The sequence below is a fragment of the Podarcis cretensis genome, assembly GCF_951804945.1.
Source record: "Podarcis cretensis genome assembly, chromosome: 8".
NCBI lineage: Eukaryota > Metazoa > Chordata > Lepidosauria > Squamata > Lacertidae > Podarcis > Podarcis cretensis.
This window is the reverse complement of record NC_137177.1, coordinates 60,464,540-60,525,487: the sequence shown is the minus strand read 5'-3', so window position 1 is coordinate 60,525,487 and position 60,948 is coordinate 60,464,540. Positions and strand designations below refer to the sequence as shown.

Below are 60,948 nucleotides of genomic sequence, written 5' to 3'. Positions count from 1 at the left end.
TTCTTTCCCCTCTTTTCCAGCCGTGAGGTCACAGATATATTCTCTCAGGTCAAGCCAAAGATGTGGTTGCATATTGTACCCCAAACACACTAAATCAGTGTTCAAATGGTACCATGTGAACCCAAGCGTTGAAGCACCTCGTAGCTTCTCACAAAGGAAGGAGGAGCACTCGGCTTGAGCAGAGCCACCTTCAAAAGCTTCCTACCAGTACAAATGCTCTACAACAACTTCATTGATATCAAGTGGTAATGCCATAAAACAATTTGTTTTTATTGCCCACTATAAGAAGTTGGGAAGAAATGTTTCCTTCCAATGTTTTTTTTCCCCAAACTGAGAAACAACACATATTGTAATAAAAGCTAGCAAACTAAATTGGACTACAGTGGTTTTCAGGAAGTGACAAAATTCTAACATGTTCTTCCTGAGCATTCTCCAAAAGCTTCATTGGCACAGCTATCCCCATTAGCCTGTATTTGGACTGTGTGATATTGTAAAAATTCAGCCAATAGCAAGCCAAGGGCTTGCATGCAGTAGTCAGGAAAGTATTTTGCCTTAAGATGGAGACCTCCAGCACTTGCATGACCAGGATATATGAAATGGCCATAATTTGCTCACTGAAAATTCACCTCTGTCTATTAAATCAGGCAATGAGAGAAGAAATAATGCCCATTAAGAAACCTGCAAATATGAATTCAATTTTAAGCAGAACTTAGATCTGCGGTCAGATCTACTTATTTCCCAAATAACTTGAAGTTTTGTAAACAATTTTCAAGCCAGTCAGAAATAAAGACTTGTTTTCTTTTTTTTTTTAAAAAATGCATCAATACAATTTTGTAAAAGCAACATAACTTAGATGAATAAAAAAGGGGGATCAGTGAATCATCCAAATATTAACAATTTTTTTATACAAAAGGATTAAGTTTTGACTATTCACAGATGGCTTAACACCAGCTCGTATGCATCTTTACATTAACAATCCAAACTGCAGAATCCAAAGCTTTGCGGTTGTGTGCATCAGCCCAAATCAAGCACCATCGCAGACAGGGCATTCATGTCCCTCATGTGGGGATGCTGGGCAAGTATCTCTTCTATCTTCTCCCTCTGCTCGGACGTAGGGAAGATTTTTCTCAAGGCTTCTCTTAAGTGGATTGTTTCTGCAGTAGATCTTGGATGCGGGGGGAGGGCTGGGTTAGCATGAGGTGCTGGTGGAAACATAGTCAAGGCAGGTACGGCACCAGGTAACGGGCTCTTTGGCAACTGTCCGCTACCATCAGTTGGCATCAGGAAATGCGATGTCCCAAAAGGAGGTGGGCTGCCACTTCCATGGCCATGTTGGGGTGGAACACCTCTGGAGAACAAAAACAACATTTCAAACTAGGAAGGCAAGAGAACAACCATCTCCTGTGTTTCCATGGGGTCTAAAAAGAAAGATGCTCTAAAACAGGCATAGGCAAACTCGGCCCTCCAGATGTTTGGGGACTACAACTCCCATCATCCCTAGCTAACAGGACCAGTGATCAGGGATGGTGAGAATTGTAGTCTCAAAACATCTGGAGGGACGAGGCTGAGGAAGCCTGATTTAAGGTTTAAATTTGTTAAAGAACTCTGGATGACACAGTAACTTGACATTTCAAGTTGTCTCTTTCCACATTTGTCATTTAAAATCATCATCATCATCTTGATATGGCTGGTGATAAGGGAAGATGCACACATTTAATCATAATAAAATATTCCTCTGCATTTGATGGACTTTTACAAGTCACCAATACAATTACAGAACTTTCTAACCTTGAAGTGCCATAGCATAGAAACAGCAGTTCAGATTAGACCTTGCTTTGCTTATGTATTCAACATTTTATGCAAGTCATTTTTACCTGACCTTTAAACACAATAAAGCACAATAAAGCTTTACATGATAAAGGACAAAGAACTGAGCCCCTCCCAGATGCAGACCGGACACAGGTAACAAAGCACTTTCCATGTGCCCACCGCAACCAAGCAGCAGATCTTCTAACAGCTGATGCAGCAGACCAGCTATTCATGAAAGTGCATCACAGCTCCAACTGCAGTGTGTCCAATGTCGTCATGTGACCCACCACAATCTAACATCAAAAGATGTTACCAGAACACTTGCCTTCCTTTTCTCGGTGTTACAATCCAATGTTATACAAACGTACTTGGCATCACCACACAGAGATAGCTGTGGTAACTGACGACAAGCAATTCCTCCTGCAAAACCACTGCTTCTTCCTATCTAAGGTCTTATGTGGTGTGATTTACATCTCATGACCTTCTCAGTCACACAAAGGGCTTTGATTCAATAGTGGCATCTGTTTTCCCTTAAGCCCCACAGGGTACTCTACCTGAAACGGGTTTCCTCCTGAAGGAAACGTTCTATTCCTGGTCCATTTCGTCCCAGAGGATCATCGGGAACCATGAAGAAGTCTCCAACGAAAGTGTACGGCAGCAGCCTGCAACACCAAAACAGGCAGTGAGGAAAAGCAGTAGGAAGGAAAGCAACATTCAGATTTATAGACAGAAGTAATCTCAACATTCACACACTATACAAACATACAGCTGGTGTTCTTTGGGGGGAGGGCTGTCTGGCAGGACACTATCAAATCATGAAACAGTCCTAAACCTGATGAGACCAGAGGTTTACCTAGTCATCCATTCTTTACCTTTCCCTAATCTGATGCTCTCCGTACAACCGGAATCCAAGCACATAAGCCCTAGCCACCATGGCTAATAAGGATGATGGGAGTTGTAGCCTAACAACATCTGGAGGGCACCAAGTTGGGGAAGGCTGCTATACTCTAACTGGCAGCAATTCTCCAGGATCCTGAGCCGAGGTCTTCCCCAGCTATAGTATCAAAGATCCTTTTAACTGCAGAGACACACAGGGGATTGAGCCTGGGACGTTCTTCATACAACATGTGCACTTTACTACTGAACTTCAATGCTTGTGGGCAGCACAAATTCAGCAGGCGGAATCCAGCCTCACAGAAATCCACTGCAGTTCCAGTCCTAGGAGAGCTTTAGTTCAAACACTGCTTTGCTGAATTGGGTCCTTTCCCAATCACCTGTTCCACACTGTATTGCAAAGATATATGGTAATGATGCCATTCACAGTCTCAGAATCTAAAAATCCACAAGAAGTTTCAACAGAGTGATTTCAGGAGTTTGCCTGTGAGGCGCTGGGGACACATGATGGCCAAGCTTCCCTCTGCTCTATCTGGAAGTGGCTCACTAAATATGAGCTCTCTCAGGTTATAAAGCTGGTGAATGTGTGCTGATGGGATTTTGCCACCAGGGCATTCATGTTCCAGCCATGGTAGAGAGCTGACTGGCAATTCAATTGCCCTGTGCCCCAAATCCAAAAACAAACCTGAGAAAGAAAGATGCAGAATTGGATAGGGAACACCAACCACCTCAACATAAAACGGGAGCAGGGAACCTGTAGTTCTCAGGTTGTGGCCACACTACAACTCCCATCACCCCGGACCACTGACCGTGCTTGCTGAGGATAATGGGTGTTGGAAGTCTGGAGCCCAATAACTATAGGGCTACAAGGTTCTCCATCTCTGGCAAAATCAATAAGACTAAATTAAGTGATTAAGCCAAAGCAACTTTTATCAACCCCCCCCCCCACTAAATATTGTAACCGATCACTTGTCCACCTGCCCATTGCACGTTTTTGTAACTGAACAAAATTAACACATTACCTCTTTTGAATAATCTCCCTCCAGGATGTGGACTCATCCACAAATTCTCTGAGATTATCATTGGTGACAATAACTCCTCCAGTCTTTTCAGCAAGATGTAGCAAAAACCTACAACAACATTTGTTGGGAGAATCAGCATCCTTGCACTGAATAAGTTTCTGGGCAACAAAGCAGCCATGTGCTACTGTGGATCGAGTAATCCTGGTTTTGTGACCCGCTGGAAGTCACACAGGAAAGCAGCTGCTGTGCTTCCTAGGTGGCTGATGATTTGGCCACCTTACTAAAGCTAAACAGGTCTGGGTATGGTCAGGGCCTGGATGGGAAATGAGGATGATGATATTATTACTACTACTATTATTACAGTGCTGCAGACCATATATTGTTCTGGGGATGCCTAAATCTAAGCTGGCCAGCATACAAAAGAACCAAGCATCTGTTGTTTCACAGAAGGCTTGGGACTAAACAATATGCAAAGTAGATCTTTGGATCCTGTTCCAGGCATTATATCCATTAGGAAACTTGGGCTATAGGTTTATAATTAAATTCATTATTAATTCTTAAATTAAGGCAAGATAACAATGAACGTGTTCCAGAAAAGGTTTCTAAATAATGCAAATGCATCATGTATGAAATAACTCAAACATTAAAAAAATAAAGAGGGTGATCAGCAACATTTTGTACCAACTTAGAACTGGACACACACACAGGGACAGTGCTCAGTCTGCAGAACAACAGGGCAAGTCTACACTACACAGTTTTCCTTGACGGTGAGCTGAATCAGATGTGCATGAATGACATGTGACTGTTCAACACTTCAGCATGGTCTGCATATGCAGGGAAAAGAGGTAACAAAACTGTGAGATGGTTAAGTGGATTGGAGAAGGGACCACAGCTCAGTGGCAGAGCCCACTCTTAGTATGAAGAAGTCGCTAGAATAGCTTCTTCATACATTCACATTCAGAACCTGGAGACGTATATTAAGTCTCCACATCTCACAAAGGTATGCTATCTTAAAAGCAATACAGAATAATAATATGTTAACAGGACAAAACAGATGCGTATCCCATTTCCCAACTCAATAAATGGCTCCTCTTGAGAAGAACTAGGAGTCGCATAACTGTCCATCAGGTACACAAACTCTTTTTACCTGTCATCATGAGATGCAATCCTGGCTCCAAATACAACCCTTGCAGGGGTGAGGGCCAAAATACCAACATCCTGGAGCTGGGTTAAGAAATGCTGTTCTATTAAAACGAAAATAAAAAAGAACACATTGAAAAGAACTGAGTTTAGAAAGAACAGATGTTTTGTGCAGGATTTTATTTTGGCAGAAAAGTAACTATTGCAATGCACTATTACATTAAGTGAATCAGAGCATTCAAAGAGTGCCCATTATACTAACTTTTACAAAGGTCTGTTTTGTTATCCCTGAGCTGGGGATGGGGATGGGGGAGGGGAGGGGAGGGGAGGGGGAGAGAGAGAGAGAGAGAGAGAGAGAGAGAAAGAAAGAAAGAAAGAAAGAAAGAAAGAGAGGGAGGGAGGGAGGGAGGGAGGGAGGGAGGGAGGGAGAAAAAGAGGCTGAAAGAACAGCAAGCCCTTGGAGCTCCTCACTAAAATGGTATAGCCCCATTCATTCATTTGTACAACCTCCCCAGAATCCAGTTTTTTGGTCATGCTCATACAGGACAGAATGTTAGGAAGATGTGCCATTTTATATATAAAAGGTAAAGGGACCCCTGACCATTAGGTCCAGTTGTGGCCGACTCTGGGGTTGCGCACTCATCTCGCTCTATAGGCTGAGGGAGCCGGCGTTTGTCCGCAGACAGCTTCGGGATCATGTGGCCAGCATGACTAAGCCACTTCTGGCGAACCAGAGCAGCACATGGAAACGCCGTTTACCTTCCCGCCGGAGCAGTACCTATTTATCTACTTGCACTGTGCTTTCAAACTGCTAGGTTGGCAGCAGCAGGGACCGAACAACGGGAGCTCACCCCGCCGCGGGGATTCGAACCGCCGACCTTCTGATCGGCAAGCCCTGGGCTCTGTGATTTAACCCACAGCGCCACCTGTGCCCCTTTTTATTTTATATATAAAATTAAACAAATCCAAATTGTTTACTAGGTACCAGCTTACTTCCAGTAGTGTCATTTTGTAAATAAAAATTGAACACAGGAGATGGGAATTCTGAAACTTCAAAGCAACCACAATCCCATTAAATCTTTTACCTGTGATGTTAGAATCTCTCCTTGTTCGCCACTGTGGGACAAACACAGTGATCTTTCTGTGGCCACGTTTCCAAAAGTGATCAACAGCAATTGCAATTCCCCGACATGAGAAGATTTTCTGTAGACCATGGCTGCAGAAAGGAAAGAAAGGAGCAGAGTAATGTTTGCTAATCATCAGAGTCTGCTTTACAAGAAATCAACAGCTAAACATACAAGATGAAAAAGCATGTAAAGATAAGAAGTGAACTGTTTGTACAAATCAAATGATGCAGTCCACCAACGGTACTCCTCACTGGTTTATTTTATTTTTTTTGGGGGGGGGGTAGCCAATCTAAAGGTTTATAGAATTTGGGTGCTGGAAGGACATTATATCAAAGTCATTTATATCAAAGTCAGTTGGGAAAGATAAGTAGAAAAATTATGTAGGACCGCCCCTCCCCCGGGCACCATGTCTTGCTTCTCCATGTTCAGTCAGGAAGGCTTCCCATGCAATTAAGGGCAACCATCTTCCAAGGTCCTTGATCACGCCAGAAACCCCCATGAGTAGAAAAAGCTCCCTGCTCCAGCAGCTACATGGGAAAGCTCAAAAGAGCCATGGAAAACTGCCCCCTTTTCTACTTGTCTTGCCCCTTAATAATTTTTCTCCTCTCCTTGTTTGTCCTGCTGCCGCTAACCCGTGACAGAGAAACATTTAGGCTTATGTAACCAGTCATGTTTGTGCAGGAACTCCCTTGGCAAAGCTAATACTATGCTATGCCGCTCAGTGCTACATAAAAACAAAGTTGTTTTCTCTTGTATTGTCTTACTTCAAGGTTTTTAAAGCAGGGTTCCCACAGGCCCATTGGTGTCTCATTCCCACCATCTTATTTACTTTCCTTGTGGCACACCAAAACTGAACAACTTACTTGAAACAGCAACCCCTTCTGACCCCATAGAGAAAACATTCTCCCTCCCATGGGGCCAAACAGCAGTCAGAGAAGTTGCTCTGGAGGTGGAAAACTGTCCAAAACCACCCCCGACACACACCAACTTTGCATTAGAGATTGCAGCCTGAGCAGCAGTTGTTTTTTTAAGGGAGTTTTACAAGGAAAAAAAACCCCACGTGACTATTATCTTGTAGTTTTAGCCTTATAGTCAATCACAACATTTCAAGATCTCTAAGAGGGTTGTAATAACTCTTCGTTAAAATGTTTATTGCACACTCATGTCCTTGCAACAGAAGAGGGACTGCAAGCTTAGTAACTGGGAGGAACAAAATAAACCAGCTGTACGTGCTTCACTCTTGGTAGTTCTGTTTATTTAGACTTCCTTCCTGGTATGCTTCAAAGCTAGTTACAATCTCGAGGCTCAGCACGCAACAAGGGGCAGATTAGGTGAGAGAAAGAGAAGCTTGCCCAAGGCCAGGTCATGATATAGAGAAAGAAACGGCAAAACAGGCCCCATGTTGTACTAAATGTGGGCTTTGGTACTGGGAAGGCTGAAGGCCATTATACCAAACTAAGGTTGCATACGCTCCATCCACATACCCACTTCCTTGGTCTCATTGGGGGAAGTCATGTGCTGGAAATGTCCAGTGTGGATGCAGTCTAAGAAAACAGGGCACTGAAGCTTCAGAGTTGCTGTCATGTGCACTTTGCAGCAATATATGAACTGTCTTGCTACACAACCCAAAGACTAACACCTGCCACCACCTACTTCTTTTATTTCCTCTTTCCCCCTTGGGAAAAAGCCCTGGAAGATTTGCTCAGGTATAATTTCCAAACCCTGCACCAGGACACACTTGTGCAATGGGAGAAATTATGTGAGCCCAAACGATCAATCCACAGAGGAGGCTGCCTTCAGAAACTCTGTAAGAGACAGTACTTCAGGCCTGACCCCTTACAAATCAACATTCCACTGCAAAGGTGCATTTAACCACATCTCTGTCCTGGATGCAGCAAAATGAGCCAATCAATGCAGAGTTGCAATAGAAATATCTGTCCTCAGACAAAGCTGCCTGTTGCTTCTCAGCAGGAGTTGCAACTCAAGTGGGTTGGAGAATTGGCAAAGTATGATGGGCAAGGATGACTGGATGAAGCATCATGACTGACATACCAACACACAGTATTTTAATCATGGCTTTTTGGAACAGAATTTTCTACACTTTACCAGCCTGGAGCCTATCCCTCTACATTCAAAGACCATAAGGGCAAGCAATGCTTGAGCAGTTCAAGTCCAATCTAGTTCAGCTTTCCGGGACCTGCAGTGGCCAATCAGATGCCCCATGAAGTCCACAGGAGAATGAGGCAATGTTGCTCCCCGGCAAGTGATAATCAGTGACCCTTTTAACCTGGAAGTAACTTCTAGCTATAATTATCTCAAGGATTAATACCAAGTTCATTCAACAAGTGTGGGCCCATATATAGCCAAAATAGCATGATTCTCTGCAAAGAGATTCAGTAGACTTGGGGGAACACCAAGGTCTGCGGAAGTGCACCCAAATAAAGTTTTTATTATTATATTTCTAAAGCAGGAATCTGAAGAACAGTCCACCAAGAACCAAGCATGATCGGGGACATGGAATGTGGACTCTGTGTTGAGAGGTGAAAAGGAGAAAATAAGGGAGATGGCATGGCATGCTGACACCCTGACACTACATTGCAACGTTTTGTCGCAGATCCTATTTGTTTGGCTAGAAGCCACTGACTTCTCTATACAATATCCTGAGTTACAGGAGGGGTCCATCAGATGGGTGTTTATTCTATTTATGTGCATATGGGAGAAGGATAAATAAACAGAAATTGAGGGTGCAATATACAGAAATAGTTACAGGTAGGTGGCCGTGTTGGTCTGCCGTAGTCAAAACATCATCATCATCATCATCATCATCATCATCATAATAAATTCCTTCCAGTAGCACCTTAGAAAAGCTCATACCAATATACCAATAACAAACTTACTTGGTCTCTAAGGTGCTACTGGAAGGAATTTATTATTATTACTATTATTATTATTTTTTTGTATATAGATGTAGAATTTTGGAAAAAATAAATCATGAACTAATGGCAGAGGCAAAACCACACCATAACTTTGCTTGGTTTACACATTGCATGATATCCACCCTTCAGTGATCATTGCAAAAGTCTCAAAATACCCAATGAAGGCCACACACTTCCTTTAATAAGTTCACAGTTAAAACATGATGCATAGAATTATTACATAGTGTCAACTATTTGCATACCCTTCCCCATTAGTCCCAGTCTGGGCAAAAACTGGAATTTAAGATGAATCATAGTTGTGACTTTCATTTTACATCACTATTTTCTGAGCTTTTTGAAGAACTAAGAAATTGTTCACATCAGCGGATTTTTAATGCACTCCCTCCCCCTTTGTAATAGCAGTTTATTCTGGAGTCCAGTGATTTCACAATGGTGCATTTTCCACACCCCCATATTACAGACTGCCCCCTCCCTGCAGTATCACAACTGAAAATTGCTCCCCCTGTTCAGCTTAAAAAGCAGTATGGTGAGGCACTACAGCCTTGGCAACATGTGCTGACAGCACACAGGCTACCTTATTTAGTCCAAGAGTGGCCAGCAGACTAACTCCCATCAGCCCCAGCCAGCATGGCCAAGGATTGTGGGAGCTGGAATCCAACAACACTGGAAGAGCCTCATATTTACTACCCTAACTTGGCCCCTTAGCTTTTTGGATAGTGAACTTGGTGGTGTTAATATCCCATCAACTATTCCACACCACACTGACAAATTTACACTTGCACAGTTGAGGGAGATTGCCTTGATCTTTGTAGGGAATGAAGAAGAGCACCATGGATGTAACCCCTGAGAAACCTGGCCCTTCAGGGATAACCCAGACCCTGGTTGAATTCTCGTCTTTCAACTATGGGTATACTCTGTCCATGGATCTCAATGAATCTACTCAATCATGATGAACTTAAGTCAACTAATTTCAGCGAGTCTCGTCCCTGCAATACAAACCATGGCCACTACCCAGCAGAGTTTTGTGGAGGGGCAGGGCCATGGCCCATTTGCAGCCCTGCACAGCAGCAAGCCGGGGGGGGGGGGAGGAGACGTAGAGGGGGAGAAGAAAAGGATGATTGCTGCTACAATCAGGAGCTGGCATAGCAATCAGGCCTGATGCCACCATGCACTGGCAGTGTGACTGGCATCAGATTCAACAGACCCTGGGCCAGACCAGCCTTTCCTTCATCAAACACTTCCACTGGCTGCCACCGGCACTTTTGTCTGCCTCTTTGGTGGGCTGAAAGGGAAGCTCCACATCATTGGCAGTGGACAGTTTGACTGGCTGAGCAGAAGGACATGTCCACCCAAGCCACTGGCCCTGCTCTCAGATACAGCCCTATGGCTCCAAACCTCTTTTCTGGTCCTGAAAACATGGAGGCAAAAGTCTACCCAATTACACACTAACAAGTAAATTTGTTCTAGTCGATTACTACAGGGGCTTGGAATAACAGACAAGTATTGATTCTTTCCTTTCCTTTTCCTTTTACAAACTCTAGTCTATATTGGTATTTAATACAGATTTAAACATATTGGGCTACCTGTATTTAGGTTTCATCTGTTCTACAATACCTCCCCTATCTGGCTTCCTCGGCACATTTCTAATTACAGACCTGAGGAATACTATGGGTATCTTTCTAATGTGGAGATCATCCAGAGAGGCCTTGATCCAAAGGCCTAACAACAGATACGTGTAACAAAACCCCAACTACTGCTTCCCCTACAGTAGGATAAATCCACAGCATCATCTTCATCACAAAAGCACAGCAGCAGAGACAAGTGTGCTAGCTTTGCTCCCCCCATTGCTGTTCCAGGTGCATTCCATGAGGTGGAGGGTGATCTTCTGAAATGCAAAGCCTACTCTTCTCAATGAGAGGCCACAGAAATCCCCACTTCAGAACTTCATCCTCCACCTTGTGAAGGGCAATCAGACTAGCTATGGGGAGGCAGAGCCAACACACTAGTCCCCAATGTGTATTTATTCTACTTGGATGTAGAATGCCTGAAAAGGGCTCTTGCCACTTGAAAATTCATTTAGAAGAATATGATTAATATTTCTCCTCAGAGAGGAAGAAAACTCCCAGAAAATGTTTTTCTTTCAGTGGGAGAGGGATTTGCAAAAGAAAAACAAAACTAGGGAATAGGGTACTTAATTTCTCCTCTCTCTCGTGTTCCAAGCATTTGCTTGGTTCTCTCCAAATGAATCCCTGGAATGAAGAAACAAGCCTCTGGAAATTCTCTGGAATGAGGAAAGGCAGCTTGCGTTGGGAAAACAATTTGGTGTTGAAGGTATAGACAGGATTCAGGATGTACACCCAGAATTTCTCTACTCAAAATTTCCCTTCCCTAGGAAATTCAGCAATCAGGGCGGGTTTTTTTTGTTACACATATATTCATGCAATGGGTAGTTCCACCCTGAAGGCCACTGCCTTCAGGGGTGAGGTTGACATCTAGTGAGGTCACAATGACCTCTTGTAACACCTTCCTTCTGAAATTACCTGCCTGTTAGTCTGGATATAAAAGGTCTGTTGTGGTTTTCTGGAGTAGTCAATACCTCTCTCTTTCTCTCAGGAAGCTTTTGGGCTGCAAGTTAGCAGCTGGATCTGATCTCTGTTAAGATGCACATAGGTTCTTAATTTTGGAATTACTGCATGGCTTAGTTTTAATTTTAACTTTGTAATTTCACTGAAAGATGATGCAGGGATCCTACGGTTAAAAAGGAGCTCCTTGGGGAGGAAGGGCGGAATATAAATACAATAAATGATAATAATTCTGCAGCATCATTTCCTTGTGCCAACACAATCAAAAGAAATAGGTTTGCCCAACAGTAAGTGTGGTGTTGTGTAACATCTATTTGTTTCAATAGCCAATGGTTTGGGTCCAAATTTGGAGCAACTGTTATAGTGAACCTAAAAGAGGCTCTCCAGTGTTAACCAAAGATTATTTACATTCTGTGTTTTGGTAGGTAAGCAAATCCCCACTGCTATGATTTACAAACAAAACAAAACTGTCCTGCAATAACCTGTTCTAAAGTCAGTTATAGAAAGTGGCATACAGTAGAAGAGGAAATTAGGTCTTACAGGTGTTTTAAGTCAGTGCTGCAATATTCTGATTAAACTGGACCAGGAATGTGTCCCGATTAGTTAAGTAGCAGCTTCTGCATGTATTCATATAACTAGGATAATATGGAAGGTTATGCCATCATCAATTTGCTAGTCTTTAGGGCGCTACAAGTCTTTAAAAACAACAACGTATATTATTGAATGCAAGTACTGTACTTATAAAAACTGCCAACCATAAACAAAAGAAGTATTCCCACATTTCCACTGAACAAAATGGTATGGCTCTAAGGTGGTGTCCTTGACACATGCATGCATCATCTATACATGCACTGTGTTTTAGAATTATATTTTTTTTTTACTAGCTGAACAGAAATTGAATCCACCTATCAACTAAAACCCATCTAATTAATATGTCTTTAACTGGATAATAACCCTAGTTTTAAGAGGGAGGGGCAAGTGTATACATGATCTTGATTTATTATTATAGACTATTGTTGGCATTAGTTCAATACTACAGGTAAGAGGAAAGAAGGCTCCATACTACAAAAGAAGCTGCTACAGGATGGCATGCGTTGAGGTGGAGACAGCATTTTCTTTCTCTCCAGTAAAACTAGAACTCAAGGTCATGAAATGCAAGCGAATGACAGTAGACTCAGCAATTCAAGGTCAAAGAGCCCTAAGAGCAGCAGAGGGTATCTGCCACACCCCAAGACCAACAGTGCCCACTCTTTCATTCACACAGCAATCCTCACTTTGCACAGGACAACTAGAAAGGTGAGAAGACTGAGGAGGAATTTTCTGCCTCGTCTTGTTTAACTGTTGGCAACTGAAAGCATCTTGCTCAAAGTCCCCCCAAAATCTTGAAGCCGGCAATGTGGAGAAGGGCTCTCAATTGTAAGACAGCCCTTATCATATGGGGCCTTAAGTAAATGTAACATGTAAAAAAACCAAAAGAAATCCAGCTCCAAAATGCTGGCCACAAACATTTCAGGTTTTCCCAGCCATGTCTAAAATGCCTCCGATAACCCTTCCTCTTCACACTTTTCACAAAAGACAAATAGTCCGACAATTTATATTTACCCTGCTACTGGATTCCACCCTTCCTACAAGGAACTCTTCATGCAGGTAAGGCTGAGAGATGGTGACTTTTCAGAGGTTAATCAGAAAGCTTCAGAAATATGAACACGTATCACAAATATGACAGAGTCCATGAAGCATAGCAACAATGAATGTAAGCTGTTTGCTTGGAAGTCCCCAGCGCAAATCTTGTTTCAAAGGTGAACTTACTGGGTGGCCTCAGCAACCTACTCACACCCTCACCTGAGCTGTGACTAATAAAAATATGACCTTCCTTATAGTGCTGTTGTAAGGATGATTAAGCTAACATATATGAAGCACAAGGAACAATCTCAATCGTTATGTAGCTTTCATTCACACAAGTGGGATGATTTGAACCTGCAGTATATTCCTCAGTGAAGCTTAAGCATGCATGATGGTTGTGAAAAGAGGCAAGTCCAAAACAGGGTAAAGAACTGGCTGAGGACACATAACTCAAGCACCATAAAGAAAGCACGAGTGACAACTGAAGTGCATGTCTTAAGAGTGTGCTACAGCTGGCTTGCTCAGAAATCAAACAGGATATTCCAGACTGGCACATGCTGAGGGAGCTTTTGGTTATATTGCCAATGCTTTTCTGGTTAAGAAATTCATGTCTGGCCATCTCATTGGCCAATCTTCATTTAACTATTGGAGTACAAAACAAGAGGCTTTCTTTACTTTAGATATCTGGATATTATTCATCGCTACAGAACATTTAAATGGTCCAACATGTCAAAAGGAGAGAGAATAGAGTCTGATCTAAATTTCCCACACCTCTCACCAGGAAAAGCTATGTGTTCGTATTTTGCACAATTTGTATATGGTGTCTGTTTGATAATGTGTGGTTTGCTATGCCTAATAAAGGATCTTGATAAAATCCTGGTAAAATCTGCTTCCCCACCCCACCTGGCTCTAAATACATGCACTTTTTTGTAATTCGGCCCCCCTCCCACACCTGGTTTCACTCTGAAATGCTACTGAAACCCAACAGTCATCAATACTCACGCAATTGCAACATTGCTGCCATCTATTACTATGTACTTTAAGTGGTCTCTCCCTGGCTCATTTTTCAATTCCAACTTGTATGGTGTTTTCAAAGATTCTTTAAACCTCTGAATCCCAGTGACTGAAGGGTCAGCATGATGACTGTATGACCCTCCTTTTCTCCTTTCTGAGGAAGGGGCAGTCATTTGCAGATGCTCTAGGAGATGATTTGTTTTTGGGGGTGGGAACTGCCTGGCTCCAAGCTGCAAAGGATTACATTGTCCATGCTGATCATGCTTCGCAGATGAGGGGTCTGGACATGCCTGAAGAACCATAGTTTCTTTCTCAACTGGTGGGTGTAGAGTCTCCGAGCCACCCCTTGCTACCAAGCCGGGCTCTTTCGGTTTCCTGCCTTTCACTACCCTTTGCATACTATCACAAGCATTCACATGACCGTCACTTTCTATATCATTTGTTTGGGAAATACGAGACTGTTCATAATAATAGTTTGAGACTGCTTTACTGCAGCCTTTGTATTGTGGATTTTGGCTTCCAGAAAGAGGAGTCTGGTTTTCACTGTTTGATATATGCGGTTTGCCTTCAACTTTGCACTGTGCTCGTGGAGCAGAGGTCATGTTTTGTTCTGCATTCTTTGGCTGCTTTAATTTCAGACCTCGGTCCTGCTGGCCTTTGCTGCTAGAGCTACCTTTATCTTTCTCTGCCCAAGTCCCAGCAGTCCAATGTAGGTCATCAACCTGGTCTTTCTCTTCAGGGACCTTTTTGCTCTCTCTTTCAATTTCTTCCAAAAGCAGTAGAGGCTCAGCCAACTGTCCGAGGTCTCCAATCACCTTCTCCACAATCTGTTGTGAGTAGCCCATGCTTTTGAAGAAGTTCACCAAAATGTTGTATTCCATTTCCTCACTTATCTCATCGCCTTCTTTAGTGTTCAAACCCGGACCATCCATCTCGCTGCTTTCATCAGTGACCAGATCAACCACTACTACGTTGTTTTCTAAAGAAAACTGTTTCTTTGGTAGCCTTTCCTCAGCATCTGATGACCTCCTTTTACATGACTGCCTCTCTTTGCATGCAGATGTCTCTAAGGAATTCAGTCCATTTATAGGTAAGAAATGTCTTTCAGGAGCATCAGGGAAGAGAGTGTCCATTTGCTTTGCTAACTCAGTGACTGGGGTACCTGCATTGTTTCTTGCTTCCTCGTGACCTGTTCTGCTGTCACTGTTCATTGCAGACCGTTTCTGTATTTCATTGGGAAGAAGTTCTGGAGTCCCATCAAAATTGGCAGGGTCCACATTTTTACCTTCTGCTTTCTGGCTTTCGCTCTGTGCAAGGCTAAGTAGTTCTCTCTTCAGTGAGCTTGGTAAGATCAACAAGTCCATTGTATATTTATCCGCATGGGCTTCAACAAGTTGTTTAAACTGTTTTTTCACTTCTGACTCTCTGCTGTTCAGCAGACTTGTGTTGTTTCTGAAGAGACTCACAAACTGTTGAACGTGGCTTCTGGCCATGACAACAGGTTCAGCACCACCCTTAATGTTCAGGGTCCCTATCTCCACAACAGTAATATCAGCACAGGTCCCCTGAATAAGGCAGTTCAAGAAGAGGCTCTGGGCTCCTACAAAAATACAGTGCATGTCTTTGGGATAATGCTCCCTCTCTTCTAATTCAGGTTCACAAATTCCTTTAATATATTCCTACAACAAAAAGGAAAGAAAAATTAGAGAAACTGGCATCTTTTAATTCAGATAACTACTTGCAACACAATTCACTTCCCTCACTCCTTGAAATGAACATCACTCAAAGCAAATCTGTCAATCAAGGATCTGAAGGGTCACCTAATATACTGCAATCACTGGCAGTCACCTCCTGGTTATATACATGTATGCACCATCACCATTTTATTTTATTTGTTATTTAAAGATAAGAAAGGGAGAAAAAATGAAGTAGGCAAGCAGAAATTCAGAAACTGGAAGTGTGTCCTGGATCTAAAAGGTTGACAGCTCCTGTTCTAAGGTTAACTTCACCACATTGGTTAGAACAAGCCTGTCAGAGATGAGCTCAAAGGATGCACTTCCTCCAAACCTAACTATAATCACCCACCAACAGGTGAATTTCAGGGTCCCAATGTGTACACATGCACCATATTTTTCGCTCTATAGGACACACTTTTTCCCCTCCAAAAATTGAGGGGAAATTTGTGTGCATCCTATGGAGTGAATGCAGGCTCCTTGGCTTCAGCGACAGCAATGCTAAGCCTCCGAAGGGCAGAGGGAGCACTCCTTCTGTGCTCCAAAGCCTTCGCGTTGCTTTCGCTGAAGCCTGGAGAGAGGCGTCGGTGTGCACCGACCCCTCTCGCTCTCCAGGCTTCAGGGATAGCCGTGCGCAGCCCCTCTGGCAGGGAAAGGCTGCACGGGGCTAAAGAAGAAGCCAAAACAGCGAGCGGGATCCATCCCGCTGGCTGCCTTGGCTTGTTCCATAGCTGCACGCAACCCCTCCGGCAGCGAGAGGCTGCACGGGGCTATGGCTTCTTTAGCCTCGCACAGCCTCTCTTGGCAAGAAGAGGTTGTGCGGGGCTAAAGAGGAAGCCAAAACAGTGAGCGGGATCCATCCCGCTGGCTGCCTTGGCTTGTGACATAGCCGCGCGCAACCCCTCCGGCAGGGAGAGGTTGCGTGCAGCCTATACACTGCTCTTTGAGGCTGGGGGGGAAACAAGTTTTTTTTTCTTGATTTCCCCCCCTAAAAACTAGGTGCGCCCTATGGTCCGGTGCGCCCTATGGAGTGAAAAATACGATAATTCCTGACTGTGACATGCAACAGCAGCCTTGCAAAGGCCTTCCCTCTTGCTTATTATTATGCACCAGCTTCCTGGCCCTGAAGATGGATGGGTTTACACATTTTTACGAAATGATGCAGGGGTGCCTTAGGCCACACTGGAACCCTTAAAAGGGCCTTTATTTTGGGTCAACCCTGTTTCGCCACCAGCAAATAGAAAAGGGCCAGAAAAGCAGAAACTGCTCAACAACAGCAATGACGCTGCCAAGTTCTGCCACCAATTTAAGAACAGCAACATTACACAATGAGCCAGCTGGGGTCTTGTGAATAAGAATTCGTTACTGGCACAATGAACGTTCAGTTATTTCCCCATCTTTTTGCTCTGCACAGGAGCTACTGCTGGGCCTGAGGAACATGAACTATTTTCCACGGCTCTCTGAAACCTGTGCTCCAGATCCCTGGAGGGTACAGTGAACTACAGCACCACAGCAACTTGGTGCCTTGATGCTGTAGAAGACTTCTCACAGTAAAGCACCTGCAGAGACACCAAAACACACTGCAGAGGAATCTGGGTCACACTGTTCACATTGGGAACTTGCGAGGCCTTGAACACTCTGAGAACTGCACAAGGCTGCACACTGCATGGAAAGACTGATAATGCGAGACAAGTTGTATTTATGGAAGCTTGTATATCATTACAGATCTCTGTTAATAACATTTTCTCATGGTCCACTCCTACACTTTGGTCTAACCCCCAGCCCCCCAAAAACGCATGACAAATGGTAAGCTGAGAGAAAAAGTGACTAACCAATGAGCTTCCTGAGTGAGCAGAGATTTGAAACCATGTCCCCCCTTAGCAATGGCTAAGAATGTATTTATCATCTGAATAAACCATACTTTTATATGTTAACAAACAAGTTAATTTTATGGCAAACCAAGTTATGCATTTAAGTTCCTGAAAGTAACAAAGTGACTTTCCATTTGTAAAGTGTGCTGAAAAAGAAAAGTTTTGCATATTTTCCCATTTCCTCCAAAAGTTTCATGCCCCCTCCCCTGAAAAAAAAAAACCAATTCCCATCAAGCCTTCAAAATTCTTGGAAATTTTACATTGCTACTGATAGCCTTATCCTCCAAGAATATATCTCATCCCCCCAATTTACAGCTGTTCAGCTCTGAAATCACTTACTCTTTTAGAACATTACACAACCTGCAAGATATGAACTACTCATTGAGAAATCCCCATGACCTTTTTGGCCTTCCTGAAACAGGTGGAAAACAGGTATTCCATGGAAGATCTCATTCTATGTCCACTTTTCAAGAGAGCTTTTCCTCTTTCTTAAAAAAGCAGCCCTGTCGTGACCACTTTATTGAGGAAGGTGCAAGAGACTTATTAAAACAAACCAACCAAAAAACCCAAGGGCATTTCCATTCAGGAACCGAACTTTCTTTGCACATGCAATCTCCAAGAGCACATACCCTACCCAACAGAAGATAGGAAGCTGCCTTATATCAAGTCAAACCATAGGCCTGTCTGTTAGTAGTTAATACTCACTAGTACTGTGGCTTTCCATAGTTTCCAATAGGAGTCTTTTCCAGTCCTATCAGTAGATGCCAGGGACTGAACCTGGCAAAACATGTGCTCTGCCACTGAGCTAAGGCCCTCAGCCTCTACAGAATTCCTAAATCTAAAATATGAACATGTTTAGAAGAAGCCTATGTAAGAATCATTCTCCCTCCCTCTCCCAAAGAAGTCCAATGACATGTTACCAAATATGCCATTTTCTCCTTGTCACATCTATCCCTAGTTTGCAACTGTGGGTCCTAGGAGAGCGAGAGAGAAGAAGAAGACAAGCATGCCCTAGTACCATTTCAACATAACAGTATATTTCAGATTATGAGAACAAAAAGTTTAATATAAACTCCAGAAATAAAGTCCAGCAGCATATATTCAAATCATGAGCACATACTACTGTATTGTATTGTATTGTATTGTATTGTATTGTATTGTATTGTATTGTATTGTATTGTATTGTATTGTATTGTATTGTACTGCATTCAGACAGAGTTGTACAGGGTGAGTCTTTTAAAAGAGGCTTCATGGAACATGTGTACAGTCATACCTTGGGTTACACATGCTTCAGGTTGTGTTTTTTTTGGGTTATGGACTGCTGAAACCCGGAAGTACTGGAACGCATTACTTCCGGGTTTCGGCAATCACGCACACTGAAGGTTGCGAACGTGCATCCCGCACGGATCACGTTGGCAACCCGAGCGTCCACTGTACTCTGTATCCACGGGGCATCTTTTAAAGGACCTATCCTGTACTTCTCATACTAATATCCCCAACACAAATTTTAACAGTTTTGAAGAGGTTACTTATAAACAACGGAAACAATACAAATTGCAACATTATGGTTTTACCCCTTAAAAAAAAAATAGCATGGTATATTTCTTAGTAATAAACCCACAATTGGGCAACTGCTTGAGGCAAAAAGAAAAGATCCCGTGCTCTTTTGCATTGCTGTTCTTGTGCCTACATCCAAGAGAGTACTGAGAAGGGAAACCAGAAATGCGTGTTTTACTGTAAGGTAACTTGCACACAGAAATGTGTGTGTCACTGCAATGCATCATACAAACAACTGTATTTGATGACTGTCTATTCAGAAACTTTGTTTGGTTCAGAATGCTGTGGTGAGGTCATAAATGAGTTTTTGCCAGATGATCATGATATGCTGGCATTTCAGGATCTTTCACAAGCCCCCAATTCATTTCTGGATGCAATTCAGAAAGTTGCTTTTTAAACATACAGTCATACCTTGGAAGTCAAACAGCCTAGTTCTTGAACCTTCTGGCTCCTGAATGATCAAAACCCGGAAGTGACTGTTCTGGTTTTTGAATGTTCTTTTGGAAGCAGAACGTCTGATGGGGCTTCTGCAACTGCGCTTTGGTTTTCAAACATTTTGGAAATTGAACAGACTTCCGGAACGGCTTCCGTTCGACTTCCAAGGTACGGCTGTATAAAGTTTTAAGTGGCTGAGGTATCTGAAGGACAGTATCCTTGCATGAATCTGTTGGGCTTAAAACTTAATTCGCCTGAGTGCTCTAGTGCCTCTGCCTTTGGGTACTAGGTTGGTGCATATGGATAGAAAGAAGACCCTTTTTTTGCAACAATACAGTGGTGCCTCGCAAGACGAAATTAATTCGTTCCGCAAGTTTTTTCTTCTTGCGAGTTTTTCGTCTTGCGAAGCACGGTTTCCCATAGGAATGCATTGAAAATCAATCAATGCGTTCCTATGGAGACCGTCCGGGGACAGAGGGGAAGCGCCGCGTGCCTTCCCCTCTGTCCCCGGACCTGTTTAAAGCAAGGGGCGGCGGGGAGAAGATTGCTTCTCCCCGTTGCCTGCCCCGCAATCTCCGGGGACAGAGGGGAAGGCGCGTGGACCTGTTTTAAAGCAAGGGAAGGGGCAGCAGGGAGAATCGCTTCTCCCCGTTGCCGCCCCTTGGTTCAAAAGGGGTCCGGGGACAGAGGGGAAGGCGCGCGTCCCCAGAGATTGCGGGGCTGGCAACGGGGAGAAGCAATCTTCTCCCCACCGCCCCTTGCTTCAAAAGAGGTCCGGGGAGAGAGGGGAAGGCGCGCGCGCTTCCCCGCTATCCCCGGAGCTTGCGGGGCAAGCTTCGTTTTGCGAAGCAAGCCCATAGGGAGATGCGTCTTGCGAAGCGGCTAAGAAAACGAAAAACTCCTTCGTCTAGCGAGTTTTTCGTCTTCCAAGGTGTTTGTCTTGCGGGGCACCACTGTATCTCATTTTCAGAATACCCTGTAAATAATCTTCCTAACTATATTCAACTGTGCCAACTAAACCTAATCACCCTGTGAGCAAAATATGTCAGGGAGACTGTCATGGCCATCTTCACAGCTGCTGCTCCACCATCTCCCTTCTGTCACAGACACCATTACAAGCAACTTCCCTGTGAACATGAGGAGGAGCCGCCAGCAAGGCAACTGTCAGCACCTCCACCTCTTCAGATGGGCTATTTAAATACCACACACAAGTTTTACTGCTCTTAAATGTATGCCACTGCTCTTAATTTACCTTAGGTTGGGATTGCCAAATGGTGCCTGCGGGCACCATGCATCCTCGAGTACTTTCCTGGTGCCCACAAAACCTCAGTGCCTGCTGCATTCACCAGCCTCTTTATGATGAGGTGGCAAGGCGCCTTTCCTTCAAAGCACAAAAAGGTGCCAGAGAAAGTAGGGTAAGCAATACTATTTGCCACTTCCTCTTTTAGCTCTGTGTGCTTCTCAAGGCTCAGACAGGCAGCTGAGAAACTGAGCAGAAAGGGGAGTGACTGAAAGGATAAGAGGGAAATAGGAGCTGAAGGAAAAAGGGAATAATCGGGGAGGAGTGGAATGCTTGCTGGATTCAAAAGGGAGAGTGCAAGAATAATAACATAGTGCCGGAGAGATAGAAATGTGACTCGGAGAGAAAGGAGGGGGTGAATCCAGATCTAGTAAAAGAGATTATATTGAAATTACATCATTTTTTCACAGTCCCCTCACTCCACTCCAAATCACAGATCTCATTAACTGAACCATAAAAGTCACAGATTCAGTTCTTTTCAGTTCTGTCATGGTGCTTCCTCATAATTTTACAAGGAATTCTCTCAAACCACAGGTCACCTCTGTGTTTATATATGCATTTTTTAGTTTGCCATTGGTTTGTTGTCATCTTCTCTAAAAACCATGATGATCCATGTTGTAGTGGTGCTAGCAAGCAGTGAATCTGTGGGGGTTTTTTACAGTGTAGTCTACTAATGTGAGTTTTAATTTGATGGTGGTGAGGGCCCTGTGTAAAATCATGCATATTCAAGTGAAAATGTTTTAATTCTACTGGATCCAGCTTTTACCCAACCTCCATGGAAACACAAATAATTTATATATTCATTCGAGTGGGGATGGGAGAAGCTATCACAGCAGTCGCTCAAAATGCCAAATGTACCCATGGGTCTCAAAAGGTTAGTGATCCAAAACATTATGTATGCTGTTCTGCATGCCTTATTAGCTTGAGTGTGGGGTTAACATAATTAAAACCAACTTATTTTCCATTGCATTTGATTTTATTGTTACCTCTTCTAATGGTGCTATTTAGTTATCAGTTTTATGTTTTAATATTGCTAATGAGGATTTTATTGTCTAAGTGTTTTGTCTTGTAAGCTACCGTGGGGGCTGAAATCAGAAAGGCAGGGTAGAGATATTTTGAAACAAACCATCCAATAACCTAACTCTTTAGAATTTTTCATATTACCACAGAACAACCAACACATGAGCAAAAATTCCTTTGAACATGCAGTGAATCTCTCCCCAATCCAGTCTTAAGGCCATTTCCTGTAACACATTTAGGTTGATTTACAAACTAACCGTGTAAAGTGTAAGCATGAAAAACTGCTTGTAAATTTGTACTACACAGCTATGCTTATCAACATATTAAGGTATATTTCTGTGGCATTCCTGTGTTTGCCTCTCCTTAATGTGTGAAAGGGCCTCTTCCTGAAGATCTGAGCAGCTCTTCTGCTGATCTAGAATGAGCCTGGGTTTGAACTCAAACTTACATACAGTCGTACCTTGGTTTTTGAACAGCTTAGTTCTTAAATGTTTTGGCTCCCGAACACCGCAAACCCAGAAGTAACTGTTCTGGTTTGCAAACTATTTTTGGAAGCCGAATGTTCGATGGGGCTTGCACAGCTTCCGATTGACTGCAGGAGTTTCCTGCAGCCAATCAGAAGCCACGCTTTGGTTTTCAAACGTTTTGGAAGTCGAACGGACTTCCGGAACGGATTCCGTTCAACTTCCAAGGGACAGCTGTAATTGGCAAAAACAGCAAAAGCCTCAGACACATTGAATATTTTTAAGGAGTAAAGCAAGTGTCATTCTGTGGGTTTTGAAAGAAGTTGCATGTGACTATAAATATATCCTGTGTAAAACTTATTTGTGGTTTAGCCATGTCATTACTTTGTGGGCTGATCACCTTTCCTATTTCCCACAATCTAGAGACAGTACAATAGCTCACACTGAAAGAGAATTGCTTAACTCTGTGGTAGCAAAGCAATTCTCTTACTTTGGTCCAGGGCTGGAAAAGTATTTCCAAACTAAGAATGGACAGTTATGTAGCCAGGCCTGAGGATTATAAATTCAAACTTATGGGGTCTACCTGCCTACCTGTCCCTCCATCTGAACAATAAAACACACAATTCTATGTCAAAAAGTATTTTTTAATCCTCACTTGACACAAGGAAGGGGAGAAATATTCATGTCACCTTATTTTTGGTAGGTAGAAGGATTGTAGTTCAGTGATTTTGCATGCAGAAAGCCCAGGTTCAATTACCTGCCTGAAACCCCAGGAAGCCACTGGAGTCAGTGCAGAACAACCTTTAGCAACCTAGAGCCCTCCAGATGACTTAGACACCTGCTGTTCTTGACTACTGACTATGCTTGTCTATGCTTTGTGCCTATGCTGAGTGGTAGAGGGGTGTGTGTGTGTGTGGAGAAAACTGCTGTTTAGGGAAACAGATTCCCATTTCAGGGTACATGCAACTATTTTTATAATGCTTTGTATGCCAAATGCTTAGGCTCTTAGGCAAACCAGGGGTCTAACAATTGTCAAAACCTGATCACAAAGGCAAACACGAATGGGTTTTTTGGCCGGGGGGGGGGGGAGAGGAAGGAGTGGAAGGTATACTTCCTACCCAGAAAATGTACACTTCCCCCACTGCTAAAAGTCCTAAGGCAACTCCCCCATTATGTTAGTTCCAAACACTTGAATAAGTTGTATGAAAGGAAAGGAATTTACCGTATTTTTCACCCTATAGGATTCACCGTCCCATAAGGCGTACCTAGTTTTTTTGGGGGGAAATAAAGGGAAAAAAATATCCCCCCCCCAGGCGTGGGGCTGGGGCAGGGGAAGCCCGAGCTTCCCCTGACCCCAGCCCCCAGAACAGGCAACTCTCCGCAAGCCGTGGGAGCCCAGCGCCGGGCTCCCGCGCTTTGCGGAGAGCTGCGTGAAGTCTCCGGAAGCCCGGCGTGGGCTCCCACGGCTTGTGGAGAGCTGCGCGAAGCCTGGAGAGTGAGAGGGGTCGGTGCGCACCAACCCCTCTCGCTCTCCAGGCTTCAGCGAAAGCCTGCATTCGCCCCATAGGACGCACACACATTTCCCCTTAATTTTTGGAGGGGGAAAAGTGCGTCCTATAGGGCGAAAAATACAGTACTTGCCTGATAGGAAAGCAAGACACACTCATAAGGATGTATGGCCAAGTATGTCCCCTATATAAAGCACTAAGCGGCTTCTCTATAATTCTTTTATTTTTTAAAGGGATATATAAGCATATCTCTTTCCATACATTCAAGAACAGTACCATTTAAGGAAAATCTTTTATTTGGCTGAAGCAAAAAAATATATATATTATTCCATGCATAAAAACATAAATAACAATTTTGCAAACCGATGGGTGGCCCAAATTTCAAGCCCCTCCAACCTAACAACTAGCAATCACTCCAAAGCTTTTCCTGTCTCCCTCGCCTCCTTCATTTTGGGCACTGTGTGTTGGCAGTTCTCTCTTTTCTTATTGGGCTGGCACCATTTCCACAACCCACAAATTGCTCCTAACAAGGTTCTACAACTAATTGGCAAGTGCTGGCCCCATATCTTTGGAAATTCATAATGGGCCAGGATTTGCCAGTTAATTGTGGAACTAGAAATGACTATACAATACTGCTGAAGGGCAGCACCATCAAGGCCACATGTTTCTCTCCTTCCATCTGTCACCCACATGCTTATTTTTTGTGATAGTGGCACCCTAAGTACTTGCTGGCCAGCCACCAGCTCAGGCTCCTGTTCCACTGCATTATTATTATTTTTTTAGAAATCTCTTCCTCCTCCCTCTACACAGTATACTCAAATATTTGTGTAACTGAGAAGTACAAACAGGTATCAAGAAACGTACACTGAGTCCCCAGATTGATGGTCAGCGTCTTGCTAGTATCATATGCCCAGAGGGATACAGTCCTGGTTGAGGGCAACCTTATAAATCTCAAAAAATCTAGCAGAAGAAAACAGTATTTTGCTGATTTTGAAGATTACAATAGAGAAGGCTTGGCAGTTCCCCTGAAAGCAATTCCCATTACAGCAAGCTTTAGTTCAGGTGGCAGCAGCACCTGAATTTGTAGATCATGCTGTTGAGGACCCCGGAAAAGGAGATAAGTTAACATGGTGCCAACTGAGTGTTAACATTTAAAAATTGTTAAAATTGATGGGATGCTGCCAAGGCAGATTCATGACCTTTGTTCATTACAAAATTTTACATAGCAACAGCTCATCCTGAAACAGCAGGCTTCTCACACTTGTTGAGTGGCTCTAACTCACCCTGAGCCCTGAGAATAAGGCATGCTATAAAGCAAATATATCCCTCTTGTGCTTATTTTCTACACACCCAAATACATATAGTTCGCCTTAACTAAAGAGCCACGTTTTGTGTGGGGATCATAATCCTGACCACCTTGCGTGTCAGCAGAGCATGCATCAGTCCATCCACGCATATTGGATAAACATAAAACAGTAGTTGCCTGTATTTTTAGATACACACAATAAGATGCATGTGCATTTTGTTGACACACATTGTACTCTATCTCAAGGCCTTAAGGCCACTGAATTATAATCATGTTCTATTGTACCTGAAGCTATTAACCTTCTTGAGCCCTTATGGTAAGGGTGGGCAAAAACCATTCTCTTGTCAGGTGTAAAATATATACACCTCACCCAGGTAATTAAGATGGGGTGTTCTATAAATCCCTTTTCCGCATGTCTATATGTGCAAGCACGTATGCACACACATACTTGAATGAGGAAGAAGGAAACTCATTTACACCCCACCCTATCTCATGGACTCAAAATGAGTAATATATACATACACACTAAATTCTATTATTTGTGTGTGCACAGACAGACAGATCTGGATGTGTATGCTATATGAACGGAAATGAATGACCCAATGAAGATTGGCTTGTTAAACCTTACTTTCATATATTGTAAACCAGTGTAAGATAGTATCCCACTAGGACAGGCATAGGCAAACTTGGTCCTCCAGGTGTTTTGGGACTACAACTCCCATCATCCCTAGCTAACAGGACCAGTGGTCAGGGATGATGGGAGTTGTAGTCCCAAAACATCTGGAGGGCTGAGTTTGCCTATACCTGCACTGGGATCATAATCTACTTGTTAGCAGAGCTGTTTGGTTGCTTTAATGCTATGATATAATAACAGGTGTTACATCACACACACACAGTAAGGCTATCAACAACTACTAGTCAAAATGGCTATGTGTAGCCTCCAGGTTCAGATATCATAAAAAGGTAAAGGTACCCCTGCCCGTACGGGCCAGTCTTGACAGACTCTGGGGTTGTGCGCCCATCTCACTTAAGAGGCCAGGGGCCAGCGCTGTCCGGAGACACTTCCGGGTCACGTGGCCAGCGTGACATCGCTGCTCTGGCCAGAGCCAGAGCCAGAGCCGCACACGGAAACGCCATTTACCTTCCCGCTGGTAAGCGGTCCCTATTTATCTACTTGCACCCGGAGGTGCTTTCGAACTGCTAGGTTGGCAGGCGCTGGGACCGAGCAGCGGGAGCGCACCCCGCCGCAGGGATTCGAACCGCCGACCTTTCGATCGGCAAGTCCTAGGCGCTGAGGCTTTAACCCACAGCGCCACCTACGTCCCCTCAGATATCATAATGTCTCTTTTTTCCAGGAAACTTTTGGATCATCCCCCTATACTATACCTTAATGTAACTAAGCCAAAGCACATGCTGTTGAAATATCACAATCTTCCCCGGCCTTCATTCCTCCCTATCCTTCATTCCCTGTGTATAGTTTAGATTTTAAGCCCCCAGGAGAGGAAGCTGTCATATCCGTTTTTTATAAAGAGAACCATTTACACACATGGTGCCATAACAATATCAATTGCTGGGAAGCAACAACAGGAAAGGGTTCCTGCCTTCATCTATAAGGAGAAGGGATGTAGCTCAGTGGTACACCATCTGCTTTGCACACAGAAGGTCCTAAGTCCTGCTTGTAGGCTTCTCAGAGACAAGGCGGGTGATACTGGACTAGAGAGACATTTGGTCTTACCCAGCATGGCTTGCGCTTTCTCTCTCTCATATTTCACACACAATATACCAAGGACGGGGGAGCCTGTGACTGTCCATACGTTGTTGGACTCCAACTCCCATCAGCCTAGTCAACATGGACAACAGCCAGGGATTGTGGGAGCTGTAGTGCAACAAGGCTACAGCCTCCCTACCTCAGCTATACACAAATACACAAATACAGGAAGCTGCCTTATACTGAGTCAGATCATTCACCCATCTGGTTCTATATTGTCAACACTGACTGTTAGCACCATGGTTTCAGTTGGAGGTCTTTCCCACCCCTGCTTTGTGATGGAAGGGTTTGAAGATAGGCGCTTTTACATGAAGGCAAATGTTCTGCCACTGAATCAAAATCATTTTCCTATATACACAAATATATCACAGCCCTATTAAAACAGAAGCCGTCCAGAGTTGTTGTGGTGCAGTGTTGGACTAAGAGCTGGGAAGCCAATTTCCCCACTCAGTTATGAAGCTCTCACTAAGTGACCTTCCGCGAGTCACTCACTCTCAGCCCAACCTAGCTCACAGGATTATTGGGGAGGAAGTAAAGTGTATTTGCCACCTTTAGCTCCTTGGAGGAAAGGTGGGATATTCATGTAAAATTTAAATACACATACACCCTCCCTTGCATGCCTACTACTATGCGCTGCGTGAAGAAAGCTTTTATTTCATCTGCCCTGAACCCTCGACATTCATCTGCACTGGATGTCCTCTGCTTCTACAACCTCACAGGGTTGTTATGAGGACAAAGAGCAAGCAGTGTAGTGGTGTGTCAGGCAGAAGCCTGGAAGAGACGAGTTAATAATTTGCTGGTAAAATTTATGTTTAGAAAGCAGGAACAAGAGATGTGAGAAGTCCAAAGTTGAGAATGAAATGTGGATAATGGAAAATATTATGTTTTTATGTATGTTTTTTATTGGTTATACAAAATTTAATAAATATTATTATAAAAAAAAGAAGAGACTAGGGTTCAAACTCCCCGACTGGGCCATGAAGCTCACTGGGTGACTTGGGGACTCGGTCACTCCCTCTCTGCCTAACCTACCTCCCGGGGGTTGTTGCTATGGGGATGAAAGGGGGGGGGGGAGGAGAACTGAGCTCCTTGGGAGTAGAAAATTGGTCTGTAAAGGAAATAAACAAACCAACGAACAATGGATAAGCTATCTTGAATTGCTTTGGAGAGATGATAAGGGATGAATGCATTAAAATAAATAAGATTTTAACATCCCCCCCAACATACCTTGGCGGCCCGAACGTCCTCCCGCTGGCCTCGCAGGCTCAGCCAGATCCTGCGCCCGGCGGCGGCGCTTTGCTGCTGCCCGAGATCTAGAGCGGCCCAACCGCCGCTGCTCAGCGACCCCAGGATGGCCAGGCGGACCCGGAACAGGCGCTCGATGCTGGCGCGGCTCCGCTCCAGGGAGCCGCTCTTCTCCGCCGGGGCCGTGAACTCGTCCAGCACCGGCTCGGTTCCGAGACCTTCCGGCGGCAGCGCGCCTGCGGCAGCAGCGGCTTCGTTGCTGGTCGTAGTGAAGGCCGCCATTACAGCGGCGAGGAGCGGTCGGAGGAGCGGCGGCGGCGGGAGCGTTGTTGGCGGCGGCCGCCCCTGCCGCTTCCCATCGCTTCAGGCCTTGCGAGGGAGTCAGGACAACAACCCCGTCGGGGAAACTCCCCCCGCCGCCCTGCCCCACACCCCGGAAGCGCTAATGCCTCATCGCTATGCAACGGCGACGTCACCATGAGGCGCCGGCGCGACACACAGAGCTGTGGCGCGCGGGGGGGGGAGGGAGGAGGAGGCGGTGCGCGTTTCTCAGTTACTGCTCTGTGATAGCTAAAGGGCTGGCTGGGTGCAGCGGGGCTCCGTCGCTCTGCCCATACGCGATGCCTCCGGCCGCCATTTTGAGTGTGGGCGAAGTGACTCTTGGGAGAGCCGCAATCTGGCGCCCTGTTTGAAGCAGGCGGTATTATTTGGGTGGATGAGAATGGTGGCGGTGATTAAGTTTAAAGTAATCTAATATGCTACAGCTGTTTCTTCCCCACCCCTGTCCGCCATTTCCCGTATATTTACTTTGTTATCTTTATTTATTTATTTATTTATTTATTTATTTATTTATTTATTTATTTATTTCTATCCCTACTTTGTTGTTGTTTCGTCGTGTTCGACTCTTCGTGACCCCATGGACCAGAACTCGCCAGGCACTCCTGTATTCCTACTACTATTGATTAAATTTGAATACCACCTGCAGGTCTCGGGAGGTTACAACATAAAACCACAAAATACATAATAAAAACAAAAACAACCCAAGAACTCCTCACGAACACATTTTAAACTGGATATCAATCAGCCAAAGGCACGGTTAAAGAGTAACATTTTTGCCTGGCACCTAAAGGTGTATAATGAAGGCGCCCACCGAACCTACAGGGGAAGAGTATTCCACAAAAGGAGCCACTGCAGAAAAGGCCCATTTTCTATTATTATTATTATTATTATTATTATCATTGGTCTCTGTGGAAGCCGTACAGAGTGGCTGGGGAAACCCAGCCAGATGGGCGGGGTACAAATAATAAATTATTATTATTATTATTATTATTATTATTATTCTCCACCCTTTCCCCAAGGTATTCTTTTGATTTATTATTATTATTATTGATATAGAGCCATTGTTGTAAACGTTAGCTTTGTACAGTAGGCTAGTTTCGACGCACCCCTCTCTATCTTCCATCCAGGCAAGCAAGAAACATTATCAGAATTCCAAGGCACCTTGCATCCAGGCAAAAACATTCAAGGTTGGGGCAAACCACAGTTGGTGAGGGCGCAGCCTGCGAAGAAAAAGTGGCATCTTGGGGAGAAAGAGTGGGGGCTAAGTAGAGAGATCTGAAGGGCCGTGTTTGGGCCCAATGCTGCAGTTCCCCAGCCACTAATTTCCTGTTGTAAAGGTAAGAACCAGCACTTTGGACTGAGCTGGGAAATGAATAGACAATCGTGCTTTGCGCATGTGCAGAAGCGCTGAATCGCATCACGCGCATGCGCAGACGCAGCGCTGCGGGTTGCGAATCCTGCGGGTTGCGAATGTGCCTCCCGCACGGATCACATTCGAAACCCGAGGTTCCACTGTGTTGGCATACACCATTGGTTCCCAAAGTGGCTGGCAAGGGGATGATGGGGGGGGGGGAGGGTGCTAAGAGGCAAGGGGTGGCGGGAGGGGGAAATGGAGGTGCAAATAACTACCAGACTTTGAAAAGCTGGTTTCACTGGATCAAGTTCATCAGCTTTGTTGACTTAATTAGACTGACTAGTTTTAATTGGATTTTGAATCCGATAATTAATGAATTGTTACTGTTTTCAATTTTATTGCGTTATTATCTTCCTTAGTGAGTTGTGCAAAGTGCTATTCTGAGTAGTGCTTTTTATAGGGTGGGGTAAGGTGCACTGGGGATGAGCTTATGCAACCATGGTGGTCCAAACATGTTTTTTTTTTTTGGGGGGGGGAACCACTAGTACACACAATCTCTTGCTTCCTCAGCAGTGCACAATTGTTTGTAAATAAGCAGCCAAATGGCACGACTCTTATTTCTTGATTGTTTTACAGTCCACGTGCATCTGCCTTTAAAAACAAAACCCTACACACTTTTCCTTGTTGGATATCTTGAGGTTATTGGTGCCATCAGCTGGTTGAATGAAGCCAGTGCAACTTTTAGAAGTAAAACAGATCCATGGTATGTTGTTGTTGTTGGTTTTTTTTAGTCATTTGGTCGTGTCCGACTCTTCGTGACCCCATGGACCAGAGCATGCCAGGCACTCCTGTCTTCCACCGCCTCCCGCAGTTTGGTCAGGCTCATGTTTGTAGCTTCGAGAACACTGTCCAACCATCTCATCCTCTGTCGTCCCCTTCTCCTTGTGCCCTCCATCTTTCCCAACATCAGGGTCTTTTCCAGGATCCACGCTATACAATACGTTAAAAACATACTCAATTCATGTTTAAAGCACATGGTTCCCCTCCCTTGCCCAAAAAGAATCATGGGGACGGTAGTTTGTTAAGGTTGTTGGAAATGGTAGCTCTGTCAGTGGGAAACCACGGGCCCATTCGGGGGGGGGGGTCATGTGCTGTAAATGTGCTTTGAGCATGCTTTAAACGTATAGTGTGGGAAATAACATGCTTTTTAGGGCGAGGGTGATTCCTGACGGGAGCTTAAGATGGTGAATGGGCCATTCAGATATCCCCAATGAGTCATTGGCAACAGGTTTTTGTTAAATTATTGTATTTTTCCTAGAAAGGAGAGATTCAGATTAAGCGGGCGGGAAAGGAGCTGGCATTTTGATGTCATTGACCATGTGTGGATGCTGTGGACCCAAAATACACACCCATGTGGAAGCAATCTGAGACTGTAGCACTGTAAGAATCAGAAACCACACATTTAGGGATTTAGACACAGAGTTTGTGTTCTGGAGAATAACTACTTGCTCAAATTAGGGACATTATAAGCGCATGTGTTCTTCTGCGGTGTATTTATTCCAAGCATCAAATTGTTATAAACTTTTCTGTTATAAATCCTTCACCCTTCAAAATTTAGGAAATACTCCCTCAGAAAATTGCACTTTCTTTTAGCACATGGAACAATCCCAAAAGCCACACTGGCTCTCCTAATAATTAAATATTTCCTCTGCAGAAGGGAATATCTTGGAGAAACTTTTCCCAGTAGTTCTTTTCACTTGCAAATCCTACAAATCCTGTCTTAAGGATATATTTTGTGTATGAATAAGGGTAGGCCTGTGACCTGGGTTCAAGAACTAAGATATTTACCATCTCAAAAGACTGGCCCAGATTGATGCAATCAGTGCAATCAGTGACCATTAACAGGTATCTTGTCAAACAGGAGACAACCCAAGCTCTCAAATTTCTGCTTCAGACTGCCTTATTCTGTGCCAGGTATGATGTTTTTTGGGTGGTCTTTGGCTAAGAGGCTGGGCAGTTTCTAAAGTTTCTTTAAAGTTCTTGCACACCTTTGTTCTGGGTCCTCACCTCCTTGCAGAGGTGGGAGGTGAACTCTGTTGCAACAGGAAATTAAATATATTCCTTGCTTCTACTGGTCCCTGGCTCCATACATTCTCCTCTGACCAGTCATGGACTTAGGGGACTCAGAGTCCCTTGGCGAGTTGGGCTGCAAAAGCAAACTCCATTTTCCCCCCCTACAACAACATCTAATGACATCTAAAAACATACAAAATTGGGATGCCAGCCCTCTCTGCTGCCTCTGGACTCCCCCCACTCTATATTGGGTTGCCAACTGTTTTTTTCTGACTGGCACCCTGTGCCTTCAACAGCTGCCAATCAAACTGAAATTCAGCAGGGGAAGTTTTTTTCTGGCAGGAGGATACGCTGATGGGAAATGCTTCACTGCCAATTTTTTGCCCATTGAGAATTGTTAAAGGCGGAGGAGCCCCACCAGCAAAAGGATTAGTTGGCAACCCTCACATAGAAAGTCCCTAAACTTTTAGTCTCACTGCTTGACTCATGCTGTACAGTAAAGCCGATACTTAGATACTTCAGAAAACTGACCTGTTTTGGAGCGTCACATATGTGCCACATTTGTGCGTACAATTTAAAAGCAATATGGAACTAAAAACCCTTGCAGGGTTGTAGTTTCTCATCCTGCGGTTTGAATCTTTGCTCAGCTTGTGCTCTGATTCATTTAGTATATGTGAGCCCTCTTCAGGCTACACCACGAGCAGAAAGTATAAAAAGGATGGTGGCTGAGTCACACCGTCTCATAGTAGGGTTGATGCTGATATAAGTGAAAAAATGGGTTGGGGGATGGTGAGATACTTTTATGCTCTGATTTTCCAATATTATACTTCCAATTTATCACACTGCATTTATCCGATTGTATTGTGCTTTATTGCCCTGAGGCCATTTTATAGCAAAAAGGTGGTGTAGAATTTTTATCAAAAGAACAACTTTTTATTGGGGGGTGGGTTTAATTTTGGATCGGAGAAGCAGGGAAGGACAACGTGCTTTAACCTTTTGATGCCTGCCATTCCTCTGCCCCCACCTATCCACAAGATCTCAAAAGCATGATTGCCTTATGGCTGAGAGATGCACCTAACTTCGCTGGACTAAAATAGGCGAGATGGAGTGCAGCCTAACAGTAGAACCCACACCCTGATAAATTCAGTGGCGGTGCTTCATTTATTATTACATTTGTAGACCATATTTTCCTCATAAGGAGGAGCTCAAGGAGGATTAAGACCACTGAACCCAGTGGGACATACACCTTTTTCATGTGCTCAAAAGAGCAGCCCTGAGCATAAAGTATTAAAATTGTTGGTTGGTAAAATCAAAAACATATAGGGAGAGATTTTGGGAGAAATTTTGACTGCCAAGGGGCCTCCACAGGGTTTAATCTGGCACTGGAGCTAGTTTCTGCACACACAGAGACACCCTTCTCTATGCTCCATCCAAACCACCGAGAGTGGAGAACATTATTCTCCGGCTACCAAATGCTTAGGTAACCATGAATGTTTTCAAATTCCTCCTGTGCAGGTGCACCTCACCAGGGTGGGCATTCCACAACTGGGAAATCCACCACTGAAAATCCATGTGCCAACCAGTGGTGACACCACCAAGCCCTCATCATTGGTTGGCAATGAGTAAGGTGCTCTTTTAAGTACAGTGGTACCTCGGGTTACATACAGTACTCTTCAGGTTATAGACGCTTCAGGTTACAGACTCCGCTAACCCAGAAATATTACCTCGGGTTAAGAACTTTGCTTCAGGATGAGAACAGAAATCGTGCAGCAGTGGTGCAGTGGCAGTAGGAGGCCCCATTGGCTAAAGTGGTGCTTCAGGCTGAGAACAGTTTGAGGTTAAGAACGGACCTCCGGAACGAATTAAGTATGTAACCAGAGGTACCACTGTACTTGGGTTCCAAGCCATTTAGGGCTTTATATGCTAGTACGCGGGTGGCGCTGTGGGTAAAACCTCAGCGCCTAGGACTTGCCGATCGCATGGTCGGCGGTTCGAATCCCCGCGGCAGGGTGAGCTCCCGTCTTTCGGTCCCAGCTCCTGCCCACCTAGCAGTTCGAAAGCACAGTTAAGTGCAAGTAGATAAATAGGTACCGCTTTCTAGCGGGAAGGTAAACGGCGTTCCGTGTGCTGCTCTGGTGCCGGTTCGCTGGAGCAGCTTCATCACGCTGGCCATGTGACCCGGAAGTGTCTGTGGACAGCGCTGGCTCCCGGCCTCTAGAGTGAGGTGAGCGCACAACCCTAGAGTGTCAAGACTGGCCCGTATGGGCAGGGGTACATTTACCTTTACCTTTATGCTAGTACTAAGACTTGGAATGTGGGCCGGTAGCCCATCAGGCAGCCTTACTTATCAACCTAGCAGCCACGTTCTGCACTAGCTGCAGCCCCCAGAGCATCTTCAAGGGCAGCCCCACATAGAGAATAGTCCAAGCAGAAGGTCACTAGATTGTGGATAACTGAGGCTAGGCTAACTTGGTCCAGGAATGGTCGTAACTGGTGAACCTGCCTAAGCTAGGCATAAGCACTCCTAGCCACAGAAGCAACCTGGGACTCCAGTTGGACAAGTTGGAGTCCAGAAATCCTCCCAAGGTATGAATCTGATCCTTAGCAGAATCTTTCATCCCCATCCCTTCTGGCAGGACTACCTTTGCTGCTACCCCATTGCTAATAAAGCATTCTTTTTAAAAAAGTACAAAATATAACTGAAACAAAACAGAAGCCAGACATTTCTCAATTACAGTCTCAGTGGCCACAGAAGCCGGGCGCTTTGAATTTTAATTAATGGGCTCTGCATTTGTTTTTGAAGCCCCCATTTTGAGTGTTTGCTAGAATTCCTTAATTAGTTCCAAAAAACCTGCAGGTGTACTGGCATGGGTTTGTTTGGCTGTGAGAGTGTCAAGCAGAGATTTTTTTTTAAAAAAAGAGAATATCAATATTTTGTTGTACGATAATGAGTCGTATTCAGTTTCCTGGCGATCGTATTTGCAGTGCTGGCTTCCAAATGGAAGGAAGACACAGAAGGGGGATTACTTCCATTAGGAGAGAGAGAGAGAGTTCTAAACACTGTTAGAGTACTAGCGTGAACGACAACTGGTGGTGCCATTGTAAAGCAGATGTCATTTAGGAACCGTTGCCCCAAATACAGCTGAAACGTTGCATGCAAAATGTGCCGGGTTCTTAATTGCTGTACTCCAAACAGAGATGAAAAGAGAGTTGCATGGTTCAGAAACTCTGCCAGGAAAGGAAATAGCCTTGGATGTGTGGATGGCGGAGGAAATGTTGGCTGGTATCCAAAGAGATGTTTAGACTTCTCCAAGGGACTTGAGCAAGGCTGGGGGAATTTTTTGACTTTTGTCCTTTTGAACAGCTAAGCTCCCTCCCCTATTCATTGCAAATGGCTTTCCAAACTTCTTTCTAATAATAATAATAAACAGTTTGCCACATGGCTGTTTTTTAAAAAAAGATTATATAGGGAGAGGTTCAGTGGATACAGCATTACCCAAATGGAGTCACTGGCAGCAGTGGAGCAAGCCGATTGGGTGCCTGGGGCGGCATGTGCGCCCTGCGCCCAGGGGTGCAGCTAGCTGCCCGTGGGAAAGGGCAAGCCAGGGCTGGACGCTCCGCATGGCCTCTGAGGAGTCTGCCTGCCTCCTCCCACTCAGCTGCCCTAAAGCTGAGGGGGAGGTGGCAGACAGACCATATGGGGCAGCACGGAGCCTGTGGGCCCCCAAGCCACTGCGTCACTCCCAAGAGAGATGTGTGGCTCGGGTGCGCTACAAGCCCTGCGGTGAGTGCTGCCCGGCATTTTGTTGCCCCCCTCAGTGGTGACACATGGGGTGGCCCGCCCCGACCGCACTCCCTTCCTCTGCCCCTGGCCACTGGCCAAATGGAGGGGCCTAGAATGCCTCCTTGTTGATAATACCTCTCGCTTGTGTGGCTGGAGGATGTTTGGGATACAGTTGTACCTTGGTTCTTGAATGGAATCCGTTCAGGAAGTCCGCTCGACTTCCAAAAACGTTTTACAACCAAGGCGCCGCTTCCGATTGGCTGTAGGAGCTTCCTGCACTCAATCGGAAGCCGCAGAAGCTGCATTGGATATTCGGCTTCCAAAGAACAATTGCAAACTGGAACACTCATTTCCGGGTTTGCGGCATTCGGGAACCAAAACGGATGAGTACCAAGGCGCTCGACAACCAAGGTACGACTCTATGTGTGTAGAAACCTCTGGCTTTTTTGAGGCTCATTGTGGCTTTTGTGTAAAGGTAAAGGTAAAGGGATCCCTGACCATTAGGTCCAGTCATGGCCGACTCTGGGGTTGCGGCGCTCATCTCGCTTTATTGGCCGAGGGAGCCAGCATACAGCTTCCGGGTCATGTGGCCAGCATGACTAAGCTGCTTCTGGCGAACCAAAGCAGTGCACGGAAACGCCATTTACCTTCCTGCCGGAGTGGTACCTATTTATCTACTTGCACTTTGACGTGCTTTCAAACTGCTAGGTTGGCAGGAGCAGGGACCGAGCAACAGGAGCTCACCCCGTTGCGGAGATTCGAACTGCCAACCTTCTGATCGGCAAGTCCTAGGCTCTGTGGTTTAACCCACAGCTCCCCCCGCATCCCTGGCTTTTGTGTAGAGTGGCGTTATTGCTATGTTTTATTCTTCTCTTTGACAACAACTTACACAGCACTTGGAGAACTGTACCACTGGGCAGTAAATCAATGGTAGAACATCTGCTTTGAATGAAGAAGGTCCTAGGACCTGGTTCAGTCCCTGACATCTCAATGTAGGGATGGGAGAGAACCCTGTCTGAAACCCTATAGAGCCACTGCCGGTCCGTGCAGACAATACTGAGCTAGGTGGGCCAACAGTCTGACTCAGTATAAGGCAGATTCCTGCATGAATTTATGAGGAACCTCAAAAACAGGGTAACATTAAGTAAATAAAAAGCTAGAATAAGGCACTTCCTTGTCTTCTTCTGGCCTATGTTAAGTTCCGAGACTCAGCAAGCTTGGCACACAGGAAGCTGTCTTATACTGACTCAGCTTATTGGTCCATCTAGCTCAGTATTGCATACACTGACTGGCAGTGATTTCTAGGGTTTGAGGCAGAGAACATTCCCAGCCCTACCTGGAAATGCCAGGGAACCTGAGACCTGCCTCATGCAAAACTGATGCTCTGCCAGCCACTGAGCTACACCCTTTCCTTACATTTAGGATGACATCACCCAGAGCACTGATCGGAACAGAGGAAGTTCCGGTATCCAGCTCAGTATTGTCTGCACAGACTGGCAGCAGCTCTCCAGTGTTTCAGAGAGAGACTTTTCCCCTTCCCAGCCCTGCGCTGCCTGGAGATGCCGGGGCTTGAACCTGGCACCTTCTGCATGCAAAGCAGATTCTTCACCACTGAGCTGCAGTCCTTCCCCCTAATTAGGATTCGCAGCGGTTGACATAATTGCTTTGTTCATACTATGATTAGCGACGTTCCTGTAATTAAGGCAGGAGTTCACAACATCCACGGTTTAGAAAAGGAGAGCGTCGCTTTCAAAATGACAAGTCCTCTTAATCCCACGTTAGCGAGTGCGCAGAACCTTTCAAAGCATTGAAGGGGGCAAGCATGCTCTGCTTCACATATTCCTGCTTCAGATAACTTTGCAAAATCACATTTTGTTTAGAAAAAGAAATGGAGAAATAGACCTCCTTTGGGACAAATAATAAACATGGACATCTTAGGAAATGGTTTGGGTGTTTTGATGCATGGATTTTAGTTTTTCAAAAGATCAATCGGACTGATAGAGTGTAAAGAAAAAAAATACCATTAGGGGGCATCCTTTCACTTTTGTAATCCTTTGGAGACATTTTGTATTGTGGCTGCAACCTGCATTTCTTTTTTTGTTTACGGCATTAATTCTGAGGTTAAGGTTGGCCTGCGGTGGGCAATAATAAGTTTAACCTTTGACTTAATACAATAAGACGTAATTTATCATTTCTTGGCTCTTTTGTAAGTGTGTTGCTACCCTCAACTCCACTTACGATAAATAAAGGGACACGACCACGTGATATTTGGAGCAGTGTGTGTGTGTGTGTGTGTGTGTGTGTGTTTGTGTGCGTGTGCAAAACAAAATCTAGATTGAGAAGGTTCTTTAAAATCCATAAGTATTTTAAGATATCCAAACATTCTGCTTTTGCTACAAAAATGAAACAATGCACTAGTTCAGTAAAAAATGTAGGCCTTGCTCCTAGGATGCCAGCAATCAAATGAATATTAAAATAAGAATTCAGTTTAGAGGTAAGTTTGTCAAAAACACGAGGCAACTAGATCAGCATTTTTGGCTAGGTACCAGAAAAGCAGGAAAGGGCAAGAAAACATTTCTGTGGTGTTCCCCACCCCCACTTTAGTCTTTATCTTTTTTTAAAAAAAATAGTGGTGCACCTTAGATAAATATTTATTTATACTTGTATCCTACCTTTCTTCTAAGGAGCTCTAGGCAGCATAAGTTCCCTGCCCTCAATTTGGTTTTCACAACAGCCCTGTGAGGTCGGTCCGGCCAAGAGATGAGCCCAACGTGACTGTGAGGATCCCTATCTTTCCTCCTTGGGGATCCCAAGTGCCTTCAGAGGTCCAGCTGATCTCTTCTATTCACTCATCTATTGCATTTGCATCCCAACTTTTTCTCCAAGGAGCTCAAAGTGGTGTACATGGTAAATGCGAATTGGCTGTAACCCATAATAGATATTATCCCTTACTGACAGAGGATGCCATCCTCTTCAACTTCAATAATACCTGCATTGTTCCCCCCACCCCATTTTATTCTGTGTTAATTCTCTTTCAAATTTAAGTCTCTCTTCTTTTGAGGAAGAAAATATGTCTCCTGGAGGTGGGGTGTTGACAAGGAACGGGAGCTCAACTGGAAACAGCCAGGTCATTACATAAGATGCAGATTAATGCAAGCTCCAGGACGTGTACACCATAACAAATATCACAAAAGTTTGGACATTCCTTCATGATATAAATAGGATTTTCAGGGGTGGGTGGTCATTGGTCATTTCCTCTTTAAGATTTTCAAGGGTACTTCAGCTAAATGAGCCATCATTCCGACTTCTTAAGTCCTTACAGAATCCAAGCCTGCAGCCGTGCTATCTATGTTTTCAAAGATCCTGTATCCTTCCTTTAAAAATTTGTGGGTGTCCGAATGACAGCTGGATGTCTTAAGCCACTCTGGGGTCATTTGAGGGTAACTGTGATGACTTCAAGAGCTGGGGAGAGTCTGATCACGCTGTCCTAGTCTCTCTTTCCATTCTTGGGGAAAGGCACACCCAAACCCCACCCTTCCAATGCATTTTGCAGAGTTCAGGACGGATTGCAAGAGTGAAACGAAACCACCCCTTACAAGTGGTAAAAGCAAGGCAGAAATAGAAGAGTGATGGGGAATCCCAGGCATGTAAGGCTGGGAACGTCCCATTCCTGAAACCCTGGAAAGACTTTGCTGGTCAGTGCAGACAATACCGAACTAGATGGAACAACAACCTAGCATCCTGAGATAACTGTCCTAAGCCAAGGTGCCTACAGAATAGGTGTGACCGTGGAGCTACCTATAAAAGGCATAGGAAGGGTGTGTTGGAGGAGGGAAGGAGGGCCATAGCTCAGTGACAGAGTACATGCTTTGCATGCAGAAGGTCCCAGGTTGAATCCCCGATGGCATCTCCAGGTAGAATTGGGAACATCCCCTGCCTCAAACCCTGGAGAGCTTCTGTAAGTCAGTGTTAACAATATTGAGCTTGATGGACCAATGGTCTGGTTTGGGAGAAGGCAGCTTCTGATGTTCCTACTTTCTTGCCTAGTAGACAAACTCTCTCTCTCTCTCTCTCTCTCTCTCTCTCTCTCTCCATATATATATGGATTTAAAAAATCCCCTCTCTTGATATTTGCCAGGAACACAGCCCATCTCTTTCTCAGCTGTCAATAGAGCTGACAGCATACGGCTGTGCCGTGAATAAATTATTCAGAGGCTCACACCTAAAACAAAAGCAGCTTTGCTTGGTGTATGTGTATGTGTGTGTGTGTTTAAAGCTGACATTTTACATTTATATTGAGGCTAATATCACCTTGATGCACACCATGAAGAAGCAGACTGCTCAGAATAAATTATTAACTCTCAGCGATTACCCTTTCTCTAGATATCCTGAAATTGCTGGATAGGCTAGTGGGAGGATAGCATCGGATGGAGTGTGTGCATACTGTAGCCACAAGATCCAACATAAATCTATCTGTAGTTTTGGGAAGCAGTTCAGTCTCTTTAGGAGATGCTCCAGCCCAGCTGGTCATTCAGGACCAAATGAGATGTGTTATAAACAAATCTTTGTGCGCCCCTTCCCCATTCACTATAATGGTGAATCTAAAAATAGCCATAGCTCCCCCCCTTTTTTTCACAGAAGTGGATGAAATTTGCAGGTGTAGCTGTCGATAAGCTTACAAAAATGTGGGACGATACACCCTGGGGTTTTCGTGTAAGGAACATTTAAAGTTTGAAATTTTTTTATTTTTTTTTAGTGTATTTCATTTTGTACCAGAATTGGCTGTGATTTGCCAGCATGGTCAAATCCTGACAGATTTCAGAATGATAGCTGTGGCAGTTCTCTTGCAAAGGTAGGCCATACTGCTTTAGGGTGGGTAAAAGAGGGGCAATAGAAGGGTTGGATAGTGGTGGGGAAAGCAGCAACCGATGCCCAGAATAGACTGGGGTAGAGAAAACGCCAGCCCCCATCAAGGACCCTGTTACCCCAAGCATCAATGATGGAGTGGACTTCTACCCCCACTATGATTTTTTTTTTTTAAAAAAAGATATAGCTTTTTCTCCCAGAGGGGTATCTGTCTGTCTGTCTGTCTATCTATCTATCTATCTATCTATCATCTATCTATCTATCTATCTATCTATCTATCTATCATCTACGTACCTACCTACCTACCTACCTACCTACCTACCTACCTACCTATCATTTACAGGGTTCCACAGGAACCCTGCACCCCACCCCCAGTTTGTAAGATTTACCTCAATATCTGGCTCTCAGATTACCACGATTGGAGTAACCTAGGAAAGCAATGAACTGCAATTGAAACCTGGACTTGTCATCAAATTGAAAGTTCCTCTGCACCTCTTTAGCCCCTCTGCACTTGAGTTCAGGGTGTTTCTCAAGTCAGCCTGTGTGTTTTTATATTTAAAAATAAATAGCTATTGCAGCAGTTCCGTAAAAAATGCAGGACTGAGGGGCAGCTGAGTTGACAGAGTGGCTCAGAACTTCATGGAGTCCCTTGGCCAACTCGAGATACTTAGTTAAAGGTGTGCTCTGACTCCATCATGTGGAAACCTCATTCAAAACACCTACATCTGTATGTAATTTGGGAAGAGCACAGAGGGGATATACAACCCTAGGGTTTACTGAGGCCTGTTTAGTCATCTCAAATAAAGGGTTGTATCCGACTATTGGTCCTACTCAGATCAGACTTACAGCTTCATTAATTTCATTGATCTACTGTGATTATGATGTAGGTCATAGCCATACCATGCATTTAAAGTACTATGATCCCACTTAAAACCATCACAGCTTCCCCAATATTATTCTGGGAACTGTAGTTTGTTAAGGGTGCTGAGAGTTCTTAGGAGACCCCCTATTCCCCTCACAGGGCTACATTTCACAGAGTGGTTTAACAGTCAATCCCTCTTCCTGGAGAACTCTGGGAATCGTAGCTCTGTGAGGGGAATAGGTGCCCCCTAACAACTCTCTCAGGACCCTTAACAAACTACAGCTCCCAGAACACTTTGAGGGGAGCCATTACTGTTTAAAATGGCATCAGAGTGTTTTAAATGTATAATGTGAATGTGGTCTTAGATACAACTTTGAGAGCCATTATTGATAAAAAGTAGTAAATACATTCAGTAAATAATAACCACCATCCTAATCATCGATAAATTTATCTGGAGTGTTCCTTTCATTAAGGGACATATTTTTCTTTTGTCTCCATGTCTGAGATGCCCCTCAGGCAGCAGGAAGTATCTTGATTCCCCCCAGCCCCCCCCCACCTTCCAGTTTTTACATAGCAGATTGGTTCATCGCTATACTTGCCATTCATAACTTGTTATTTCAATAAAAAAACAGCCCTTCCCCCAATCTCTGGCTTGAAAGGCTTGCTTGCTATGACATCCCACCACCAAATATGCAAAATTATTTTTAGAATAGCCCCCCCCCAAAAAAAATATGCGGGGCTGTTCTAACCTTTTGGGCATTTGAAGTACCCATCATTCACAATGCTCCATTTCCAACAGTCAAGTGCATATCATTTGAAAGGGGTGGGTGTGGTTAGAGCGATGAAAATATACCACTCCACAAGCTTCCAAGGACATGGACATTCAGAAGAACAATGCAAAACCACAGCTGCTGCAGGAACCTTTTAGGGATGAAATATGGCTGGGTCCTCCTTTTTTTTAGATGCTTCTGTAAATGAGCCCTTAGCCGGTCAGGATGGCAGTTTGGCACACTGCATGTAATCCTGAAAGCCTGCCAGAGGTGTGATTTGCTCCTCACAATGTTGGTGGTGGGAAAACTGGCTGCTGCTTTCCCCAGTTATATAAATGTATGAGAAGCGACTGACACAGAACAGCCTCTCCAAGATTTTTCCACTTGCATTCCTTTTTCTTTTGGCTTTCAAGGAAATGCAATCTGTGTCATGCACAATATCCCCATGTGCTTTAAGGGATGCACTAATATGCTTTCTGTTTGTATTCTCATGGAGGTGTTCATGGTGCTCTGTTTATTATCTGTGGTTCATAATTCCAAGTGAGAAATGGGTTATTATAGATAGTTAGGGGGAGCTGTGGTCGCTTACTTCTGCTGTCCAACCATAAATAAATTATATCTGCGGCCACCTATATTTCTGATCAGTTTGCTGGTTCTACATAACTACCAACAACTAACAACTGGTGTGTGTCTACCCTATATTGTGTGTGTTTGTATGCATGTGTGTGTGTGTGTGTGCGCGCGCGCTCAATGCCACCCACTTCACCAATGAAAAGCCATAGCTAAGGCAAAAAAGACCTACATTTCCCAGAGTGGTTTAGCAATCAATCCTTCTTCCCAGGGAACTCTGGGAATTGTAGCTCTGTGAGGGGAAAAGGGGTCTTCTAACAACTCTCGACATCCTTAATGAACTACAACTCCCAGGATTCTTTGGGGGAAGCCATGACTATTAAAGTGGTATAAGAGTGTTTTAAATGTCAGGTGCGGATGTGACCTAAATAATCTTTAGCCAAGGGCCAGCTTGTTCTCACATCCTGTTTGTGGGCTATGAAGTGGTACAATAACGCTTTTGAAATGCACAGCGCAAATGGGGCCTAGATTTCTGAAGCCCAAACGATGTTGATGCTTGGAGTAGACTTTGGACCACATTGGTTCAAATTGAACGTTTATTTCTTTTATGTTCAAGGCATATATGCTGATTATTCGCTTATGTTCCAAATAATAATTTAAAAATAGGGATCAGGCTTTGAAACAACAGATCTAACGATAAAGTGTTCTCTCTCTCACACACATACAGAGTAGAGAACATGCTGGAGCAGAGATCCAAAAATTCCCCCATGTCACCTCTCCATTTTCATATTATTGCCAGTTCCACATTTTCAAGTACTTATTATAGCACATCTTTGTTTATTTTCCCTGGCTCAATTAGGTTCTCCCTGGATTGCAAAACTGGCAAATGCTAAGAGAGAGAGAGAGAGAGAGAGAGAGTTTGTATGTGTGTGTTTGTGTATTCATTCTCTCACACACTTTTTTGACCGCCAAGCTGGTTTCCTCCAAGTTTGCTTAGATCTGTCTTTATTTACTTTTGAAAGGACAAAGGCCATGGGTGTGTGGTAGCCTCAGGAGCGATCAAAAGGCAGGATCTGACACCTCTAGCTAATTAAGGGAAGGGATGGAGGAGATTCACCAGGGATATTGGGGGGGGGGAGGGAGGGGTGCCAAGACGCTGCTGTCAGATATTGATTGGATGCTGAACAGATGCTTCATCTTGGCATCCCACGAAGCCTCTTGTCGGTGTGACTTTTCAAAAGGATGGCTTGCTAAATATTACTTGTGTTTTCATAAATAGCTGAAGAGCGCGGCTTGTTCTGCGGAGTGTGGGCAGAAAGCCTTGCCGTAAATCTTACTGGAGAGAGGAAAAGGGCAGGTTTGCTGTTTCAACTGGGGATTCCTTAAAGTCGAAACCCACCCCATTATAGGAATAGAAGAGAAAAATCGTCAACGGTGTGAGATCGGGGATTTACAGGAAGTTTCAGCTGCTTGCTTTTGGATATGCTCAGTGTTAAATGGAGGGAAACACAGAATGCCATACATGCCAAACATGCTTAAAAGTCCCCTTTCTGACCGTGGAGGTAGGTCAAGGAAGGAGTGGGCTTCAGCAGCAGGCATGAGGATGTTGAGGATGGGGGCAGTGTGCATGTACCTGCTCCCCTTCCCTATTTATACTCATGAATAGGGCTAATGCATCCCTAGAAATGATGCAAGGTAAGCAAGAAACCCACTTCCCCAGAGAAAGCTACAGCCAAGGCAAAGAGAGCTACAATTGTTCAACAATCCCTCCCTCTTCCTAGAGAATCCTGGGGATGGTCCTACTGAGGGAGGGATCTCCTTCAGCTCGTCCCACCAGTCCCTGTAGCATGAGGCATGGGCTCCATTTCTGTTACCAGAGTTGCTGGAGGATTTTTCTGGCACATCCCCTTTGTCTGTTGTGTCATCAACTCTACCTTTGGAGTTGTCAGAAACCATATCCAGTCCCGCCTTGGTGGGGTGTGTGTGTGTTGCTATCCTGCCCGCCCCACCTGCCTCTGAGGAGGCAATAATGCCTCCTCTGTAACCCAGTTTAGAGAGATGTTACTGCAGGTGTGAGCAAATGGGATGGGCTCAGCCTTCTTGGAGAAGTACCAAGTTGCCCGGTCGTAAGGATTGGAACTGTGGCCTGCGCTAAGTTGTTGTTAAGGATAATGAATTCCTGAAAAGGGAATGTTTACTAATGTTAAATTACTGTGTATTTCTTAACATGAGGGTTTTCCTTTGGCAGTAGCTCTCATGTGATTGGGTGACTGTGAGTCACATAAGAGAGGCATTTCATTCTGTTGTGATTGTTATTCCAGTAACTGTTGTTTTTAACTGCTTTCTGCTTCCCTCTCTCTCTCTCTCTCTCTGTGTGTGTGTGTGTGTGTGTGTGACTGAGAGAGAGGCTTCTCAGGATACAACTGTGGACAGTGTGTGTCAGTGTGATCTGTCTGAAGTGAAACAGACAGAGGAAGATCCCTAAACGTTAATAGGGAGAAACCTGTGTAGAAGCTCCCTATAAAGAACAGAGAGAATACTGTTGAAGTGAAAGTAAAAACCTTTCATAAGACCCATTCAAGTGAGAATGTACCCATGCTTGAATAAGCATGAGATTCTAAATACATTCTTCTTAGTTATATGTTTATGACATCGCCTTGCCTTCTGCTGAAACAGACCATTGGTCCATGTCACCAAGAACTGCCTGACTGGCTGTGGCTCTTCCCCAGTTCCGCTGATCCTTTTAACTGGAGGTGCTTGGGCTGAACCGGAAACTTTATGCTTGCAAACCATGTGTTCTGTTGCAGGGTTTTGCATCCATTAAGGGCAGTTAACCATTCCCCCCGCCTCTGCCAAACACAGAGCTTATGGTTCGTTAAAAATATATATATTAAATAAGAATCACCACAGAGAGGAAGGGGGAATAAGCTCATCTCTCCTCTTTTTGCTTCTGTTGCTTTATATTTAGATTACAGTAGCTAGGAGTTAATTATCCTAACTTGCCTTTTTCTTTCAGGCTAATTAGGAAGAAAAGTGAATAGAAAGAAAGCTGCAGCTATTTCAAGATGGGGAGGGTGAGGCTGGGGGGAGTGAAGGTCTGTAATATTTTTCTGCATTAACAGCCCCTTTGGAGGATATTATCTCCGTAATGACCATAAGGCCCTTTTTCCCTTTTGGAGAGAATGCAGTTCTGCTGTCTCAGGCCTCAATTAAGCCCCATCGAAGGCAACAACACGCTCAGGACTAGCTACTCTTGCGGCAGCCAGATGAAGCCACCTGATGCACTGTTTAATTATGCAGTGATCGGCAGCCTTTTACGTTTTAATTAGGGCGCCGCGTAAAATAGCGCTCACCCACTCCTCGTGTGCTGGAGGGGGAAAAGGGCTGAAAGGTTGTCCGTATTAACTGGTTGTTTGGAAATGCTGAGCAAGATGTAGCTATGAAGGCGGTTAGCTTCCTCCATAACACATTTGCTGGTCTTTTTGTTGTTGTTGATCTGGCTAATTAGCGCAAATGATTTAAAAGCTGCACATCAATCCGTAGCTCCTGCTGTTTGCTATACATATTGCCATTTCATTAATGGATCTAAAGTGCCCCTGTTACGGGGTGATGTACTGTTCACAACTGGCCACGTTCATCATCCCCAGGATTGCCACCACTGCCACCAAATCGGGAGAGGGCCATATTGATTATTCCTGCATTTCTCCCTCAACTGTTCTCCATCAAGCCACGTGAACAAAAATGGAGTAAAACATCATTAAAGCAGAGAGAAAACATGGATGAAACATTCATGGATTGGGGCTCAGGGGGTTTGTTGTGCCCAGTCTTCTTTTGAGGCAGCAGAGGGGTGTTTATGGGTGTCCTTTCTTTCATTAACAAAATTTGCTGGTTGCTGGTACTCTGCAGCCTCCCTGGGTGCCTGTGCTCCAGTTAAAGCTCAAGGGAAGATAACTTTAGGTAACCTCTCCTATGGGACTTTATCACGTTAGGGCATGGGGGATATTGAGTTTGTTTTCCTTATTACAGTGCTAGCACTTCTGTCCCATTTTCTAATCTCTCACACAGCAGGACCTGTTGCTCAAGGCAAGTGTGGTTCGTTGACCAATATACTGGCATATCACGCTACATTTCATTCACACCGGTGGGCATGGTGTGACACAACAGCGTCAATGTCATTGGACAGCATTACTACTTCCTTTCCCTTTCTGCACATGGATGCTACTGTTCCTGCATGAAAACGGCAGGGAAGAACCGTATGCCATCATACTGCCCCAAAGCTCATTACTTTACTCCCACAATTTTCCAGGTAAAGGGAAACAGATTTTTTCCTGGGATCCAATAACATGGAAATGGATGCTAAACATGCACCGTATTCCATTAGTTTTCTGGAAGTGGCTTTTATGTCACATGAAAGCTCAAATAAAATGTGGAAACTAACACTTAGGGAAATGTTGGGGAAACTGAATACAATGTTGTGTGAATGCAGCCCTGAACTGGGCTTAGGAGGCGTCTTGCTGCAGTGGTTCTGGTGCTGGGGGGATGTTTGTCATCGGCTGTGCGGTTCCACAGGGATCTGTTTTCTTCCCTACGGTGTTCAGCGTTTACATCAAACCTATGGAATAATTCACCGGAAAGCTTGGGAGACAAGGTCATCAGTATGCCGATGGTGCTCCATCTTTGCCATTCAATTCCATCCTCAGATGCCAGGGTATTAATAACAAAGGGTCGCCCACCTTGATGAACTAGGAGTTGGGCACACCAGGCAAGCATCCAAAGGAAATCTTAAGGTGTGGGCACAGATAGTCCAACAAAGGGCTTATTATATCTATCACACAGGTCAGCAGTGCATTTTGGACATAGTTCAAAGGGCCAATTTTGACCTTTAAAGCCCTGCATTGTATTTATTTACTCGACAGAATCTATATACAACTTAATTGACACAAACCTCTAAGCAGTTTAACCCTCCTTTCCTGGGTGTAAACCCCATTGAACTCAATGGGATTTGCTTCTGAGTAGACATGTGTAGGACTGCGCTGTTCTTTCACCCATTTTTAGGCTGAGCTGCTTGACTAATTTACCGTATTGTTTTCTTGTTTCTTGTTTCTCTCAGCTATAATATGCGGCAGTGCACTTTAGGTAATTTTAGACTGTAGACTTAATGCCCTCCGCACAACCGTCCTCTTTAGACAGTAATGTGCATTACTTCACTTACTCCAAATGTTTTTTTGTGGGCCCCTCTCTTCAGCCAATGCATATGACCTCACTTATTCCACAATGTGCTGAGTTAGCTCTGCTCGCTTTGTTGAGTGGCGCCCTGGACTTCTGCCCTAAAGTCCTGCGTTGGTGGCAGCACTGGTAGCAAGCCCCACCCACCCGCTCTCCCATGGGACTGAAAAGCATGAGCATGAAATAATGATGACCAATGAATCAATAAAATGGACGAACATCCCTCTCCAGAGTGTGCTGATACTCCTCTCAATAGGCGATATATCGATAGATTGTTCAAAACAGAAGTCCATATTGTGATATCGGTTTATAATTTTTTTGACCTGGCAATATATCACAAATCATGATGCACGTGTGCTATGCAAAAATCACAATGTGGGGAAAACTGTGAAGCCAGCCAATGCTTCTCTTGATTCCTGCAGCCCCTGTTAACTCTGCCAGCTCAGCTCTCCCCCGCCTCCTGCAGGGGGCAGCGAATCACAAGAGCAGGTGCCAGCAAAAAGCACGCTTCAGGAATATATAGGTATATTGCGATGTTTAGCTGATGATGCTGAAAACCCAATATTGCTCAATGTGTGAAGAGGGCAGATGAACAGGATCACCTGCACTGCTTGTGCGATTGAGCTCCAGGGGTTCGTTTCCATATCTGTACTGTACCCCATGCACAGACTCCTATGCATGATGAAGGATAAGGCTGTCAGCATAGGGAATAGGGCTAGTGGTGCCTACTAGCCATGAGGGCTATGCTCTACCTTCACTGACAGAGGCAGTATAACCCTAAAAAACAGTGGGTGGGGATTGCAAGCAGTAAGAGGGTTGTTGTATTCAGGTTCCACTTGCAGGCTTCCCATGTGCATCTGGTTGGCCACTGGACTAGATGGGCCACTGGCCTGATCCAGCAGGGATCTTCCCATATACTTTCTGCAGGTGACCAAAAGGCAACCCTACCTAGGGATGTCTGAGAATTCTGATGGAACTGGGGAAGGAATGGAAATCAGTCAAAGGAATGCAATTGATATTTGTTCACATTATTGTTGGGTTTTTATTGTAGGTTTGCAATTTTTGTAGGATTATTCCTTTTCTGCATTGCTTTGATGTTTCATTTTCGTTGACATGAATGTAAGTTACATAAATAGTTCTACAACTTACACATTAAATTGCAGATGGTGAGACAAATAGCATAGTATTTGGTGGAACCCGAACTGCAGAAGAGCAGAAGCAGCGCTGATTGTGAGGAATGCAGGTCAGAATGGATATTGCTACTTTTTTCCATCCCTTGTCCAACATGCATGTAATTATGCAGTCATAGGAATCTATGTAGAACGTAAATGGATCTATTGTTGGAAAATTCCATTCCACCTTAAGTTGCAGACGTGTGAGATTGTTACATGTTACATGTCACATGTCTGTTTACATTCCAGCACAGTTTGCTGGGAACTTCCGGTGTGTATAACTTTTGCTTTTGACTCTCTCTCTGAGGAGACGGAAAGAGAGACATGTTTCTTTTGTCCTGATTTATGCTTAATAAATCCGTAGCTTGTTAGTATGTTTCCACAAGCCTCATGCCTCTTCTGTTTGTGCAGTATGCTCTGCTGATATAGTGTGCTCAGGCTTTGAAGCCTGAGTCGCTGATTTACATCGCACCACAGGTCAGGGGATCGTCATAGCTAGAAGGGCATGATCCATCTGGGGGTTGGCCAGCTGGGATGCCGACACCTATCAGGAGAGGGGAAAGTGCATGTAATCCTGCTCCCTCTCCATTCAATCCTATTTCCTTCTAATTCTAATGTTCAGGCTGTGAGTGCTATCACTTATATTGTCAAAAGGCATCATGCATGCAAAAGAGGGAGGTTCTCAACAGGTTAAAGGGAACTCCAAGTTTTGCAGAAGTACAAAAAAAAGAAACCCAAGTTTTTTGCGGGGAGGGGGACCCACCCCACCAGTGAGGACTGCTTATGCTCAATAGTCGCAAGACTCAGTGTGAACAGGATGGTGGTGGAAAAACTGGGAGAGAGGAGAATGGAACAATGTCATGGAAGATAGGAAGAGCTGTAGCTCAGGGGTAGAGCATCTGCTTCACATGCGGAAGGTCCCAGGTTCAATCCTCAGTGGCATAAGAACATAAGGATCAATAGCTCTCTCCTCCATGGCTGGGAGAGACCCCTGGCTGAAATCCTGAAGAGCCTCTGCTTGTCATTGTAGACAATGCTGAGCTAGATGGATTAATGATCAGATTAAGTACAAGGCACCTTCCTATGTTCCTAAGATAGCATGATTTGCTGACTGGAACTATGAACAGGAGCACTCCATACTGCAAGATTTTGTGTGTACAGAAACCACATCTTTGCACTCCTCTTCAGTCATTGTATAAAGGACTCTTTAGTCCAAGGGAAGCTCATACCGCAGCGAGCCATTTAGTCCTCAGTGCCATGAAACATCTCTGCTTTCTGATCCACATGCAAGACCTTTCAGAATGCTGACTATTAATAACCATTTGTGACCCTCTTTTTGTCATGTCAGCACGCAAAAGAGCTCTGTTTATTTTTGCACTTAAGGTTTCTCCATGATTAATTCATGAACTGAACCACAAAGTATACCAAGGTCCCCCCATTTAATGAAAACCTATCCTTTGGTGCTCGCTGTCTGTTTTTAACATTTTGCATCAAAGCTATCTGTCTTGTTTAAAGTGGGGAGAGGGGAAGAATTAGACTGTTCCTTCCTCTAGAATCTTGATAGCACTTTGACAAGTAAACAAGTTAATTTGCATCCAGCCAGCCAACTAGAGAAGGATTCCATTTTTCTTCTCTGCTCTGCGATGATTTCAAAGGCAACCAACCGGTCTTATATGAACCCCGTCCACATGTTATGTAGGCGTCAAATTCTCTCTTTTTTTCATAAGTTCAATCCCTTCTGCTCCATTTCTTCTGTACTGTCATTGGAAACTGAACGGACTATTTATTAGGGGTGTTTTGGGGTATAATACAGATACAATGCTGGGCTTGGAGATGAGAGGTTCAGATCCCCATGTAAAGATCTTGGCTTGCCTTTGAGCGTGCGTCTCTCTCTGTCAGTCATAAGAACTTAAGAAGAGTCTGCTGGATCAAGCCAGTGGCCCATCTAGTCCAGCATCCTCTTCTCACAGTGGCTGAATGGTTGCCTCTGGGAAACCAGCATGCAGGATTTGAGCATAGGAGCCCTCTCCCTTCCTGCAGTTTTCAGCAAGTGGTATTCAGAGCCATTGCTGCCTCCAATTGTGGAGGTGCAGGATAGCCATCACACCTAGTAGCCATTGATTTCCACTGCTCTTTTAAAGCCATCTAGGTTGGTAGCCATCTCTGCCTCCCATGGGAGTGAGTTTTATAGTTTAGCTATAAAAAACCCCCATCCTGAACCTTCCAAGGCTTAAATTCGTCAGATGTCCAATAGTTCTCATGTTAGGAGAGAGGGAGAATTTTGTTGTTTGTCCTTAATAGCAATTTCTCCACAATATTAAAAACACACACACACACACAGAGAGAGAGAGAGAGAGAGAGAGAGTCATCCACAAACTCTTCATTTAAACGAATGGAAGGGCACTGCCTTAGTTTCAAAGGGATCAAACAAGTCTTGAAGAAACCTCATGTCTTTAAGCAGCTGAGCTTGGCCATGAAAGCCGAGCCTGACAACGTCCTTGTCAAGACAAAAGCTTTGTGCAAAGGGGAAGAACATGGCGAGATGTCATTGGTATGAGATAAGTGCTTTGCATGCTGCGGATGTTGCTTATTGATGTGCTATTGTTCATCGGTACCGCGTCAAACACCATAAGCTGTTGCCTTGGATCTCCTGCCCTCGAATCCTTGACGTTTCCAAGGTACCCCTCTTCTCTCGCTTTCCACTGGGAGCACATCCCCCAGCACGGCAGCAGCTACACACTCAACTTCTCATTGTCTCTGGACCCACACCGAGCAAATCACTCCAGCATATTTCACATTTCGAACACAAAGGAGAAGTGGGTCGTTTCCTGCATCCCTGTTAATATTGCCATTGGTATAGAACCGATGGCTTCCTTATTTATCTGTAGATGTGGTCACCAACAACATTTTAGGGCTGGAGTTTAATACCTGGAGCTAAAGGAGCCAGCCTAAGAACATACTATTTGAGGGGTTTCCCCACCCCCTTAAAAAAAAGGTATATTGTTTTATATGTGAATGCGTATTTTATTTCACCGGAATGTTTGATATTAGATAGATGATAGATAGATAGATGATAGATGATAGATAGATAGATAGATAGATAGATAGATAGATAGATAGATATTAGGTTGGATCCAAACACTGATTTCCTCTGTGGGAATTTTTTTTTTTCCAGGTCAAGAGTCACATCCCCTTCTGGGCAGGACCACCCCACCCACCCATGTGGCTCAATGAGGCAGTTGCCTCAGGTAGCTGAGCTGGGGACACTGGGAAGGGCGGCAGACCCACACCCTGAGGAGCTCACTGCTTGCCACCTCCTGCACTTGTCCTCCTTTCTTACTCCGCTGCCCCCCCTCCACTGTCCCCCACTCCACTCTGGCCTCCATCAGCACCCCAGGACTTCTCAGAGCAACCCCAACCTCCTTCTCTGCCATCACCTGAAGTGGCTGGAGGAGGTTGGAGAGGAGCAGGTGGCAGTGAGAGTGGCAGCAGGGCACCATTTTCTGTTTCGCCTCAAGCAGCAAAACATCCTGGGCCAGCTCTCCTACTGTGCAACCTTCCAGGGGCCACATGCCAGTCACGGGTGGGCAGAACAATGTATGTAAATGTTATGTACTGAGTTGAATAGGATCCAAAATGCAGCTGTCCGATTGGTCCTAGAACAATAGGATCCAGAATGCAGCAGTCTGATTGGTCCACAGGAGCCACCCTATCCATCTCCAGGTGGAAGTGAATCCACAACCTGATTAGCCTACAGGAGAATCCCGGATTTAGCCAATCACGCGGGGCCCATTGTGTAAATAATGTATATAAAGCAGACATTCTGGGGAAACTTCTATTCCTCCTCACCACTATGAGCTGAATAAAGAGCATGAAATCCACTCTCGACTCCGAGTATATTTCAGTAAATTTTAACTTTGTACAGTTAGTCACCTCCCTTGGGAGGTGGTGGGTTCTCCTTCCTTGGAAGTTTTAAACAGAGGTTGAATGGCCATCTGTCATGAATGCTTTAGCTGAGATTCCTGCATTGCAGGGGGTTGGGCTAGATGACCCTTGGGGTCTCGTCCAACTCTATGATTCTAGATTCCGCACACATGCACCCCTTTCTATCTTCCATCCAGGCAAGAAAAAAGTCACCATCAGATCTCAAGGACAAATCCCAGTCAGGCAAAAACACTCAAGGAGAATGTGAATCAGTGAGGGATGGGGCCTGGGGGAGTGTCTCAAGGGCCAGAGAGCTGTGGGGGGCTGCATTTGGCCCCTGGGGCTGAGGTTCCACCCCCCCTGCTTAAACGTGTGCTATGTCCAGTGCCTGCACCCCTCCAACATGTATCCACCGGATGTCCAAAATGGGTCTGCGTGCAGCATGTCCAACTGGAATGGAACACCAATCGTAATGGAAAAGCATGGGAAGATCTTTTACCGCTTGCAAAAAATGCAGGATCTGAACCCAGCCATAGGAAGGATGGCTTGAATGATTGCACCATTTATTTATTTAAAGAACCTTTCCAGTTCTCTCTCAAAGTGTTTTTATTTTTATTTTTTTAAGCATTAACATGAGAATCTGGCATCGTTTTGTTTGCATGGAATGCTGAATGCCAGACATAAATAATAGCTGCATCTCTCAGTAATGGAAGTTCTGTGGAGAGTGACCTTTGGAGCACGGAGTAGTCTTTGCAGAAGTGCCCTCAAGGTCTTTGGAAATGGTAGGAGGCAGTCATTTGTGTTAGGGAGAGAGGGCCATTCTAATCAGAATCCTATCAGCCTCATGCCACCTCACAGAGGAGCAGTGAATGGGGAGCGCATCTCTTTCCAAAGTGGAAATGCTGAAGGAAGATATTTGTGAAGGAGAAGGCTATCCATGGCTGCATTCTACCTCCAGTGTCAGAGGTAGTACGCCTCTGAGTGCCAGTTTCTGGGATTCAAAAGTGAGGAAAGTTGGTGTTGTGCTCAGGACCTGTTTGTGGGCTTCCCTGAAGATACACCTGGTCGGACACTGCGATAGCAGGATGCTTTACTAGATGGGCATTTGCTCGATCCACCAGGGTTATTCTTGTGCTCTTACGGGTATGTATAGCCTGAGAAGGGAAGACTGAGAGGGGGCATCATAGCACTCTTAAGAGCATAAGAATTGCCATGCGTGAGGCACATGGTGTGGAGGCCTGGGAAACGGCCTTTTTAGTGGTGGCTCCTCATACGTAGAATTCATTGTTTGCCAGGTGCCTGCACATTTTGCACCGGCTGTCAGCCACTTGTAACCAAGTGAAGATGCCTGGGTGCCAGGATGGCACCTGCCGTCTCCACCATCTGGAGGTGCATGCCTGGAGATGCTTGGATCTTGACTGTTTTCGCGCACTAGCAACACGTCCTGTAGAATTTCATCCATCATATTTTATCTGCACAATCAGAATGGATTTCAAGAACCAAAAAGTCACATTGAAAAATCCGACTTTCGAGCCATCGGGTCCCCAAAATGGCAAGTAGGCATTCTATTTTGATGATTGTAACCCTGATTTAGGGGACGCAGGTGGCGCTGTGGGTTAAAGCCTCAGCGCCTAGGGCTTGCCGATCGAAAGGTCGGCGGTTCAAATCCCTGCGGCGGGGTGCGCTCCCGCTGCTCGGTCCCAGCGCCTGCCAACCTAGCAGTTCGAAAGCACCTCCGGGTGCAAGTAGATAAATAGGGACCGCTTACCAGCGGGAAGGTAAACGGCATTTCCGTGTGCGGCTCTGGCTCTGGCTCCGGCTCTGGCCAGAGCAGCGATGTCACGCTGGCCATGTGACCCGGAAGTGTCTCCGGACAGCGCTGGCCCCTGGCCTCTTAAGTGAGATGGGCGCACAACCCCAGAGTCTGTCAAGACTGGCCCGTACGGGCAGGGGTACCTTTACCTTTACCTTAACCCTGATTTAAGGAGCCATTTAGTGCCTACTTATGTATCTGAGTTTCTAACACCGGTAGAACTTTCTACAAGGTGTGTCTGGCCCCATCTCTCTGTAGTTGTTAGTTAGGAAATGAATCTTTGGAGAACGAGATTGGTGATTGCTGCTGCAATCATCTAAACCAGGGGTCTGCAACCTTTAAGATAAAAAGAGCCAAAGAAAAAAAAACTGGGAGTCGCAAAACTCGTCATTATAAAAATAACTTTTTTTGTCACTTTTTTATTATTTCTTTGTTTGACCCCTCAGAATTACTCCTCCTCATAGAAATAAATGTTAAATTAACAAGTTACCTTTTTTTGTGTGTGTGTTCTTCACTCCCCTTCAAAACACTGACCAGCATACATGCCCCTTACAATGTAGCGGGCGGGCGGGTGGGAAGGTGACGTTGGGACGGTGCGTGACTAATGCACGCACCGCCCCCATGCGATGTCACAGCCAGTACAGCGCCCGCCACAGTGGGGAGTGTCGGGGCGCACAATGCGCCTCCTCCCCTCGCTAGTATCCGCCTCGGAGCCGCGGCAAAGGTGTAAAAGAGCCACATGCGGCTCCGGAGCCATGGGTTGCAGACCCCTGATCTAAACAAACATCCCCAATGTTACTTTCAGGGACTGCCATTGCCAGTTTGCTGCACGGTACACTTGTTATGACTTGGGATATCAATGAGATCAGGATATCCCATCTTTTTCTACCCACACACGCCTCCCAACATTCATTTCAGAGTAGTGAAAGCTTCTGACACTTCCTAAAATAGCAGTCGACATAAAGAAATTGATGTGAAGCCACTACTGTGCCAAGCTGTGTTTATGTGCGAATCTTTGAAGCAAAGATTTTGCTTGGATAGGGATTTCCACTTGTTTTTAAACATGTCTTTGTATTTTCTGTGTTATGTTTTTAGAAACGAGTGCGCACACAGCCTGTCCTTCCCTGTCTCTAAAGACAAAAGCATCTTTGCCTGGTGGTTTGATGGCTAGAACAAATGTACATATTTTAAAATGCAATTTTGATGTTGGGCTAAAAGGTGCTGAATTCTAAACAGATTATACCTCCCCCGCCCCCCGAAAAGAGCCTGAATGAGATGAAAAACAATCTTGCTTCTGCTCTTATTATATTGGATTTGATTGATAAACAGGCCGTCATTTATTCTATTGTTACGTTTAGATTTTAAAATCAATTTACAGCCCTTGTTAACAATGGCCTTTCCACATCCATTTGAGGCTATCTTCTCATCAGGTGTACAATGGCCAGTTTGGTGTAGTGGTTAGAGTGATGGACTAGGACCTGGGAAACCAGGGTTCGAAGCTCACTGGGTGACCTTGGGCCAGTCACCCACTCTCAGCCTAACCTCCTTCCCAGGGTGGTTGTGAGAATAAGAATGGAGATGAGGAAGAGCTCCTTGGAGTAAAGATGGAATATAAATGCAGTATTGGTAATACAGAACTTCCTCTCTCATAATATAAGAACGAGGGGTCATGCAATGATACTGAATAGTGAGATGTACAGAACAGACAAAAGGAAGTACTTCTTTGCACACCGAGGAATGTGGTGGCCACTAGTGTAGTTTGTTTCTGAGTAAACATGACTTTGGAGTTTTCCACCAGTACCTTCCAACCATACAGTTTTTGCTGTGGTCCAGGCGGCAGGTGAGGTGGCCACCATGCCTGAACTGAAGATCTACTCCGCCGCCATAATTGATTTACACCAGATGCATTTGGAATTCAAAGCAAGAACTCACTCGAAAACAGTGCACTGAAATTTTAGTGGTTGCATTAGAATTTTTATGGCCCTGAATTTTAATTATGCTACCTCAGCAGAGCTGGTGAAGGAACTACAGAAAACGGGGGTGGGGTGGGGAGACATGAGGGCAGGTTGGAATCATTATCTCCCATGGCTAGTTTACAACGCAGCAAGTGTTTCATTCGATAGCGTAGTTATTTCGGTGCTGCTTCTGCAGCACAGGGGAACAAAATTAGTGAATCCCGTGCCTAACGCTTGTACGGTTTATTAGTTTTAGAGAATGTTGAGCCTGAAATGAAAGACTTGGTGTGCAGAAGAAGAAGGAGCTGTGAGATATGCTGTGAGATATATGTGCTTTGTTATATATTTATTACAGGGACAGACAAAACAGAAATTTTACATGCCTATAGAAAAACGTTTAATCTTCTGCCTTCATCAGTTGCTCTGATAAAAACGATGCTGTTTCCAAGGTGGCAGATCCTAGAGCTTTGAGGCTGGGATGTTCAGAATGGCTTCATTCGCTGAAGCAGAGTGATGCTGGGACTGCCCTCCAGTTTGAGGTCAGGTGGTGTTTTTGTCCAGTGTCAACATCCAGAAATCCTACCTTTTTGCTAACATGGTTGGATCTGCTAACAGATGCGGAAAAAAGTGGGACAACCTGCTAACACGGCAGGTCTTTCCACTCTTTTGTCATACATGTTACATATGATATGCATGCATAGTGTACGTATTTAATCCAAAGCAATCAGCAGAATCACTTGATCAAAGCTATCCTGAATTTTGCCCCCTAAGGTTGCAGGAGGGTAATAGGAAATTCCCCGGGGGCAGAAAGTTAGCATCTCAGGCAGAAGGCATCAGCTCAGCCTTCTCCCTGACATAATGGCTTTCTTTATCTTCCAAGTACAGTGGTACCTCAGGTTAAGAACTGAAATCGTTCCGGAGGTCTGTTCTTAACCTGAAACTGTTCTTAACCTGAAGCACCACTTTAGCTAATGGGGCCTCCTGCTGTTGCTGCGCCGCTGGAGCACGATTTTTGTTCTCATCCTGAAGCAAAGTTCTTAACCCGAGGTACTATTTCTGGGTTAGCAGAGTCTGTTACCTGAAGTGTATGTAACCTGAAGTGTATGTAACCCGAGGTACCACTGTATCTTAAAAAAAATCAAGAGAGGAGGGGTCCTACCAGAAGTCAGCTGGAACTGACCCTGCAGGGAAGATTTCTCTTGGTTCTGATGAATGCAATGGTGGTTGGTCCATTAGGGCAAATGGGGCACTGCCCCACCCACCTCAGTCTGGCCCCACCCCTAGCCTCCACCTACCTGCCTTCTTACTTGTAACTAGCAGCCAGGCAGCATGGACTGTCATCTTCCTCCTCCTAAATCTCAGTGTTGCTGCCCTTGTAGAACTCAACACAACGGAGGACAGGGGCGGAACTAGAATGTCTTAGCTCTGTGGGTCTCCCTGCCTTACACCCCATCAATTTCAATGGGCACCAGCCAGCATACGGGCTGAATGTGTAATTGAGCACAATATTCCATTTAGGAGTGAGCTTTAGATGGGCAAATATTTCTGCTGGGTTTTTACCTTTAGTGTCACAATGGTCTATCAGTTGCTCAGCCATCTAGTTGTGGCTTTAGTGTCCTTAATGGCATGCTCTCCGACTTCATCTGCTGATGTGTTTGTTTGTTTTGATGTGTTTTCGATATTCCATTAAGCTCCATTGAATGTCAAATATGGCAGAACTGCCCCCCCCCCGTTTAAACAAAAGAACCCGCATAAACACAAAAAAACTATGTTATTTTATGCTCACAACAATCCTGCAAAGCGGGTTAGGCTGAGAATTAGTGACGATTTAAGGTCTGTAGCCGAACAGGGATACAAAGTCAGGTCTTGCTGGTAAAAATCTAGCACTTGATCTGCGCCAACACACTCTCAAGCCAGCCTGCTTTTTGCAGAAAGGAAGGAACACACACTTACGGTTATTTAGAAAAATGGCGGCTAATTTGATATTGGCATCCCATGGGGAATTTTTAATTGGATAATTGAAGAAATGCTTTTAAAATTAAACCAATTTAGCCTTTAGGTCTCTTCCCGCACCCCTCCCCCCTCCCCCTCCCCCCTCCCCCCAGAAAGTTACAAAGAGAACAAGAGGAGAAGGATTTTTTCTCACTGGCTCCAAGCTTACCACTGCTATGGCAATGGAAGTACCGGTATTTGGTGTGTTTTGTGACACTGTGCGAAACAAAGACGCTATAAAAGGAAAATGACACCTTTTCCAGAAGTGATAATGGGAGGAAGAATGCAGGGTCAGAGAACTGCTACAGCAGTCTTTAGCTAAATCACCAATTAGGAATGCTTGATTTAGCAGCTGTTATACACTTGTTAGGGGGAAAAGAAAGGAGAAAGGATTTCTCTCTCTCTCATTCGCACTTGCAGCTTTGGCCTTAATAATGAAATTGTCTGTTCTTCAGTTATTTGTTTATTTCCAAAAGCAGGGGGGTGGGGATACTATGGGAGGATGTTGTCAACTCTCTTGTTCCCAAGAAAGACAAAAATTGGGGAGGAAACAACAGCCTGATTTACATGGAAAGAAGAAGAAGAATGCATTTTGCATGTATTCTGTTTATTACATTTATATACCTCTTTTTCTTCCAAGGAGCTCAAGGTGATGTGCATGGTGGTGTGCATAATGCTTTGTCTGTACATAGTGTATAAATAAATATGTAGATTAGCTCTGCGATGTCTCACACTTCTTCCTTGCCTCTGAGCCCTCTGCAGACTGCCTTGCCAGAGTGGTGCATGCTCTGGTTAACTCCCGCTTGGACTACTGCAACGCGCTCTACGTGGGGCTACCTTTGAAGGTGACCCAGAAACTGTAACTAATCTAGAATGTGGCAGCTAGACTGGTGACTGGGAGCAAATGGCCCTAAGAATCCACCATAAGGTGGATGGTGCTGTTGACGATTGAGGAGAGAAGCAGGGTGGAGATTACTCAGAGCAATGCCATTACTCCAAGAGGCTACATTTCTAAGTTGCTCTCCGTGAATATTGAATATAAGACATTGGTAAGAGCATTCCTTGTCTATCTATTCCTGGCAGCCTACCGTGGGGGAGGGGGGGAATTGGATTCCTTGACACCTGACACCTATACTGTCACCGCTTCCCTAGCAGAGGTGGGGCTGTGGCACTCACTCCAAACTAGGTAAGGATTTGGAGTGAAGCATACTGAAAAGCATTCAAAGTACTCAATTATCTGAAGTTCTGCCTCCCCCCTTGCTCAGAAACCCATTCCCTGCAATGTCCTATTCATGGGGTATTTTTATCTGTGGCTTCCATAGGAAAGCTCAACAACTTGATTTCCTAAAAGAGGCTCAACAACTTGGGGTGCCCCCTCCAACAAAAACCCTGGCTACGCCCATGCCTGTACCTGCAAGGGGAACTGTTATTTTTAATAAAACAGATAGCTGATGAGACTCCCGCAAACCAGAGGTCTTCCATCCCTATGAGAATTTAGCTGAACTAGGAGGTTTGCGTGTGGCTTCATAGTGTTGCAGCCAGCATCCTTCTATTTCTGAAGTTCAGAGGTGAGTGCCAATTCAAACATAGCCAATTCAGCATCGATGCAATCTCACATTTTATAGAAGTACAGCCCCATCATTAAGGGAAAAAAAATAGCGGTGGGTGGGACCCCCCCCCCAAACAGCCCCACTTGCTTTGTTATCACAGAATACTGGTTGAGTGATGGGAGTAGTGGTAGAGGAAATTGGGTAAGCAGACCTTCTTGGGATCTGAATCTCACAACTTTTGAGTCTTAATATTAGTGGGTAAACTGACAACACTTGTCCAAGAGAGCTAAACGGACAGGAAAATCACTACTTTTCAATCAAACTGGCATACTTTTATGACACAG

At 44.7% G+C, this 60,948-nt stretch overlaps 1 protein-coding gene across 1 annotated transcript; it reads right to left on the bottom strand.

The window, feature by feature from the left end:
- Window positions 1-888: 888 nt before the first annotated feature.
- On the bottom strand, window positions 889-28,800 carry N4BP1 (NEDD4 binding protein 1). Its single transcript, XM_079988762.1, has 7 exons — window positions 28,337-28,800; window positions 14,136-15,826; window positions 5,951-6,081; window positions 4,873-4,969; window positions 3,726-3,833; window positions 2,364-2,471; window positions 889-1,348 (listed from the first exon to the last, which is right to left on the bottom strand). Exons 1-7 carry the CDS (start codon window positions 28,634-28,636, stop codon window positions 1,015-1,017), a joined length of 2,769 nt encoding a protein of 922 aa, XP_079844888.1. The 5' UTR covers window positions 28,637-28,800; the 3' UTR covers window positions 889-1,014.
- Between the last annotated feature and the right edge of the window lie 32,148 nt (window positions 28,801-60,948).

Bases quoted from the DNA above. Each gene is read 5' to 3' on its own strand.
- N4BP1 (XM_079988762.1), bottom strand. From the start codon at position 28,636: ATGGCGGCCTTCACTACGACCAGCAACGAAGCCGCTGCTGCCGCAGGC. The intron at 3,834-4,872 runs GTAAAAAGAGTT...ATGTTGTTGTAG, and splicing joins ATTGCATCTCATGATGACAG to GTTTTTGCTACATCTTGCTG. The intron at 1,349-2,363 runs GTAGAGTACCCT...TTTGTTCTCCAG, and splicing joins CAGGAGGAAACCCGTTTCAG to AGGTGTTCCACCCCAACATG.